This window comes from Solanum stenotomum, chromosome 1 (assembly GCF_019186545.1).
Source record: "Solanum stenotomum isolate F172 chromosome 1, ASM1918654v1, whole genome shotgun sequence".
Lineage (NCBI taxonomy): Eukaryota > Viridiplantae > Streptophyta > Magnoliopsida > Solanales > Solanaceae > Solanum > Solanum stenotomum.
The window spans coordinates 9975380-10047468 of NC_064282.1; the positions used below are offsets into that span (position 1 = coordinate 9975380).

Here is a 72089-nt window from a genome sequence, read left to right on the forward strand (position 1 = left end):
TCTCCTTTGGAATAACTCAATTGTGGAACTTCTCTTGGATAAGTTAATAATTTGAAATAGTTATGTGAAATCATTTCTACTTTTCATGGTTAGAAGCTGAGGCACACACAAATGCATTCGTTTTCTTGTATAACTTTAGTATGCTTAGATTGGTAAGGATGAAATACTTAGAACTAAATCAATGCTGATAATAATGTCCAGGCTAATGAGATGTTGCATCACAAAGCAAATTTGAATGGTTACCTTGCCTACCAGACTGGTCAAAGCCTTGATAGGATTAATCAGGATACTGATCGTGATTTTTTCATGAGCGCAAAGGAAGCTAAAGAGTACGGGCTAATCGATGGTGTCATCATGAATCCAATGAAAGCCCTTCAACCACTTGCAGCAGCTGCTGAACAATCATAGGAAGGTTAATTTTCTCCTTATCATTTCGCTCTCACCTGGATTATTAATACTCTCAGATTGTAATTGATTACACTAAGTTTTGGGTAGACACAATATTCCTGCTGCCAGGAGCAAATGTACGCCAATTTTTACTTGTTCATCAGAGTTACAGTTGGGAAAGAGTTACCTGCCCGAATCTTATATAGACGTTTTCGCTTAGGTCTTGATATTTGTCTTTAAAAGTAATTTACCCCTTTTTGTTCATGTTGTTGTGTTTCTTGAAGAGCACTGATTTACTTTGACTTGTTCATTTATCAGCAAGTGTATTAATCTACAATAATATGTTGTATGTTTTTTATTAACAGGAAAATTTCACAATTTGTAAAGATTTGCTAGATCCAGAAATGAATTCTTCTACATAATACATATAACCTATTCACGTCGAATATGAGTCATTTTAAAATCTTAGTACGAAATGGCTAGCAAAAGTTAAAACATGTTTAGGATAAAGTTGAATGAAATGAAAAACGAGAGAATAACATAGATCCATATTTTGCGGAATGGAACCTTAATTTTCATGTAGGGTCGGTCCTTCATTTCTCTTTTTATTCAAACATCAAACATACCTAGGCTGTCTTGTCCTTAAGTTTTCATGTAATCCACCCAATTTCTTGCCAGTTCTATCTACCATGAGTCAAACTAAGTTTGGTACGACCGAAAATATTTTTCATGATTGATAACTAAATAGAAAATATTATTTCAAAAATATTTATATATAATCGAGAAGTAAATGCAGTATAAGGTGTGGAAGTGGGGTAAGATAGGGTGCTTAGGGGCATAGAGATGAGAGTTGGACGGAGAGAATAAATGTCAAATGCTATTAATGAAGTTTATTTTTTTCTATTTTCATAGGAAATGTCATTTTTTTTATTTTTAAGAAATTTATTTTTTTTATAAAATATATTTTTCAAATTCGTAGGGAACGCTTCCCCGGGCCTTATGCGGCGTGAATCGAAATAAATCAGACTTCAATGCGGGTATCAAATACAACTGGAAAAAAAGAAGGAAACTAAGCAAATATTCCATAAAAGCAAAATAATTACAAACATATACTCTTTTACATTCATACCCACTAAATAATTCCACTATATACCCTCAACTAATTTCGCTTAACTGATATTAAATCAATATCATATAATGTATTGGTATCATTAAGGCGGTAATTTCGCTTAATTGATACGAAATCAATATATATATATACTGTATTGGTATCATTAAGATTTCTTGTTCAGAAATTATTCATATATATTCTTATAGTATCATTGACTAATGAGTAATTTGGACAAATAAAAAGGTACAGAGGGAATACTAAATAACAATTAATATGGTAAAATTAACATATCAATCATTGTTTCTATCAGTTACGCGTAAAATTTAAAATGGACAAGTAAAAATGATAATGACTCAGGAGTATTAAATTTGATTAATCTTAGTACCCACACTTTAATTATGAGGAAAACACAGAAAGTAAATCAGATTCGTCCGATGTTGGGGCCAAACACTAAACCAATACAGATTTTCTTTTTCAATATAAAAAAGTGTTGGGGCCTATTATCATATTGGAAGCTAGCTAGCTAGATTTATATAACTAAGGATTTATTTATTTTTAATATTAGAAATTACTGAAAGACAAATAGTTTAGTGAAAAGAACATGTGCTATCTACGAACCCAATCATTTGATAACCAAATTAACACATTCTTTATTAGACTAAATATAAATTATTTGTTGGCTAAGTTATCAAATCATGTTTTCAGACAAAAAGGGAGGAGAATAATGACTTTCTTTAAAGTCAAAGATTTTCTTCAACTTTGGAGATCACACTTAATTAGTGCTACTTTATCATAATTAATTGAGAAGTAGAGTTATACTATGAAATAATTAAAATGTGCGCAAGATAATAATATAAACGCAGTTATCATCCAAATAAATAACATTATATGAAGTGTATTATTGCTTGATGTTACAACTAGAGATTTAATTATCATATGGAAATTATTCATTTCTAGTTTAGTTATTATATTAATGTAGCAATTAAAACAAAAGGGGATGGGAGTTCTAACCTAAATGTAATTAACTTACATAAAAAAAACAATAGTAATAACATACAGATCAATATAGAGCTACGGTTCGAAAAGAATGAATGTGTGCAGACCTTATTTTTATTTTTAGAAAATATATAGATAAGTTAGTTTTTATAAAGCTCAGCTAAAAAAAATTATTGGATGAACAATTTTTGTTTTAACCCTTAACCATATGCTTGGAAACTTTTGATAAAGAGAGTTTCCTTTAAACAAGACAAATTGGAATTAGTTGAATGAATGAATTTCGAATAGTATACGTACACACAAAGCAAGCAATTATTTAAGACATAATTGAACATACAATCTGGAATTATGATTTAAAGTTAAAAGTATACATTGTTTTGATATGTAATTCAATCTTTTAAATTAGTATTTTTTTTCTATAAATATGAAAATTTATAAGTTATTAAAATTTCTCCAATTCTCATATAATTTTATTAAATGATAAAATTGTAATTTGTAAATAGATATCAAAATATCCTAAAATATTGTAATAATAAATCATATATCTTCATATTTCTTCTATACTATACGAAATGGTTTGGATAGCGAACAAACAATCCCACTTGAAATAAATTGGTGGGGACACCCTATACCCATGGAAAGAAGTAGTAGAAGGAATAAGAGAGAGAGAGAGAGAAAGAAGCAATAAATATAATGAGGACAATAATTCTTAGCTAAAAAGATAACACATACTCCCTCCGTCCCTTTTTAGTTGTCCACTTTAGAAATGACACACAGATTAAGGCAACAATGATTAGCACAGTGAAGTTACAATTTTACCCTTATGACAACTTTTCACTTCAAAATTACAACCACTTATTTGAATTCAAGTGAAATAAATTGGAGGGAAACAATATACACTTTTACAATTTTCAAGAAGTGTAAATAAGGGTATAATAGAAAAAAATTTGTTGTTCTTTCTTGATTTGTCAAAATTGACAACTAAATAGGGACAACTAAAAAAGGAAATATGGACAAGTAAATAGGGACGGAGGGAGTATGAAGAGAGTAACTAAGGTTTTTAGGTTTTATGAAGACTAGTACTTCCAACTTGTGTTAAGTATTTTCTTTTGCAGTAATGTCTGCCTTTTGAATGACTCAACACAAGCCTTTGTGTGATCAACAATCCATCAAACAGTGCAAAAAAGTGACGCACTTAATTTTACCACCCTGGCCTCAATTAACACACACACACACCGTATTGTCACCTCACCTCACCTTCTTTTCTTTTTACCAAAACGCCTTCCCACTAATTGACAACTCATGTGTAAGAGTAGTTTCGGGTGGAAATAAGTTATTTCGGGATAAGTTATCCTATCATGTAAGTATATGTGATACTTATCCCATATTCCCATTATTATGATTCAAAATGGTGAGATAAAATAATCCTACGTTTTATCCTAGAATTATTATATATCTCACACCAAACAACTCCTAAGTACTATACTCAAGAGGTCGTTTGGGGAATGGGGACGAGATAGGAAAGAATATTTCATGGACTTGGAACTACTATTAAGAAAATAAAATTAGTAACATATAAAATTTCGTAGCTAAACAACAAAATTTTACACTAATCTCATTTTAACTACGGAGTATAAAAAAATTCAGTTAGCTAATTAGAATTATTTAGCGATAGATTAGTGAGGGACTGTTGAAACTTGATTACTCTAACTTAATATTTTTTCAAAACTTGATCAAACACCTCACTTTTGTCTTCCCAAAACTTACCGGTACCGATGCCGTTTCAGCCTAGGACAAAGTTTAACTTGCAAAATTAATTTAATGGTAGTTGTAAAATTATAACTCGCCATATTAAATATGAATTTGAAAATTGTACAGATCCAACTAACTTGAACTCGCAATAGTAAGCTAAATAAAGGCAGTAACTAACATCTAAACTAACTACACAATTTTCAGATAAAATTTCAAAATAAAATATAAAATAATTTTATTTAATTATATATATTAGTTCAACTCAAAATTAAGTTACATTATTTATAATCAAAGGCGAACTCAGGGTTTGAAAATTTCAGGTGCATCAATATTATCTTATTTCAAATATGAGCTCTAAAATAAACAATAAAATAAGCGTTATAGCTAGATTCAAACCCAGGTCTCGTGGGTGGTTCATCTAGCTTGTACTAGCAGCCCAATGTCAAACTTATACTCTTCATGAGTGCACGATAAATTATATCATAATTTATATCAGTTTCTTAAAATAAATGTACACCTATATATTTAATTTTTTTGAAGTTAAGAATACATGTACCTCCTCTATATTCTTATTTATCTCATCTCTAGACTCTAGGTAACGTAGTGGAGTTGGAGATTAATTGAATTGGGAGAGTATAGATGCCTCACTAAAAATGAGCATAAGGTACAAGGTGTTACTGTTCGGTAGCGTGGGAGAACGTGCGCTATAAACCAAAAAAGCCTCCGAGTTTATTTTATTTTTCTTTTTGATTTTTCACTACCATTTGAAATTCATATTAAATTTAAATTATACATTATAAAATTATCTATTGATGACGCTCAACAATATTTTCATATCTTCGAGGTGTCCATCCATTCCTTCCTATTGTCCTTTCCTCAAACCAACCTCATCTTCTCTAACCTTTTCTTTGTTTTGCATAATATTTCTTGCATTTCATTTTATATTATATGATATCGTTTTATTAATATAATATTTTTTAAATTGACTTTTATAAAAAATTATGGTTTAAAATAATTTTGATATTTATGTGATTTAAATTATTTTATTAAGGATAAAAAAATTAAGTTAAAATATTTTTAATTATAGTAAAGTAACATTCTTCGTTGGATGAACTAAAAAGAAAATGGTGACACATAAAATGTCAGAAAGGGAGTACATAAATACATTTTAATACGGTTTCCATTGATATTTGTGCCCTCATACGTTGAAATCAATAAGTAGGCACACACATCCTATATGACACTAATTGTAACATAGAATTAGTGTATCTCATGCAAATTATCATGTATGATGTGTATAATGTGTGTCTACTTACTCAATTTCAAAGTAGATATAATACATAAACATGACAATTAACTTGGCTTCAAAGGATAATTATGTCTTTCAACTTTGAGTGTGCACAAGTAGACACTTAAACTTGTATAAAATTGAACAAGTAGAAACACGTGTCCTACATGACATAATACACGTAGGATGTCACATAAGACATAAAATTGTCATGCAGGGTGTTATGTAGGACAAATGTGTCTATTTATTTAATTTATACAAATTTAGATATCTACTTATGCACATCTAAAGTAAAAGGTCATAGTTGTCAGCTAACGTCAAATTAAGAGTCATGAACATGTATTATGCCTTCAATCGTCATTACCAGTAGCTACTAGTCTACCGTACATATTAACTATCACCACAAAATAACATCCTTAATCAACACCGATAACCATTAGAATTAACTATCACCATTATTAATCACTCGATAATTTTGAAACTTTTTTATTGATATAATATTATTATTTATTTTATATAAATGTTGATATCTATTAGATTACTTAATTTAAAATAAAAAACAAGTTTATATATATGTTTTCTAAAAAAACAAGAACAACATATAAATCCAACCGGGCATACCTCCTTGAATCCTTGAAACACCCCAGGGCTTCGTTCCTCTTTCCTTTTCCTTTCCCCACTAATCACTAGTAACACATAGTCTCGTTTGGTCGGGTCTTTATCACCTTTTTAAATTTTTGGACTAAAAATAAAATTGAAGTAGCTACCTAGCTAGGGCCTTTTTCCAGGTGTCTTTTTTTTTGGGTTTAAAGAAACGTACTCCATATATATACAGCCAGATTATAGCTAAGTATTTTTTAATTATTACAAGTTGTTGTTCACATACTGTGTAACTGTTTGATGATGGATGAATTGAGCAAACTTCATTCTGCTATTGTATGTTCACGCAGTAGACAACAACAACAACAAGAGGCTGAGGCTGAGGCTGAGGATGAGGGTGGGACGACTATTATTAATAACACTCCTACTCATCATACTAGTTTTGCTATTCATCATTATCGTCAATTAGAAGCCGCTGATCATCAAAATAATACTAAATCCAGTACCAATATGTCAGATCTTATTAAAGCTCAGATTGCAAATCATCCTCTTTATCCTAACTTACTTTCTGCTTACCTTCAATGTCGTAAGGTTAGTGTTTAATATGTTCATCTTTGATTATTTATTTATTTATCATCTATATGCCCTTATTTTTCAATTTGGGCAAATTTATATCAAGGTTGGAGCACCGCAAGGAATGACATCAATTCTCGAAGAAATTAGCAAAGAGAACAACTTAATATCCAGCTCATGTCACAGTAGTGAAATTGGAGCTGATCCAGAACTCGATAAGTTTATGGTAATAAGAAAAAGAAAAACTAAACCCACACACACATATATCATGAGTTTTTTTCTTTTCTTTTCATTATCTAAAAGAGGGTTTTTGTTGTGAAGGAATCATATTGTGCGGTATTAGTGAAATACAAAGAGGAGCTTTCAAAGCCGTTTGATGAAGCTACAAGTTTCTTGAATAACATAGAGTCACAGCTCAGTTCCCTATGCAAAGATAATTTAATTACTTCAACAAGTTTCAACAATTATATATCTGGTACTCTTTAATTACTTAATTAATTAACTAGAGTCTGTGCGTGTGTGTTTGTAGTACTAGTCAGAAATACTATTCCGTTCAATTTTTGATTCGGACCCCCTATACTTTTGCTGTCCCTTTCTGTAATCTGTATTAGGGTTAGCAGATCGATGTTATTAGTAGTAGTAGGAGGCATGTTGGTTGAAGCCTTGGAAATTGAGGCTTTTCAGAAGCTGCATCCAAGGAACTACTGTTACTGTCAGACTAATTATATTTCTTTCTTTATTATCTTTCCAATGCTTCAACAACATCTATACTTTTGCTTTATTAACATTGCTGTGGAGTGTAGACTTCCTTCCATCTTCTAAGCTAGCGTTTGTCCGTAGATTTTGAGAGTTTTGTTTGATCAGATTTACTTCAAATATTCTCAAGTTTTCGGAACTTGTGAAATGCATGTCATAACACAACTTAATCAATTTCAAAATCTATGTCTGAGAAAAGAAAGAATGTTTATAGATGAGAAAATGTGAAAATTAACTAGAGGTAGATCCTGTACTTGAAGTTTATGGATTTCTATAATATTTCTCGAGTTAATATATACTAACAATTATTGGGTACAATCAAGTGAATTTCTTAATATGTATACAAAGTTTAAATAAAAGCTATTGGTTTCCGTGAAATGAGAATAATTAAGTGTATAGAAATGTGATTTCTCTCTAGGAATGGATGATATGGTTACACACTTCAATACAAATGAATTTTTCTGTAATTATAATTAGGGGCTTTTCTTCTTCTTCTTTTCTTTCTGAAATTGCCTTACACGGTGATGCTAAAAAACCTACTTGCTTGTTTGGTTCGAGTTTTTCATCAAAGAAAGTAACTTTGATTTAATGAAAACCCACATAAATGGTTTACATATGATATAAATAACCCCCACTTGAAAAATGTGCTTTTGGTCATGGAAGTTGAAAGTTATAGATGGTTAGTGTTCTTTGTTGGTGATGATATTGAAAATATATCCGTTGTGATCAGGCATAAAATGTATAGATGGTATGCACATCCAATTTAGTAGATGGTGTACTAGTTTCAAAAACTGCGAAGCATTAATCACTTTGTTTCGATGCTGACGAGCACACCTGCACATGAACATGTGATATACTTAGCTTAAATATGGAATGTGTTTAAATTTATTTGTTTGGTAGATACATGAAGAACCAAAGCTTTTAGACATGGGCTAGGGCCTTGAAATTGTTAAGATAAACTTTTAAATCTGTCGCTTGTATAATGTATAGTCATGTCATTTTCCAGACCTTTTCTGTGCCTATTTTTGTGTCATGTCACAAATTTTGTCCTTACTCCCTTACATAGTCATGTAATTATGCTTAAATGTCTATGGATTTCTAATAACTTTGGGAACTAGTGGTATTTCCAGATGAAGGCCAATGCAATCTGCATTAATTTTTCTTAGGAGAGGATAACTTTGGGAGAGTCATGAATGGATATTTCCTACAAGATTTCATTTTTTTCTTGACTATGTGCTGCTAGACTTTGAATTAATTAAGGATTACACCAAGAGACATCAGAATACTAAGAGCAACCAAGGTTTACTACTTAAATATACAAGATCATCATCCATATGTAGTTTGATGAGAATAAACTTCCAACTTTATGCAAACTTATTCCGTTTGTAAACTTTCAAAATCTCTACTTCGTACAAGTTATGATATTACATGCCCCTTTTCATGGTTCAAGAATTCATAAAACTTAATGTTTAATGTAAACTAGGATAAGATGTCTTCTTTATCACTGCTTGGGGCTCGAGCTCATATATCTGAGCTAGTATTCCGCACTTTGTTTACCATCTCAATAGAGTACTGCGTACTTAATTTGTTTTCCCCTATTTGATATTTTCTTAGTCTAAATTATTCATTGGTGGGATCAGGTAACTACAAAGCCGGAAATTTAGTTTAGTTATTAGACCTGTGTGCAGTTTTAAAATGAAATCCATTTGAAATTGGATAATTTCTTTTACAGAATTCCATGTGAATTGTAATGATGTAAAGCTAAAGCAAGCATCTTTATATTGTGCAAGAATTAGATTCTGTTGCTTTCTTCATGGTTTCTACTGTCCTGATAGGTAATATCTCCATGTTACCATGTACTGGAAAGTTTGAATGTATATTTTTTGCACTAGCTAGATCCTTGTACGATATCTTAATCAGTGTTATGCAGTTTCATAATTTTACTTGAGATATGATGTTAAAAAAACGCTCAAATCATTGTCACTTGATTGATCTGGTCATTAATTTAGTGAACCATTGAAATCAAATTTGTTTATATTAATTCTCATATAACTAATTGCTCGAAAGATTTTACTATTGCTCGGGGATTTAAATTATTCCATGTAATAGTGTTGTTTTTTTTTGTTTGAAACATATCATACGAAGAATGCAAAAGATGTGCTGTGCTAGGTGATGTAAGGCATACGAGCCCTTTTTGATTTATGTTAGATGTCCATAACAGATGAAGCAGGTGGTACCTCAGAGGAGGATCTAGGCTGTGAGGAGATGGAAGCAGCGGATAGTCAAGAATATCCTGCTAACCGTGAAGGCGATAATGAGCTAAAAGAAATGCTGATGCGCAAATATAGTGGCTATCTTAGCAGTTTGAGAAAGGAATTTCTGAAGAAGAGGAAGAAAGGCAAGTTATCTAAGGAAGCAAGAATTGTATTGCTGGACTGGTGGAAGACTCACTATCGATGGCCTTATCCCACGGTAATTTCTAGTAATTCTCTTCTCGGAGCCGTTCGTTTCATAACTATGCTTACCTAGATTGCTCTATCAGGAGATCTGGCTGAACTAGTTCCTATTTTAACTGGTCTTTGAAGTTCAAGCATATATAGGACATGTATCTACTGGCATTGCCAGTTACTTTTACGTGTTAATATGATTATAGATCTAACTTACATACACGGACATTGCAAAAGAATTTAAACGATCTAACATGTTGCAGCAATTAACCTGCGTTAATTTCTAGTTATCTAAACTCTTATGATGGATACCTATAGTTATCTGAGCTTCAACATTGCCTGTGTAGAGAGAATATACTCAATTTGTTATTTGCCCCCAATCTTTACATTTGCCATTCTAATTTCTTTATGACCAACGATCGCGCAGAATCCAGTGTCGCGAGTGGTGACATGATCTGACTGTTTTCTATTCATTTAACATGTATATGGATGACAATGAATGCAGGAAGAAGAGAAAAATAGGCTATCAGAGATGACAGGGCTAGACCAGAAGCAGATAAACAACTGGTTCATAAACCAAAGGAAGCGACACTGGCGGCCATCGGAAGACATGAAATTTGCTCTAATGGAAGGTGTTAGTGCTGGATCGATGTATTTTGATGGATCTGGAGGCACTTGAAAATGACAAAGGAACCTCCTGCTAGCTAACACGTAGTGTATAGTATTATGACAGAAAGTGTGTATTTTGAAGTTTATAAATCGACAATTGTTAAACCATCTATGTTCAAAATACAAAGTTTCTGTACTTTTTCTTTTTTTTTAGATCTTGATATTATTGAATAAATTTTACTTCACCAAAAATAAGGAACCTAGTATTCATTTCATTATTGTTACTTTTTCTTGTTTGGATTGGTGGATTCTAGCCTAAAATGAAAAAAAAACATGATCATGCTCCTTTTGATCTTATTTCTATAATTTTTTAACTTTTATTTGTGTTCACACAATTTTTTCGACAAACAATTATACTATACTATTTTTATATTCTACCCCCTTTATTCGCCAATTTTTGCATTTTCAACTCTCAGGTATAACACTACAAACACAAAATTAAATTATTTTATTTTATTGTAAATACGTGTCTGTCATAAGCATTTTTGAACTTTATCTGTTAGTGAATAATGACAATATTCAGCCATTTTGGTTACAACGAATGGCATAAGTTAAAGTAAGGAAAAACTATCTAATTACACAATTTTTTCTACCATAAATATTAATCCATTCTATAGTTTGAAATAATTACATATTGTTTCACTAATTAATAATTTTGTAACAGATTTCAAGTCAGATACATATATCTTTGATATTAGATACATAGGGAGAGGTGAACGAGAGAATCAACATGCATGTATCATTTTACACTGATACATGTATCTTAAAAACCAAATACATTATGAAATACATGTTGGATTTTAAAGGTGTGAATATGAAATGAAGGGTTGTGACTCTCCTGAAGAGTTGTAACTATGCCGAAGGGTTGTGAACTTTATGAAAGGTTGTGTCATTTCTAAAGGATTGTGACCGTTTGAAAGGTTATGCCTTTTCCAAAGTGTTGTCTTCTTTATGAAAGGTTGTATTCTTTCCAATGGGTTGTGACCTTTACCCTTTGTTGGCTATAAATAGAGAGGCTTTCTCTCATTTTTCTGAATCGAATTCTTCCCTTCTTTTGCATACATTTCTTACAAAACAAAATTGATCGATAGTGTCTGTGTGTGTGATTCGTTGCTGTCATTTTGAGTTTGTTGAAATTATCGAAGTTTGAGGTACCGCTACTTCTATAATGGTTAATCCGTTTTATCTTGGGAGGAATTAATCTGCAACCTCGTGTACTTGAGGGGATTAAATTTCTTAAGGACACACAGTGGGTTCTGTGGACTCGGATAGTTCTTTGTGTTTTTCTTTTCATCTTTTATTATTTCTGGTTTGCTAATCTGAATACAGGAGATAACAATATATACATTTGTATACCGAATNCGAGAGAAGGTTAGAGATGAGTAAGATGGGAGATGGGCGAACGAGGGAAGAAGAGAGGTGAGTGAGATGGGAGAGAGGTGAGTGAGAGAAGGAGAGATGCCAGCGAAATGGGATAGAGGCGACCGAGAGAGTCAATATATTCCACAAATATATAAATCACGCTTGTATATAATATATGTGAAATTAATTACTCCTAATTTGACCCACATGTATTCGAGATATATCTAGCTAGTAAATTAAATGTGGTACAAAAGGTAACTTTAACAATTAAAGTGAAGATACATAATAAGACTTCAAATTAGTGGAATTTGTGTTAGTTTGCTTTAAAGTAACCAACTATTATTCATTGAGAGAAAAATGTTAGATTTCACCTAGTTAATGGTCAAATTGCCCGTTTGCTCTATTTTACATTACATGTGAAGGTGATATAGTTTTCTAAAGATATAAATAGGCCACTTGAGTATAGTAAAAGATATTTTTAAAGTCGAATTCACAATTATTTTTTTTTGTTCATTTTTATTTGTTAATGTTTAATTTGACACAATTTTTAAGAAAACAATTAATAATATACTTTCTATGTACAATAATATTTGTCCACTATTAATTTTGCATACTTCTTAAAAAGCTATAAATAGAAGGATAATTTTACTATATCACCTTTGAATATAATAACTATAATGTCTTGAAAAAACCTAATAGAGAAATGACTTTATTTAATGATAATGGTAAATTAGGAACTAAGCACAAAATTATTCGTTAATTTCATAAAGTGGACAAGTATTGTTGGACATCTCAAAATAGTATAGTGAAAAACAATTGTTGGACGAAAAGCATATGTCACCTTCGAATATAATAACTATAATGTCTTGAAAAAACCTAATAGAGAAATGACTTTATTTAATGATAATGGTAAATTAGGAACTAAGCACAAAATTATTCGTTAATTTCATAAAGTGGACAGGTATTGTTGGACATCTTAAAATAGTATAGTGAAAAACAATTGTTGGACGAAAAGCATATGTTTTTTGGATCTTGAAAAATGATATACATAATAGTAGTATTTAATATAAAAGGTAAAACATGCATGGCAAGCAATATATATGAAAATAACAAGAAAATTTTAGAAATAAATGACAAGTAAAAGTGAGTAGGAAGCATTATCTTATTTTCAGGAAATTAAAAGGGTAAAGATCTTTTTCCCCTGCTCAAAATGTTAAACGATCTCCAACCCTACTCTATTTTACTCTTCATTCTCTATATTTTGGGAGTAAAATAGAGAATACCTTCTCCAAGCATTCTCTATTTTACCCTCTACTCTCCAATTATAGAAAGTTGAATAATAATTCTCCAAATTAAATTTGTAGAACTATTATTCATACTATTTATTTCACTTTTTGAATATTATATTATTATTTTTATTATTTTGTAATTAACATATTATTTTTCATATAAGGATATTAATTAAAATTTTCTAATATTCATAATTCTTTTTTAAATGTAATATAACATTTTAAAAAATATATTATTTAATATATACTACTTTCATCCTGAATTAATAATATTTCAAATATTTTTTTTTCAATTTTCGTCACTTCAAGTGAATCTAATTTGATATTATTATTGATTTTCACTATGAAGAATGCACAAAATTTAAATGATAAAATGAAAATTTAAATTTAAAAATACAATATATAACATAATTATTTTAAAAATCACAATAATAATTTAATAATCTGGAAGGTCCTTTCCAAATTTAACAATATTCGAAAAAAATTAATGTATGATCTAGAGAATTTATGATTATGCTTGTTGATTATTTTTTTAATTATTCGTAGTTGTGTTTTAGAAATTTAGAATAAAATATAAATCTATATTATATAAAGAATTTGAAAAAAATAAATTGAGAATTGAGTTGGAGTCGTTGGTGAGAAAACTCTTAAGGTTGGAGATGCCTAAAAGGGGCAAATTAGAATTTTGATTTTGTTTTCGAGGTTAAGTTGGTAATTAGAATTTACCTGCGTATAGAATAGAGCGTAAAATCTTTCTTCAACATAACTTCGATTCGGAGTGTACCCCGACCGCCATTATCGAACGAGTCTATTCTGAACGCCAATCTCCGGCGATTTCGTCATCTCCGTCGACTCTAAGGTAAGTTTTCATTCGCTTAATGATTAATATTTTCCCCCTTAACATGTGTGCAATTTTATACAAGCTTGAATTCGCTGAAGCGCATAGTGTTTGATTTCAAAGAAGTCGTGATATGTTCATAAACAAATAGATTTTGTAGGCTATTCTTTTGTACGAATTTCGTTTATTGTAATTTAAGACTGTTTTGAATTGGTGATAGATTTGTATTTTTCTCCTAGTCGGTTTTAGGGTTCCTTTGTGGAAGGAGTAGGGTTTATATTCAAGAGAGCGAGAACTAAGTTTTGCCAATTTTTTTACCATCTTCGCAGCTCAGGAAGGTCTTCATTTTCATGATTTGCAAGTCGACGTTAATTTAACCCTAAACTATTTTCCATATCAAAATCTATTTTACTTGAGATTTTTGTACTCTTTGCAATTCTAAATTTCTGTTTTGGAGAGTTTGAGGCATACATATCACAAGAGTAGTGGCGGAGACAAGATTTTCATTAAGGGGTGCAAACTATGAATAAGCAAACACATGAATAAGTCGAAGGGGGTTCAACATCTGCTATATATATATAAAAAATAAGTTTAACCATGTATAAGCAGTGTAATTTTCATCGGAAGGGGTTCAGATGAACCCCTGGGCCGTTACTACCTCTTCCATGAGAGGCACCCTACCCTCTTAGTCACCTGTTAATCAATAAGAAGGCCTAGAAGCTGCCTATAGTCTGTTTATATGGGCTGAGCTCCATTGTCATATTTTTGAGAGTTCTGTTCTGGTATAAAATTGAGATTTCCTTTCCTTTATCCTCTGTTATCAACCTTTGCCTGAAAGAAGACAGTTGAATGACAGATGTTGCTGCTGTGTAGGTTGAATTTGTTGCGGCTCTAGAGAAGATACTGGAATAACAATTTATTTTTTTTATAGGTTATTTATCTTTTATTTTTGATAGTCATTGTCTCATTGATATCTCCTCTATAACTTGGTACAAGTTACAAATCCCACTTTACTACTGCCAAGTACTCTACTTGATCAGTTAAGTAGATTTGATTTGGTTGTGATGCCATTTGTTCTTGAAATTTTGTGTGTGGCAGTGCCCGAAGAAACATATTATACACACACATATAATCTTGTCTAATTTATTCTCTTCTTTTTCTTTTGTAATAGGGAGATCATATCATTGGGTTCAGAGGCTTGAAGCATATAAAGCGTCCACTGTTTCGTTTACATACCATTTTCTTCAAGGGGGTTCTTTCTCTTATAAAAATGTCTGTAACAGCTGGTGTAAGTGATGCAATTATTGCAATTAGGGAAAAGCTCAGGGGTAAAATTGGCCAAACAAAAGTGAAAAGATATTGGCCTGGTAAAGCTCCTGAATGGGCAGATGAACCAGAAAAAGATGAGGATATGCGGATGAACAGGGAAGCAGCACTTGAGAAAGCCTTTCCCAGCCAGGGTGGTTCAGACATTGCAAGAAAAGATGATGCAAGGCTGCGTCGACTGGCAGAGAGTAAAGTTGATAATCGTGAGGAAATCAGAGCAGATCATCGACGCATCCGGCAAGCAGAGATTGTTTCAACCATTGAAGAGGAAAATAGAAGACTAGAAAGAATGGAATTTGAGGAGGATGACGAAGATGCCTTGGATGAAAGGAGGAGGAGAATCAGGGAAAAAAATCTTCAGAGGCAACAGGAAGAAGCTCTGCCGGAGGAAGAAGAAGAGGAGGTAGAAGAAGAGGAGGAAGAGGAATCAGAATATGAAACTGAATCAGAGGAAGAGACCACAGGGATAGCAATGGTGAAACCAGTTTTTGTTCCAAAATCTGAGAGAGACACCATAGATGAGCGTGAAAAGCGCGAGGCAGAGGAACGAGCTCTCGAGGAGTTAGTGAAGAAGAGGTTAGAGGAGAGAAAACTTGAAACAAAACAAATAGTAGTTGAGAAGATACGAGAGGAAGAAATAATTCAGAAAAATTTGGAGCTGGAAGCTAATATTGCTGATGTAGATACTGATGATGAGGTGAATGAGGCTGAAGAATACGAAGCTTGGAAGTCCAGAGAAATTGCCAGGATCAAGAGGGAGAGGGAGGACAGGGAGGCTAGTAAGAAGGAGAGGGAAGAAATAGAGAGAGTAAGAAATATGACGGAAGAAGAGAGGAAGGAGTGGGAAAGGAGAAACCCGAAACCTGCCCCACCACCCAAGCAGAAGTGGAAGTTTATGCAGAAATATTACCACAAGGGTGCTTTCTTCCAGTCAGATACTGATGACATAGCTGGAACTTCTGGCGCTGATAATATATTCCACCGTGATTTCTCTGCACCAACAGGGGAGGATAAGTTGGATAAATCCATACTACCAAAAGTCATGCAGGTCAAACACTTTGGTCGCAGTGGAAGGACAAAATGGACACATCTTGTCAATGAGGACACAACTGATTGGAACAACCCGTAAGTACCTTAAACCTTCTATGTTATATGCTCATTTCTGTTCATTCAATTTGTCACGTAGATATGCTGGATTAGCAATTCTTAATAATGCATCCTTCAGTTACGCCTGGTTGTTTATTTCACATTAGCATCTGGTTTATTGGTCTCAACACAGTGGTGAATATTACCTATTCTCTGACTCTGATTATCTTACCTGCTCTTTCACTTTGGTTGAAGGGATGTCACAGTTTTTACTCTTTAGCATATTGATTTTCTTGAAACTGGTGATATCTCTCAATCTTGGTCTTCCAAATTGGATTTACTGTACAGAAAGCAAATGATAAAATTAAAGTTACATTTCATTGAATATTTGATCATACTTCAGATGTTTCACAGTAGCATCAGAACTATTAGGAGAATAATGGTTCTAAATGTGTGAACTTTGTTCTAGAGTCTTATTTGGCCTTCTATAAAGTGGGTGATTTGTATCCTGAACAATACATCTCATCACATTGACAGCTGTTCTCTGTCTGTGTCTCTCTGTTCCACTCTCTGTCTCTCTGTTTCTTTTCCTTCCTTTTTATTGGGTGACGATAAGAGGAAGGGGGTTGAGCTGAGCTCATGGGTCTTGTCTATATGCTGATGGATTCTGCAAGCTTGATTAGTTACCTACTCTTTCTATGGTTCTTTTGCTTGGAATTTTTAAATAATAATTATTTCCCTGGCCAAAGGTCTTAAGAGAGAATGATGTGCATCTCAGGGTGAAGAAAGGTTTATCTGATGTGTATGTGTATCAGTACCTAGGGCGGGATTTGGTGTGGTAGTAGAAAAATTTCGTTTGCTTGGTGGATTTCTGGGGATGTATATATGAAGAATTTGATTGCCTGTTGAGATCTTCTTGCCTGAGTGGTACTTGTAGCATTTAAACCATCAAAGTTTCCAGAAAATGAGACGATCAACAAATGTTGGGGATCTGAAAATTTTGATTGCATATTTTTGAGTGATGGTGCTGCTACCACAGGAGCTTCCATTTTTCTCTGTTCCTGTAAAAACACACTTGCATTCTGTTTTGATGGTTGGCGAATTTTTGTCATGGCAAATGTACCTGGCCCGCTGGATAGGAAAAGAATTGAAAAGCCTTGTATAGCATAGGAAGATTATAACTGGGAGTTCAGAGTTTGGGGCCTTGAAACGATTTTTGGTTTTGGAGGTGTGGGAGTGAGTGCATTAATTATAGGTGCTTTCTCAGTGTTAATATCAAATTCCCTGCATAATTATTGACTAGTCGTGTATTAAAGTGAATTACTTTAAAAAGATTCATACATAGTGGCAGATGTACTTATTAGGATCACTCTAGAGAAACATAGAAGTTTATTACATTAGTGCGACAGAATGTTTTGCTTCCAGTTCAGTAATTTCAATTGTGGAAAGGGAATTCTCCAAAATATATAAGCACTTTTTCACTCAATAAAATTATCTACCTTGTTAAAAAATAAATAAAAATACTCTTCAGTTGAGTTTTTTTTCTTTTTTTTTGAGAATTAGTACTGTTGTATTCTTCAGCATTCTTCAATGGAAAAAAATATCTAGCAAAATAGTTATCTAGCAACCTATCTGTTAGAAATATCAATGGAAAAATCCCAGAAGAAAAATTAACACTTCAGGGCACTTCAGCACTCGGAGTTGAGTATTTCTTTTAGAGCCTATAACCTATCTGAGTAGCTTAGAGCATCTGGGATTAAAGAAAGAAAATATCTAGCAACCTGGTCCCTTCATTTGATAGACTGGTTTGTGGGGCTTAGCTTGTACCCAGAGGAAGTATAGTAATATCTGGCCAAGTACCTGGTTTTCATTGAATGCTTTGCCTGCTAGTATTTGTGTAATACTAAGGCTGCTGCTGTGATGAGATCGCTCCCTACACTTTTGTCTTAGCCATTCGAATGCTATACTTGCTTCCTGACAGAAGGAGTACTCTATTTGACTTCCACCAGTAGGCGATGTATGTGTACATTTTTAGTTGAATCTCTTTGTGGGGACAAACTAGAAAGGGAAAAAATGCAGACTGCTTCAAAATTTCAATATATCATTCTGTATTCTAGTTTATGGTGTATAGTTTGTGCTTTGTGGTTCAGTGTCCAGCTTTATCTATGTAGTATTCTGCTAACAGCCTTTGCACTTACTGACTGACAATTGCCGTTGGAGCAGGTGGACGTACAATGACTCTCTTCGGGCCAAGTATAATACAAAAATGGCTGCTGTTAATGCTCCTATTGCAAAGCCTAAGGGTAAAAAATTGAAGGATTGGGAGACCCGGTGAAGCCGTATTGTAGTCTGGTTCTTGTTTGTGCTCATGGTTCAGCCAGCTTTCAGGTTGTTTGAAGCACTGTACTGACTTTCTGTTTTGCTCTTTGCATTCAAATGTCATCTGTAGCTCTTGTGAAGTTATATGAATGGCAGAGAAGCACATTCTGGTATCAGTTTCAGAATTATCCAATTGTCTCCTTATTGTAACATTCATGCATTAGGGCATAGATTGTATTTTGCTTTTTAATTATTGAGATATTCTATACTAAAAACATGAACAGAACTTGTTCTCTGTATCGTTCACTATGCTCAACTAAAATCATGAGTAGAACTTGTGTTCATTTCTTGCTGTCTTGTGCAGTGAGGTTCTTTTACTAAAGGGACCCCTTTTTCCCTACCTTGCACCTTTTGTTATAAACTTATATGCATTGATAGACCATCCAACATGATCCATGTAGATTGTGTGGAGTGTTGTAAAGCTGTCATTTTTTGTTTGTCGGCGAGGTCAGGTGGGGGTGGGGATGGATTTAATTGTCTCTTGGTTGTTGGCTAGGGGTGGGGATTGGGGGATTATTCAGGTGCGTCATTATTTTCTGCTCATAATATTCTCTGTTTGCCTTAAAACAGATCTGGAAAGTTGTAATAGAGTGGCTACTGTGCTTTTGCTCAGTTCTACTTCTGGGCAGGCAAATTTTACCTGCCCTGAAGTGCAAGACAGATCAATGGAAAAATCCCAGAAGAAAGTAATAGTTATTCAATTTTTCTCTACTCCGAGTCTCTGATCACATAAATACCATGTTAATTTTTCAAATGATCACTCAACGTAATGAATTTACCTCGTGAGCTGACAGGAACTGTTAATTGGAGTCCAGCTTCATATTAAATGTTCTTTTTGTGTATATAATCGCGGATAGATCTCATTTTACCAAGTAAACCTACCTTAGATCCGAATGTGATTTATTTTATTTTTCTTCTTCATAAATATCTTTTTAGATGGGCATGAATTTATATTTTCTATTATAATATTCATGTCCATGATTCTAGTGTCTAAAAAAAATAGGCCAAACACATATATAGCCCCTCAAACTCACTCCAACTTAGCTTAAACTCCATTTTTTATGTACCATTTAAATACTTGTTCTAATTTTTATGATTTGTTTTTATTTATGTTCTTCAATTGCAATTTCTTAATTTTAAAAAATAGACGTGTGCTTATTAATTAAAAGAATTAAACATTCACGAACGAACATAAAATTTTTCAAACAATAATATTATTTTTTATATATTTCTCTGTATTTTTGCATGAAAATAAATTGATGAAAGTTCTTTGATTTTCTTTCTTAAACATTCAATTAAATTAAATAACACTACTTATTTATTTTTTCTTATCATCTAGGCTATCTAAATTTAACGCAAATACTCACTTTTAATTTTTAATATAAATCAATACGAATAAAAAAACCCATCTTCAAAAAGACTCGACTGACTTTGTTAATAACACTACTAAAAAAAGACTCTTGTTCATTGCTAATAACACTACTAAACAATGTTAAAATTCGACTAACTTTGTTAGATTGTCGGTGATTTTAAAGAAAAAAAATCAACACAATTTCATCGATTATTTTTCACACAAAAATACATAACACTTTTAAAAAGAAATTATTAAATTAAGTATGCTCCTGTGAACATATTCTATGCATACAAAGCGAAGACGGATTGAAAAGATGTATGCATAAAGCTAAATGACATTAAAATATTTTTGGATATGCTGATGTTTGATTGATAAACGATAAGACATTTGTTGGCTGGAAATATGGACCATTTAAGTACACTAGCTTTTTATAGATGTGAAGGCATATATATATAGACAAAATTACGTCAATTTATCATCACCTCAAGACAAATTAAAAATCAACAGATTGTAGATACACTGTTTGAATTGACTGAAGTTGTATAGTTGGAAGATATATTGTAGTCTTCTTATTATTGACCATCTTTTTTTAAATAAATTATTTTGGTTTTATCTTCAAATGGCCCCTTCACCTTTCTCTTCCACTCAACTTAAGTGATCAGATTCTTTTGTACATTTTAGAAAAGATAGTACAATATTGTTATTGAAAGGAAAATCAATAGTAAAAAAGCTCATCACAAATGAATTCTGTGTTATGACAAGTCAATGCTTTGAAAACGATTTCAGTTCAGGGGAGGAAGGGGGAATTAACTCATTTTGGCTTGCAAGCTCATTTCATCGTGTGTGCGGGGCTACTCCTAGAACCCTCAAGAGAAGACAATTCAATATAAGGAGAAAAAAAATTCTCTTCCGAATTAATGAGGGATATTTTATCTTTCACGTAAGATAAATAAGAAAAGGATCGACAAGGAGGAGGAAGACAATTTCTTTCACTACCATAAAACGAAAAATTAGTGACAAATTTTTTTTGAAGCTAAACAACAAAAATTTCATGTTAATCGCATTTAGTGATGAATTATAAGTAAATCCAATTAGCTAGAAGCTTTTTAGCTAGGAATAGCCGATAATTTTTTAGCTAAATTTCATATTTTCTTATAGTGATTTGAGCCATGAGGATATATCTGAAAATATGCAAAAATTGAAGCGATTTTTTTTAAAAATAAAAATTGAAGCAATAAGAAAAAGATAAAAGATGATATCACTGATGAAGTTGCAGTTGGAAGTTTTTTGTAAACTTTGTGTACTTGACCGTAAGTGGAAAGTAATGTATATTGTCCTTTTTCTATAAATTTCCCCTTTCACATCATCTTCAAAATCAAAATAAAAATCGTGCAAGGTTTCAATTCCTTTTCTTTAGTCGTTACAACCAATTTTTTTTTTTTAAAATTATAACATCAGTTGAAAAGTGTAACAAGATATACTAAGAATACGATTGAAACAATACCAGAAGCAAATTAAATACTAACTAAAGAAACTATACCGTCAAAGTTTACAGTCTAGTTGATTTGAATCTCCCATAGACCAGGACGCATGATTCAATCCCTTATCTTCCTCCTCGATTCCTCCACCTTTTCAAATCCTCCAATGTAATATAATAATAATAATAATAATAATAATATAAAGATAAACAAGAAAAATGAAATATTGAATAAAACAAAATTGGAAATTGAAGGAAATCAACAAATGCACAAAACATTTCAATATGGTTGATATTCATATAGATAAAATTTGTAAGATTAACAAAAGGCCTCATAGTGTCATGCCTTTTTTTTTTTTTTTGTAGTTTGAGACACACAAATGGGACACACTGATCAAACAGTTAGGGATACAACAACAAAGTATTACTACTAATAATGAAAAATCAAAATGGAAGTACTCCACATTTATGAGGAACATAATATAATTAAAACATAGCACAAGACAAATTATAAATTCTTCAACACATAAATCTCACTCCTCAAGTGCAAATTCCTCAACCAAATTCATCTTATTGAGTGGATTGAAAGCATGAATCTCAGCACAAGCACATTTGCTAGGTAACACATAGGCACCCAATCCATCAAGTGGTTGAACACAAGGAACTGGCAATTTTCGCGCAATTATCACAGAATTAATCACCTCATCTGTAGGATGGTACACCGAAAGTACCTCAAATCCTCGTAGATCACGAGGATCGAGGACAGGGTAGAGAAAAGCACGCGCACCATGTGCACTTCTAAGCATCAGGGTAGCCCCTGGAGACATGTATTTAGCAAGATGATCAACAACCTTAACTTTGTCCTCTTTATCCATACCAACCAACGCGGCCAGAAAGACTACATCGTAGTCTTTCAAGGCACACGTTACATCCATGATGTCGGCCGTATGAAAAGTCATACGGCTTGACAAGTCAGGATCGGCCGCCACAAGGGCGGCCGCCATGGAATTAGCATCAACATCAATGTCATAGTTGTGAAAATAAGTAGTAGTAAGATGTTTAGTAGCTAAAACAAGTGAGGTAAGTGGAAGTGGACCTGATCCAATAAAAGCAATTTTTTTTGGGATATTTGTTGTGTTTTTAGTAAGGATGTTGTACTCAAGTAAACTGAGTTTGATGTAATTGTCAAAATATGGGAAAATGTGAAGATGTTGAAGGGGATTTTCATATGAGGCAAGAATTTTAGAAAAGTGTGACTCTAAAAGTCCTTCTGCTTGACCACATAGTTTGATGAGATGAGACCTAATTTGTTGAATTTTTTGGCAGAGCTTAGAGACATCAATGGGATTAGGAGGCATGCACGTGTGGACAAGATCTGTGAACAATATGTTGACATCTTTGGAAGGGCTAAGGTTCTCCAATCTTGAAATTTGCTCATACAATTCACATACTTTTTCTACTAATGGATTGCTATTTTGGCACACCATGTCGACACTATGAGCAAATTGATATTTTTTTTTTCTTTTCTTGGAATTGTAAAACAAGAAATTGTTTGTAATATGTTTTTAGCACAAAATAATCTGATGCTTATGAAGACTCCACAGGTCGCTATTTATCGACGGATTTTTTTTTTTTGGGGGGGGGGGGGGGGGGGGGGGGGGGGGGGGGGGGGGGTGGGGGTGGGGTGATTTGTTGCATCATTCATTGTTTGAGATTTTTGGATTATTAATTTATTTAAAAGAATATAATGAAATGCTATGGAATAAATTTTGTGGTGATTTCTTTTAACAAATTGATAGTGTAAATAATTGTGACATATTTAACAAGTTATTTTTACGAACCTAATTTACACTTTTTGTCTTTGTATGTATGGTATATGATTTTTTATTTTTTTTAAGGATACTTTCTTTGTTCTAATTTATGTGGTACATTTTTTTTTTTAGTTAGTTTTAAAAGGTATGTCATATTTCAATAATTGGAAATAATTTAACTTTAAAATTAACGTTTTACTTCTAATGAGATGATTTGTAACTACACAAATGGTTAAAGAGTGTTTTGGATCACAAACATAAAAGAAGATTTTTTTTTAAATTTCTTTAACTTTGTTTTAATTCAAATGGTATGCCATAAATTGAGACAGATGGAATATTATATTAACAACGACTAGACACATACTATAGTTCTAATTAGGAATATCAAATATTTAAGTACTGCAATTAGCTACTTAAATACTCATTAAAAATTAGTAGGTTGGTTAGTAAAAAAGATCAGAAATTTGAAGCATGAACTTCATTTTAAATTATTACTCCCTTCATTTCATATTTGTTGTTCACTTTTTTCTTCACACACTTTTAATAAATCATAAATAGTAAGAATATTTTTATTAATTTACCTCTTAAAAATTTGAAATAATTATTGATAATAACGTGAATAACTAATACTCCCTCTGTCCCAATTTATGTAACATTTTTCGTTTTTTGAAAGTCAAATAATTTAAGTTTGACCAGAAATTTGCGCATGAAATCTTCAAATTTTTTGAAATGAAATTTATACATTTATAAACTACGTAAAAAGTAATGTAAGACACAATAATTGACAATTCAAATATTTAAAAGATATATGAGAAATTCACGATAAAAAATAGACTTATTTAAATTTCAAAATACAAAAAATATCACATAAAATATGACAGAGAGAATATGAAACGTAGTTACTCTAAGTACTACGATACTAGTAACTTGTTTGGTAGTACTACTTGTTTGGAGCTTTGTTGTGTACTTGTGTTTCTATTCTAGTTTTGCATTTGTACGAAAACCCTAATGTTTTACGGTTAGTGACTTTGTTGGACCACAAAGTGAGTAGTTTTCTTGGGTCTTGGGACAAATGCCAAACTTACAATCCCAATGCCTAGGCATATCTATATTTAATATTTATTATTATTGCTCCTTCCCTTGTTATTTTAACAAATTATAGGTAAAATTTACTAGCATCAAATTATAATAATTAAAATTAATATGATATAAACACTCGATATGAAGTGTTAGTCATTGGAGCATCTGGTCCGACTCTATTCTTTTTTTTTTCCTTTTAAGTTCTCCACAAGAACACTTAATCATGATTTGGATTTTTTTACCTCATATGGTTACTCGTATTAAAACGGCATGAATAACAAGGTGGAGCAATGAATTAATTAATTTATAATAATTAGGAAGAAACCTAGGAATATTGGGAAAATGGCATGGATAATGCATAAGAATCTAGTGTTAATACAACACCTAATTAAATTAGTGAAAATAGGGGAATATATAGGGAAAAAACATTGATTGTAACATCAGAATCTTAATTTTCTTATGCTTTCCCACTTAGATTGTCCACACTCCATACCACTGCATTACCAAATTTAAATGCTTTAATTCTAAGCTGTTTTTTTTTTTAAAAAAAAACAATTCCTTTTTCTTTAATCCTTTCTATTCCAAATTGGTTTTCCTATGGGAAACACCTTGTCCTTGTTGATGAAATGATCGAAGAGTTACTTGTTGCTGGTTGTTGGTTGTTGGTCGGAGGTGACAGATACCCTGTGAAATTGGTTGAGGTGGCAGATATCCCATAGAATTAAACGAGCATTTATCAATATTTGACGGAGCAAAATTATGTTTTTATATAGAAAAAAAATTAACAACTAACAAGTGGTTTTTTTTATTTCACTAAAACGTCAAGTATTTTGAAATAAACAATTTACTGAAATAACTAATATTTAGGATTATCCAACAATAATAACATATTCAATATAGTCTTGTAAATGCGGTATGAAGAGTCTGATGTGTATGTAGATCTTATTCCTCTCGCGTGAAGTTGGAGAAATATTTTTACTTCTAAAAACAAAATGATTTTCAAAACCATTTTGGATATTGAATGGACTTCCTATATGGCATATTTTGGTTTCACACTGGTCTGGCAATTATATATGAAAATAATGTACGGCCTATAGAAAATGTCAATTTTTCTAGTAACCATTTTTATTATACAAAATTTTATTTATTTATTTTTGTTGTAACCTTGCGTGCAAGCATTTGGGTCCAATATGCCTATCTCAGCGATTTTCCACATATGCCACAATCAACAATATAGGAGTATTACGTTACTAAATTTTGGCAACACATCCTTTTATTAATTTATTTGAATTTTTCTTCTAAGTATTTATTACAAGTCACTTTCATACTTCTTTTAAATCTTATAACCTTCTTTCTCATTTTTTCATTGGGGAGAAACATCAAATCACATGACAAATTATTAATAATAATAATTAAGCATTACTAATTTCTAGAATTGCTACTTCTATTTAAAAAAATTAAAACAATAAATAAAAATTACACTGTAGATGAGCTTGTAATTAATTATATGCTGCATTATAGTTTCTCAAGTGGTCATTTAAAATACCAATTAGGTGGAATTTTAAGAAATATTATTTTGTCTTTTCAAGACAATAAGTCTATCTTTTACTATCTGAGAAATTATATACTCTACTTTTTTTAAACTATCAATAACTTTTATTAAATATTTTAATCTATCAAGTATGTTGAGTTTTAGTGTAAAATATATAATGTTTATTTCTATTTATTTTTTTTAAAATGTGTGCATTCACTTTCAATTCTTAATATTATAAATGGAAACAACCAACAAAAGGAGTAAATACTCCATGGACACACAATAGCGCATTATAGTTGATTGGAAAAAATATAGAAGGCAAATTGTCAAATTATTAGGTCTTTGATCTAACATACATTAAAAATAGTACAACTTACATAATGTCATAGTGTAAGACCTAAATTACATTCTATCTCTACTCTTTTCTATTTTATAAAAAATCCCTTCAAATAGCAGTCATCCGGATACATTATACAACTACTTTGTTGAGATTAAAAAGGAAATTAAATATAAAATTAAATGTCAGTTCCCCAAATCATGCAAATCACAACATGCGATTCTCTCCCAAATTATAACAGATTTAAAAAAAATTGACAATTTTATATAATTATGTATCATATATATACAAAAAAAAAACTATGAATATGATAAAACAGTGTTGCAGATACTTAACAACATGCGATACATCACAACATCATGATACATAACTATGCTATACACATAACAAAGTTATGTATCATATACATAACTATGAATATGATACAAGTATCAATAGTAATATTTGATAGTGTCTATCGATACATAGACTTCTACTAGTTAAACAAGGCAGGGTGTACGTGTCGGTAGTAAAAAGATAACGGATTTTGTAATATTTGTGTATCCAATACATAACTATGAACATGATACATAGTAATTTGTGTTTCAATAAATTAGGGTTATGTATCACAACTAATATTTGAAAACAATATATTGTACATGATTAAATTGTAATGTATCATAAAGGTGAAACGAACGAATTATACATTAATTTAAGAATCAAAATCAACTAGATACATTAAAAGATCTGAACCCATATGCATCATAAAAAAGATGAACAACAAAAAATCGGGACAAAAAATCAACAATCTAATCTATTTCGACTTCTCTTTCTCAACAATCACTTTAGAAGACAAATGTATATCCACTTTTTTCTACATTTACTTTAGAAATTACGAAGGTACATCCTTCTTCTCATTCTCATTCTCATTCTCCTTCTCAACATTCACTCTTGTAATTTTTTTTTACTATTAACATAGACGTCACTCATGAATTTCGATCCAAAGTCCTTACAAAAGCCACCAGTAGATCGACTTTTTTAGTCTTTTTGAGCGTTTTTTCCACAGTCTATTTAGAAGGAGAAGATGCATCCTTCTTCGACTAGTTGAGTAATACCAACACTAAAAGAATGATCCTGATCCATATGCATCAGGAAATAAAGAAGAAAAAAAATAAAATTGAAGAAGACGACTGTGGAGGAGACACAGTATATCGATTGAGTAGTTTGAATTTGATGACCGGAGAGAGAATACTTTTGAGAATAAAATTGATATGAAAATTCTAACGGATAAGATTCTAGAGAATTCTTTTGAAAATCAAATTGATATGAAAATTGTAACTGATAAGATTGTAGAGAAAATTATGGAGAGAATAAAGGAGTGAAAGAAAAGAAGGAAATCATGTGTTAAGGATGGGATACTTATGTATCCGATTAACTTGAAAATTTGAAAAAAATAAAGAATTTTGGAAATATTTTGAAATGGTAGGGAATGATGGAAATTATGAAAAATAAAAATGTGTATATAGGTAATTTATCCTTAAAAGGATTGTTCAAGTTTTATAGTGTAACTTATAAGGAGTACATTTATTATAACCCTTCCCATTTTCATGCTCGGGGCGGTACATATTTTTTATTTGAAATTTCACTGATATGTACACATTCATGAATGCCTATCATGCTCGAATCTCTACATATTCTTTATCCGATGTTCTATTGTCCGATGTAGTGCGTGTACATTCATGGATTGGGTGATAATTTTCACCTTTTGCAATTGTTCAATTTTATGGGGTACACATTAGACTTGACTTCGATATTATGTCAAATTAGATTTTAGCCTAATTTAAACCTCCATAAGAATTGCTCTAACCTTATAAAGAGTCCAAAATTATATTCATTCACCAAGGTAAGCATTCCATTCCCAAAAAAGGAAAGAAGAACAGTTGGACATATAGCACATAGCTAGTGTTTTTTCGACATTGATATACTTTAGTGAAAAGTTTATCAATATTTTAATGTATCACTCCATGTGACGAACAGCTTTAGCCCCTCTTAGTGCCATATGAAATTACCACCACTATGCCATTTCTAGAGTCATTATGACAACACCTCCTAACATATACAATTCACTCACGGTAAAAAATTATTCTAATCGACTAATAAATCAAATATATATATATATATATCTTTGATTTCTATTACAATAAGGTCTCCGTTATATTCTATCCTTCTCATACTTCACTTGTGAAATTATACGGAGTAAGTTGTTGTTGTATAGTTTTCAAGCTGTTTCTAGAACAATATAATGTAAAAAGGAAGAGAAAAGAAAATGTTTAGTGTGAGAAACAAATGAGAATTGTTCTAAAAAAAAATAAATCCTCTCCTTATTCTTAGTGTTGTTGAAAAATCTATCACATATATATTTGGTCAAATGATGTCTTGTACGGATTAGGCTTTCGTTATCCTTTTTAAGTATTTAATACAGCTACTATTTTAAAAATTGGGATTGTTGTGTTGACAAAGAACATATTCTTGTATTTTATTTGATGGTCGACCTACGACTTTGTTTGTTAGTTGTATTAGACAAGTTGTTCGGATAGTAAACACCTTTCATTTTTAATTCTAAAGTTGTGAGTTTTGTTAGTCGTACTAATTATTACATTAATAGAATTAGTAATATGAAGAAGAAGAAGAAAAAAAACCACGGTTAAGTTATATTCCAATTGTATAAATATTCATTTATCCTAAATTTCAGCGGATATAAGTTAATTCCTTTTTCAAATTTGGTAAAATTTACGTATAATCTTCGCTAACGCAACCTAGCTAGTGATAGAATAACGTTTAAGTTGACAAGTAATTAAATTATGTATGTAAGAATAATAAATCACACGTAGAATGTTCGATAAACACAAGAAAATGGAATAAGAATACCGTAAGAAAGAAGCAGAAATAGATATTATTAACAAATTTAATTACTATATATCTTCTGAATTATGACCTTAATAATATTTTTATAGCAAAACTAACGCATCTTATCCTATCTTTGATTAATAATTAGTGTCATTTCATCGCACAAGAAATAGTAACATTCCAAAAATACCAAAGAAGATAAAAACAAAAGGATAGATTGTTACGTACTGATGTAAAAAAAAAAAGGCCCCATTTGGACTTTAAACAATTCGTTAAACATGTTGCAAAAGATATTCAAGAGATATGATTGAATGTTTAATTACGATTCGTCCGATTATGATTTAAATTTGGGATCTAAAATATTAGAATAACGCTTAACGTCCTCATCAGTAACTGAATTTTAAAATTATAAATTCTTGTACATATATTTAGTAAGTTTCTAAATACAAATATAGATTTAAACTAAAATTACTGGGTCCAATTAAATTCATATCTAACCTCCTGGTTCCGCCCCTCCATCCGCCTTTAATTAGATATTTTATGTTTAAGCCATGAGGATATAATTCTTTAGTAAAGACACTAATTTGATGGACTTATTCAAGGTGAATTCAAATCAATTGAACCAAATAAATTTTAGATATAAGATGTCAAAAGAATAAAGTATTAAAGGGTGACACAATAGATGTGAGAAAAGCATTTTACCATATTGATATGAAGAAAAATTAAATATATAAATTTTAATGTTAAAAGATTGAATTAGTCTAATCTAATTTAAGTCCAAAAGCTAATCAGATTAATTCTCGAGAGGTAAAAACGTGACAATTATTTAGAGACAGAGGAATTGAAGTATTATTTTATAGGAGTAATTTCTTTAAGCTAATGGTATGTGGAAAAAAAAGAAGTGCCCTTTATGGAGTTTGAATGGCCACACCCTTTGGCAAATACTACATACTAGAAAACTATAATGTTGACATTTCATGTCATTAAAACTATTTATTACTTATTAATCCAACTTCCTTATGATGTGATGGTGCTTTTTTGTGTCTCCATCTTTACTATTCCATTGGCTTTTTCCCCCTCAACTTCAATGGCCAAAAAAAGATGTTGCCATTCACTTTTAGCCTTTCTGTTAGTGCCCACTCTCCATTGGTTGCTTTGATTAAGTTGGGAATTAACCTTTTTATTTATTTATTATGGATAGACATTTTAATTATTATTATTTTAAAAAAAAAACAAGTTGGTTTCACTGTTTTTTAACTCTATGTAAAAATATTGCAAAAGGAAAAGAAAGTATTTGAGTATTGAATGCTCATGAGTTTGGAGTTTGGACTTACATTTTTAAAATGTAAGCAATAATTTTGGTATACATTTTATATAGCCAATTGTTCACTCTAATTTGAAGTTGAGGGATCTGATTACTTTTTTCAGGTAGAAAAAAGAAACGTTTCCATCACAAAACTCTTATTCGTGTCTTTTTAGTAAAATGTGTGTCCAAATATAAATTCAATTTTCAAATATTTTTTTTTAAAAAAAAATGAAGGTAGGGGTAGAGAAAATTAGGAGGAAATTATAAGGAGGGAATCGAATACTCACCAACAAGGTTTGTTCACGTAGTCAACTACTACTATAAAAATCAATAGCTAGTTTCCCAATGAATTTCTCAATAAAAAATATCCAGTGGCAATTGCAAAGATATTTTGATTGATATCCATGTGAAAAGAAAATAATATTAGTAATTGTTTCATATGAAAAAAATTAAGAAATTTCTCACCATTTCAATACAACTTGACTTCATTTTTTTAAAAAATAAAATAAAATCACCAAGTTCATGTTCAAACACCTATTAATTAAAACTCTCATTTAAAGAAAGACTTTGAAGTTCAATCATATAATATACGAAGAACAAGAAAGGATATATGTATATTAAAACAACAAGTTGTGATATATTTTGAAGAAATCAACATAAACATATTATGGTGTTATAATGGTCAAGTTGGAATATAAGGAAAAATAGTTATATGATTGGCCTATATGTGTCCTCCTAAAAATGTAGGGACTATATATAATTAATGCGACTACTCGACATTGATTTTTTATTTCACTTTTTATCTTTCTCTTTTTATAAGAGACTTTAATTTTGGAGATCACTTGTCTCATTCCCTTTAGAAAAAAAAAATCTTCTTCTTTTCTGTTTTTTTTCTTTAAAATTCTTTGGTAACAACAAAAAGAGAGGGGGGTCTGGTATTTGAAACCCCATACCTAAATAAATGAAGTTGACTTTAACCATTCATGTAATTTAATTTAATTGCCACATGTAATTTATCATTCATTTTAAATTATCAATTATTAATATTAAATATAGTTATTTGAAATTACTTTTATAATAACCTATGATTTTATACAAAAATAAAATAAAAAAATAAAATAAAATAATATAATAATAATCAGTATATAGGATTTGGACCCATAAAATAATGTCCTAATTAAATCTACTCACTCTGTCTGTCTCTTCTTTTTCCTCCCTTCAATGAACTCTAATTGTAAGTAATATATACCGTTACTATAAGTAATATCCCATCAGGTCATCCTTTCATGTAGGAGTGGATCTAGAGGTTTAGTTTGTTTTTTTTTCTTTTGTCTATATCTTATATATATGTTAACAAATTTATTAAATATTTGATTGTAAACCTGATTATATAATATTGACTTAAACTCGTTATAAGAATTCATAAATTTTAAATTCCTGATCCATCTATGTTTACATACTATAACAAATAACATATCTTATTTTCAAGATTTCAAATCCTACCCTTTATGAAAACATACATGTAAATATACTTCCTATTGCAAATAAATTAAAATTTTAAAAATGCAAAACTTTAACTCTATAATTTTCTCCATTGACTTGTTGTACAAAATCTCGGGTAGCTAGGAAGACAAGAAGTAGATAGATAAATAAATAAAAATGTAGTTAGTACTCTGCTCTCCACCTTAACTTGGCCACCCACATTCATTTTGGCATAGTATATAAGTGTGTACTACAAGTAGATATACATGTCCTACGTAACATATATAGAGAGATATGTTCAACCGTACAGCACGTGAATTACTACGTAGAATATGTGTGTCTATTTGTTCAACTTTATACAAGTTTAAGTGTTTATTTATACAGTACACCCAAAGTTGAAGGACATAAATATAGTAGTTGATATCAAGTTTAAAGACACGTTTATATATTTTTTCTTTTTTATATTTTTTTTGTTTCCAATTGATTGTATAAGGAGAGTTTGTAGAGTTGAAGCAATGTCTATATTCTACGCAAGTTTGGCATAAAAATCGAATAAATGATAGAAAAAGAATGTGTATATCCAAAATTGCATGATTGAAAAGTGAAGCATTATAAACCAGAAAAATAAGAAGAAATGAAGAATATTATTTATGGGGGTCAATTAATTATTGTAGCATGCATGTTCTTGGGCTGCAATCAAAGTCAAAATTATAGATAGGATCCGTGGCTACCACAAGCCATCGTGTGTCAGATTATGTAATGTCTATTTCTGATTTTGACATTTTAATGTTCTCTACCTCATAGCACAATTGAATTATTTCTTCTCATTTTAGAATTTGGATCAAATCGAGTGGAGTATATATTCTAGAAAATTAAGCTATATATTTCAGAATACGATAGCCACGATTAGCCGGACCTTGGCCTGTCAATTTATAATAATTTATTTTGTTGCACACCCTTAATCACGATCTCAGGTTCGAGGCCAACTAGGTAAGAAGTCATCTTTTGGGGAGCACTTTAGCACCTGAAATCTCCGGAGAGAATTCTAATTTAATTAGGTCTCAATATATATAAGTATCAAACGTTGGGTGAAAACTAAAACAAAAAACTTTTATGCACAAATATTATAACTTTTTTAATTTATACCATAAAGTTAAGTTGATCTATAATAACGATATACCTAGTGAATATCTTAATTTGTTAATTGACATAGAGAATCGACTATATAACCTAGTATAACCAATTAGAATGTATTGATGTGTAAAAAATTGATCCAACATGACATGACACGTATTATTTACATTGGCTGATTTCACAAAAGTGTATGTCTCATGTGAACTTGTGGTATGTTTTATAGATATCTCTTCTCTTTCTTTAGAAGTTTGTCAGCCTAGCTAGGGTCCTAAAAACAGAGGCATGCGAGAAGCTAACAACCGGATTTGTTGCGATCACCTAGGGATCACCATACAACTTTTCGCTCACGATAAGGATCAGCGCATAGCACAATTCTTCTTGGAGGAGGGTTGTCATGGGTTATTGATCATTCCTTCTCTTTGACCCGTCCTCGTCATATGTGTCACATAAAATTATTTAAGCCGTTAGTATATATAAATGAAATTCTTACAAAATAAAAATAAAAAAAATCTTAAACTATGGATGTTTCCTCATGAAGATTACATTAAGGAATTCCTAATGTTGGATTGAAAAGAAAATATAATGTATCTAGTCTAGAATATGGTGCTAGTTAAAACTATTATTATAAGAAAAAGAAGACCAAAATATGCTTAGATTGATTAAGTTTTTTGGTGTGGCTTTTCCATCGTGATGACTGATAGGGATTGTTAGGTGCTCATTTTGGCCAAGCAATAATAATATTATTGCTCTCTTTTTTATTTATTCTTTTTAGCAAGTAGAAATAAGGATATTCTTTTGTCTTATATATTTTGTTTATCTTTTGAGAATCCGGCACTTGCGTATTCTACTGGTAATATAACTGTCAAGTTATGTAGTATGTTCAAATGAGAGATGATCAAGTCATTCATTTGGTGAAGCAAGAATTTCAATAGATGGATGAAAAGCAAGTTACCTAGCTACTAGAATCTCTTTGTTTTGTTTTCGGGTGGGCCTGACGAGAGGAAGAGGTAGGTATAAGAAGTTTTAGGGAGGGGTGATTAATTAGGCAGCGTTTACCGAAGACATGACCTTGATAGGAAGAAGTGGAAGTCGAGTATTAGGGTAGAGGGTTAGTAGGTAGCGTATCTCTTTATCATATAATGAGTATTAGTATTATTTTTATGTTTCCTTATATTTTGATCTCTAGTATTACCTTATTATTTCCTTCACTTCATTTATCTTTATCTTCTTAGCTTGTTGATGTTAGTGCTAGTTATTATTGCTTCTTTTGTCTTAGAATATCTCCTTAAGAAAGGGTCTAATGGAAACAACCTCCCTAACCTGATTATAAGGTACATGGTAAAGTCTACGTACAAATATGTTAAATTTGTTGATCTTGCATTGTGAGGGATATATATATCTTTCAGGATTTTTATACTATACAGCAGCTCCACATAGCTCATAACAAAAAATTATCTTAAACTTTTTTTACCATTTAAACTTTAGAAACAAATGTACTATATATTTTGATTTCAACTTGAAAGAGAAGTAGAAATACTGATCATTTAAAAAGCACGGTAGGAAAGAAAGTGGCAGTAATTTTCAATAATGTGCTGAACAGAATAATACAATAATATTCACATACTCTTCCTCATCTTGATATCACAAGATTCTATTTGATAATGAGTCATAGTTTATTCTTCTTAGGCATAAGTCAGATGCACAAATTTGATTGAGTAAGCTCGGCATTTTATTTTTATTTCCAAAATTATGAATCACCATTGGGAATTTATGATACATCATGATTCATGCCATATATTGATATGAATTTTTATTTATTTAGCAACACATTTCTACTGATCATGATGATTTGGAGAATGATATGCAGTCATAAATTTATCGTTTTGTACTTTTTGAGGAATCACACTTGGAGTATGTTGTTGTCACTTGTCTACACACAATACACAGTAAAGTTTTTTTCCCAGTTTGAACAAATCTTGGGCCGGGCAACATTCAAGTGAGTCTAGATAGAGGGAGTCCCCAAATGCCTATCATTTGCTTTCATATTTGACCAAATCCCAATTGCTAGAGATGTTGTAACAATGCACTATCAAGGGAAATACATCCAAAACTACACCGAATTCATAATATGTGGCTAAGCAATTATTCTATTGTATCATTTTACAAGTCAATGAGGTAAAAGTTTCGTATAACAGAATACAATACAACCTCTCCCTGTACAAATAGTGATTAAGCAGAGGACACATGATGTCTAATAATATCAAAAGAACCATGTATAACACAGCTTGAACGTCATCCACTCTAAAATTCTTCATGGACTTCAGGGTCCTCATAAGCAGGAGCTTCATAACTACTAGACTCTTCAGAAGTTTCAAAGCTTGTATATGTGGTTGATTCACTATCATACGAGTCCTTGGGTACCTCGGAACTTTCAGCTATAGTTTCCTTGTACAATTCATCCGACACAGTTCCATCGACTTCTATTTCCTTTAGTTGGAGAAATACAAGTAAATGATCCACTCCATTAACCAAATCATACACCATTAATCCAACCTTTCCTCCAACCCAACTGCCCAACTCGCTTCCAACCAAGTAACCAAACCTACCCATGGTCTGCTCCCCGAGATAGCCAACCCAATAGGCACCAAACAAGGTACCAGAACCCCTCAATACCCCTTCAGTTGGTGTACCTCCAAGATAAAGTGCTTCAAAGAAGTCCCATCCTGCAGAAATTATCGGACCAACAATACGCTTGGTTTTTCGCACGGCCAATTTTGCAGCTTTTGCTCCTTCTTTCTGAGCTACTTTAGCTGCTTCTTTTGCTGCGATGCCTTGTGATATGGCATCAGCCAGAGCAGTCTCGATAGCTGAGTTCCTTGCTCTCTCCACATGAGAAGATCTGATGTTATAAGCGTAAAGCTTCACACCTTCCTTGACTAAACATGCTACGCTTCCCGTACTCCCATCAAAACAGTGCAACCAAGTAAATTCCCCACTCTTCGATGCAGCCTCTTGACCAACCAACTCCCTACATTTTTCAGCTGGAAAGCAACAAGATATTAGATAATTGATTGATATTACGTATAATAAGGTGGAACGGAATAAGCAAAGCACCAAATAATGGTGAGTAGGACGGTTAACACTGAAGAAACCCCTTATCCTTAAAAGTTGTGACGCTGTCAATGATACAACTTAAAGCACAAAATACTCAAAGAAAAGTGCCTCAAAGTAGCCCATTGATGAAACTGATGCTGGTATGGAAATACATGCAGATTATGAAGTATGAGCATAAAAGTATCCTGTAGCAATGAGTGCACAACATAATACCAAAATGGAACATTCCAAAGGTTAAAAGATTCCCAGGAAACAACACAAAGTGATTGCTAAATCAATAACATTGTAATATCCATATCAGCTCCTTCTTGAATGCATGGCACTAAAACCAGAGTCTCAGTTGAATGGTCAATGCAACAAATTTATCAAGAAATAAATGGTAGGCAGAACATATGTAAGAGGCAATTATCCAGTAGCACAGTTGATATTTTTAATTGTTGGGGGTTTTACCCTGTGCACACCCAAAGGGTAGCGGCTGCGGGTTTCCCTTGTCATAAAAAAAAAAAAGTTAAATAAAAAAAAGAAAGCTTCAATGTTGAGAAAGAGATTGAATATTAGTTCATAATTAACGCTTTGATACCTGAATTAACACTGTCTAAAGCGAGACGAAGTACTCAACCCACATAGCACCAAATTTCAGGATTTAAGCACTAAATATTTCTCTACACAATATCAGCCACAATAGGTACAAAGAAAAGACTTTAAAGAGTCAAAAACTACAAGATTATATTTAGAGGGAGCAAATAGAAGAACTGTTAAAGCAATTGACTCATCCAAGATTCTATGTCAAGCTACTTCCAGGATTATGAAAGTCATTAGCAACTACAGGTAGGGTATTGATCAGTAAATCGAACTATCTTACCATCATATGCTTGAATATTCATTCGTTACTGATGCTGTTAGTCAAAATTTGCAGGATCCTCATGATAGTCATTGGGATGCAGCAGTATGTATCCATCAATATTTCAAGACCCACCCAGGACAAAGCGTTCAATATGAAGACTGAATGAATACTTATATTACAGGAAATGCATATACAGGTTGGCTGAGTCATCTAGATAGTCCATATTCAAAAATTGTGTTTGATACACGGAAACTTGCAAGTGAAAAAGTAAGAAGCAAGGTAGACTGTTCAAATTGACCTGCAAGCAAAATGCATATTACACATAACTGCAGGTAAATTTGTACACTCTACCAAATGACTCCTAAGATAGTAAGGTAGACTTTTGAATTTTGTGGTCTTAAGTCTTGACCCAAAGATGTGTATAATGCACCAAAATGGCCTTCGAATCTTATGGTCTTAAACATGTTGTGGGGATGTTGGAATTAAAGAGTTACTAAACATAGAAGGAGTCATTCTCTTTGAAACATACTAAAAAGGGAAGTACGACACTAAATTGGAACAATACATTTGCATAAGCCGTATAATCTTTCATTCTTGTCACTTCCAAGAATGTCGAGAGCACGCTTATACTGTGGGATGATTGTGCTTCATCTGGACCACAATATTCAAAAGCCTTCAATATGAAGACTGAATGAACACTTGTATCACAGGAGACGCATATACAGTTTGGCTGAGTCATCTAGATAGTCCAATTCAAACATTGTGTTTGATAAACGGAAACTTGCAAGTGAAAAAGTAAGAAGTAAGGTAGACTGTTCAAATTAACCTGCAAGCAAAATGCACATTACACATTACTGCAGGTCAATTTGTACACTCTACCAAAAGACCCCTAAGGTAGTAAGGTGGACTTTTGAATACTGTGGTCTTAACCCAAAGATGTGTATAATGCACCAAAATGACCTTCGACTCTTATGGTCTTAAACATGTTGTGAGATGTTGGATTTAAAGAGTTGCTAAATATAGAAGGTATCATTCCTTTCTAAACTAAAAAGGAAAGTACGACACATAAATTGAAACAAAGGAAGCAATACATTTGCATAAGCAGTATTATATTTCATTCTTGTCACTTCCAAGAATGTCGAGAGCATGCTTATTGTTAGACCTGTTGTTACTAAGGTCTATAAACGCAGAAAGAAGGGTGAAAATAAGGCTTAAATATAGTTGTTTTATTTATTAATTATTATGTGAATGTAATTCTAGTAGTTATCTAGTAGTTATCTAGCAGTTAACTAGCAGTTTAGGTAGTTATTTGGGGATAAATAGTACTGGGAAAAGGAAAAAGAGAGGATTTTGGTGGGTAAGGAAGCAGATTTGGAGGTTAAGGTTCCTCGAAATACCTTGAATGTTAGAAGTATTCTCTACTAACTATTTGTATAACATATTCTAATTATCTGTAGCAGTAAATATTAGTTGAAGTGTTGTTCCTACTTCTGTCTTGTATTTGGAAGTTTACAGATTTATTATTAGAGAATTGTGGGTTCCTAACAATTTTGGTATCAGAGCCTTTATGGCTTCAACCAGAATGGAAGGGAGGATTGAAGGATTAGAGAAGACACTGGATGAAGTACAACATGAGATTGGTTCAGTACGTGATTACATGGGGCAGTTACGAGACTAGATGCAAAAAAAAAATGAGCGTGACGCTGAAATTCTTCAACATATGAAAGGAAAATCAGTGATTCAGGAAGATCCAATTAAAGACACAGCTGTAATGGCAGAGAACAGCCACAATCGCAGAGGTGACGGATTCCGGGAAGTTCAGCCACAACTTCGTGATGAAACACGTCCTAGAAGACTGGAACTACCCTTATTTTCTGGTGATAATCCTTATGGGTGGCTTAATAGAGCAGAGCGTTATTTTCATTTCAATGGCATTGATGACACGGATAAATTGGAGGCTGCTGCTGTTTGCCTTGAAGGTAGAGCCCTAAATTGGTTCCAATGGTGGGAGACCAGAATGCCGGTTGTCACATGGGATGTGTTTCGAATAGCCATACTCCAACGATTTACTCCATCACAGTTAAGGAACTTATATGAGGTTTTGATAGGATTGCAACAAACTGGAAGTGTGGCCCAATATAGAGAAGATTTTGAGTTACTTTCAGCACCCTTGAAAGATGTTGATGATGAGGTTTTGGTAGGAATTTTTATAAATGGACTGAGAGGGGAAATCAAGGCAGAATTGCGTCTTAGCAAGTTGGGAACTCTAACCCAAATTATGGACCAAAGCCAACGTATTGAAGAAAAGAATTGGGCTCTCAGCCAAGCCCACTTGCAGAGATCTATGCCGATCACACTTCCTAAGGTGTCAACGCATTTTCCAGGGACTGACAATAGCCGGACAGGAAGTGCTGCAAGTTCCCATGTGCGTGTAGCCACAACACCATATCATTCTGCCCGTACAACAGTTTCAGTAGTACCACGACATTTTCAAGAGCAAAAGCGAGGAGAGATCATGCAGCCAGGACTTGAAACTTCAGCAAGGCGTGGTGGAGCATACAAAAGGCTATCTGATGCAGAGTATCAGGATAAATTAAGAAGAGGACTTTGTTTTCGCTGCGATGAAAAATATGGCCCCAATCATCGGTGCAATTCAAGACAGTTAAATCTGCTTATTGTAGCATCAGAGGACAGCGAAGATGGAGACATAGAAGAGCATTCAAATGAAATAATAGATGCAAGGATGGATCAGTTAAATGTTCAAGAACAACCAGAGTCTCAAAAGTTAATGGAATTGTCTTTGTACTCTATTACAGGATTTACCACAAAGAAGTCCTTGAAGGTAGGGGGAACAATATTGGGGAAAAAGGTTATTGTGTTGATTGATAGCGGAGCCTCAACAAATTTTATTTCTCGCAATGTGGCCGAAGAATTAGGGTTAAAGCAAATAGAAACTAAGTCAATTGTGGTGGAAGTAGGGAATGGACAACAAGTAAAGAGTAGGGGAAGTTGTAAAGCTGTGGAACTGTGGATTGATAAATTGTGCATAACACAAGATTATTTCCTTTTTAATTTGGGAAGTGCCGATGTTGTGTTGGGACTAGAGTGGCTGGAGACTTTGGGGGATATTCAAGCTAATTTCAAAACGTTGACGTTGAAATTTGAAATAGGAGGGCAAACACAAGTTGTTCGAGGAGACCCCTCATTGTCCAAATCAGTGGTTTCACTCAAAACTCTGTTTAAAGCCTTGCAAACAGATGGAGAAGGGTATTATCTTGACCTCAATGAGTTAACAGCAAGGGAAGAACAAGAGAATATGAATTTGCAGCAGTTACTAGAAGAATTTGGAACTTTATTTGAGGATCTGCAAGGGCTACCACCAAATAGGAGTCATGATCATGCTATCCAACTTAAAGAGGGATCAAATCCACCTAATATTCGTCTATACCGTTACCCTCATTATCAAAAAAATGAGATTGAGCGAATCGTCCAGGAAATGCTTGTAGCTGGTATCATTCAACCAAGTACAAGTCCTTTCTCCAGTCCAGTGTTGCTAGTTCAAAAAAAGATGGTAGTTGGAGATTTTGTGTGGATTATCGGGCCCTTAATAAGATTACTATTCCAGATAAATTTCCAATTCCAGCAATCGATGAATTACTGGATGAGCTTGGGGGTGCCACTGTTTTTTCAAAATTGGATCTAAGATCGGGGTACCATCAAATTTGAGTTTGCAAGGAGGATGTAGCAAAGACAGCATTTCACACACATGAAGGCCATTATGAGTTTTTGGTCAGGCCATTTGGGTTGTCAAACGCTCCATCTACTTTTCAAGCCTTGATGAATGAGATATTTCGGCTTCACTTACGTAAGTTTGTATTGGTCTTTTTTGATGACATATTAGTTTATAGTGTAGATTTTTCTACCCACTTGGGTCATATGCGGGAGGTGCTGCAAATTTTAAAACATCATAACCTGGTTGTCAATCGAAAAAAATGTCATTTTGGTCAACCATAACTAGAGTATTTGGGACATATTATTTCCGCAAGTGGAGTCTCAGCGGATCCTGCCAAAATAACAAGCATGGTTAATTGGCCAAATCCCAAAGATGTTAAAGGTTTGCGGGGTTTTTTGGGACTTACTGGTTACTATAGGAAGTTTGTTCGTGACTATGGGAAAACAGCCCGGCCACTCACACAATTGCTCAAGAAAGATGCTTTTCATTGGAATAAAGAAGCTCAGTTAGCTTTTGAGTCTCTTAAGGAGGCTATGGTCACTTTGCTGGTTTTGGCACTACCAAATTTTAACAAAGTGTTTGTGGTTGAGACAGATGCTTCAGGATTAGGGATTGGAGTTGTCCTAATGCAAGAAGGACATCCCATCGCTTTTCTTAGTCAAGGATTTTCTACTCGTGCTCAATCCAAATCAGTATATGAAAGGGAGTTAATGGCCATTGTTTTTGTTGTACAAAAGTGGCGTCATTACCTGATGGGTAAGCATTTCATTATACGAACAGATCAACGAAGTCTCCAATTTCTCATGGGGCAACATGTTATGGCTGAGGAGCAACAAAAATGGGTTACTAAGTTGATGGGGTTTGATTTTGAGATTCAATATAGACCGGGTTGTGAAAATAAAGCAGCTGATGCCTTGTCTCGCCAATTTCATTTCATGGCTTTTTCTGTTCTACGCAGCAGTACATTAGATGATCTTTCCACAGAAATTCAACAGGATGATCAACTCCGTATATTGACTCAAGAGTTGCTGCAAAATCCGGCTTCACGACCAAATTATGTTCTAAAGAATGGCTGCCTATTTTTCAAAAGTCGGCTGGTGATTCCCCGTTCGTCATTACACATTCCCACACTCCTTAGGGAATTTCACTCTTCACCTACTGGAGGACACTCAGGTTTTTTCCGTACATACAAACGCATTTCACAAGTGTTGTATTGGAATGGAATCAAAAGGGATGTACAAAACTATGTGGCTAGTTGTGAAGTTTGCAAGCAAAACAAGTATGAAGCCCTAAGTCCCGCTGGCTTGCTGCAACCATTACCTATTCCTACTCAAGTTTGGAATGATATTGCTATGGATTTCATCAGTGGGTTACCAAAAGCAATGGGACATGATACTATACTTGTGGTGGTGGACCGTTTCACTAAATATTGTCATTTCCTCCTCTTATGTCATCCCTATACAGCAAAGAGTGTTGCTGAGTTATTTGTTCGTGAGATTGTACATTTGCATGGTTTTCCCAAAACAATTGTGTCTGATCGCGATCGGATTTTTGTCAGCCAATTTTGGCAAGAATTATTCAAGTTGTCCGGTACTAGCCTTAAATTAAGCTCAGGTTATCACCCTCAAACAGATGGTCAAACTGAGGTTGTCAACCGTTCTTTGGAAACTTCTTTGCGCTGCTTTTCAGGAGCACATCCAAAACAATGGCCAAGATGGATTCCTTGGGCTGAATTTTGGTTCAATACCACTTACCATGGTTCCACCAAGATGACCCCTTTCAGAGCTTTATATGGGCGAGATCCTCCCTCTTTGTTGCGGTTTACTGATGAAATTTCTGCTGTTGAAGAGGTCAACCAGCAACTTATGGCTCGCAACAATATTTTAGATGAACTCAAAGCTAATCTAATTCATGCTCAAGCTCAAATGAAAGTCTATGCTGATGCTAAGCGTTGTGAAGTTGTGTTTCAGCCTGGTGATTTGGTCTATCTTCGTGTGCAACCTTTCAAGCTTCGCTCACTTGCTAAAAAGGTTAATCAGAAGTTAAGTCCTCGTTACTATAGGCCATATACCATATTGAATAAAATTGGTGAAGTTGCTTATCGCCTTGATTTACCCCCTCATTCACGGGTGCTCCCTGTATTTCATGTTTCTTGGTTAAAGCGCGCAGTTAAGGATTCTATTCCAGTTCAGCAGCTCCCTCCTTTCTTATCTGATGAGCTTGAACTACAAGTGCAACCTGAAGGTGTAGTGGACTGTCATACACTCTTGAATGGTTCCAAAGAGGTGTTGATTAAATGGGAGGGCTTACCAGACTTTGAAAACACTTGGGAATCCTATGAGATCATTGATGCACAGTTTCCTCATTTTCACCTTGAGGACAAGGTGAAACTCGTTGGGGCGGGTATTGTTAGACCTATTGTTACTAAGGTCTATAAACGCAAAAAGAAGGGTGAAAATAAGGCTTAAATATAGTTGTTTTATTTATTAATTATTATGTGAATGTAATTCTAGTAGTTATCTAGTAGTTATCTAGTAGTTATCTAGCAGTTAACTAGCAGTTTAGGTAGTTATTTGGGGATAAATAGTACTGGGAAAAGGAAAAAGAGAGGATTTTGGTGGGTAAGGATTTCTCAGGCAGATTTGGAGGTTAAGGTTCCTCGAAATACCTTGAATGTTAGAAGTATTCTCTACTAACTATTTGTATAACATATTCTAATTATCTGTAGCAGTAAATATTAGTTGAAGTGTTGTTCCTACTTCTGTCTTGTATTTGGAAGTTTACAGATTTATTATTAGAGAATTGTGGGTTCCTAACACTTATACTGTGGGATGATTGTGCTTCATCTGGACGTAGCGGACTTAACAAGAAAACTGTTAATCTCAAGAAGATAAACGAGATGTTTCTACTTAGAAATGGCCTCCTAAATACTGTCTGTAATAGCTATGTTGTCAACATAAACACCAAATGAAATATAGACACTGAGCAAAGTGCCTATAAAACACTGAATGATCAGCTTATAGATGTATTCACCAATTCTCTAATCGCTGCTGAATGTTACATATGTAAAGCGCTTGGTAAACACAGTTTGTATTGACCAACTTTTGGAGGCATGTCAAATGGCTCAGTGTAGATAGTTAAACATAAATGGTTAAATGTGTAGTATCTTATTAGTGCCCTACATCAGAAATACAGCTATATTCATTGTAAATTATGCCTATAAAAGGAACCAATTACAAGACATAAGTCACCCTTATGCATTTTTTGAATCATGTGAAAATAACAAACAAAAGGATGTTTCTGGAAGGGTTGAAAAGATAATATAGAGAATCATGAGTGCCCATTTAGTTTACTAACATATTTACTTACGTATAGCTCACTGCACATTTTAATTTTTTTTTATTACATTAGAGAAGGGGGAGGGGTGGTAAAGGGATTGCTACGCTATTAATAGGGTCTTCAATCTGTACCTCAACAGTGGACGGCACGTAGCTCCCAAGTATGCTTGCCCTCAACTCCTCATTGCACTTTTTTGGAAGCTAAACACAAAACATCTTATATTTTGGTAAAAGAGGAAGTACAGGTGAGTGTGTATATATATATATACCTTGGACAACTTGTTTGTCAATTGTGATTGAGCCATTCACTTGTATACAACTTTTTACCACTGAGGGTACTGAATAAATGAAAATTATTAAAATTACCAAAAAAATTACTAAACTGTGTGTAATTGTTTTGACACCATCTTGGTGCGTAGTTAATAAAACAATTATTTGATTTATCAAAGAAGAAAAAGTGCAAGACACTATCTTCATCAAAAAAGTGCAAGACATTACGTTTCCTACATCCTCCATCTTTCTCTTTTTTCTCACGGTGTATTAGAGAAGAGTCCCTTTCTACTAACTCAGCCCAAATATAATTTCCTTACTTTGTACCTTATAGAGAGAAATTCTACAAGGGGAACGGGGAGTTAAACAAAGCATTTGACTAAAAGAATGTAGCATGGTTTCAAGTTGCCATCACTACTATAAAAACTTAAAAACATAGTATGACACAGATAAGGAAAACTAAGTCTTTTCCACAATTCTTTGTCATTGAAAAAAAAGAGAGGAGTCTTTTCCACATTTCTGAGCATAGACTAAGCCTAGATGTTCCTTCACTTGCCAAATTTATTTCAATTTTGACAGTATACGCAGCTTTCTACATTCATGTCTGCTTTAGAGCCCTAGATCTAACATTTTACACAGAAAACTACTACCCTCTTCCACTTCAATTCTTTTTTTGTAATTAAATCTACATAAAATATAAAATCATGTTATATTATATGGAGTAGTATTTACCCAAGTCTACTCTCTTCAACCCAGAGATTAAAAGAGTTTCCAAATCCACATTATTGAATTCTCCTTATGCATAAGTTAATCACCCAAACTATACTCTCCTTATCATAAGTTAATCACCCCCACTATATAAGGAGTACTTTTAATTTCCCATTGTCCCTGCACTGTACAATATCTTTTTGATGACATTAACACTATACTATCAACTGCAATGCAGTCTCAAACAAGTTAGGGTAGGCTATATGAATCCTCATTGACCATGTTCACCATTTAAATTCATCAAACGCCAACTATAATGAGAATTCAATATTGAATTTATGATGGTCATCAACCTACAGCAACCTTCCGTAAACCTAAAGAAAAATGTAATTTTACTTCACAACAAGACAATAGAACACTACGAAATCATTTGTCACCCGGACAGTCAGTCAACATTCTTGCGGCATACTAAACCCCAAAATACCGCAGTGGATCATAACAAACTAAAGCTTCAAACCAAAAATGTAAAACTCCGACTTCGTTAGATCCCAAACCAACAATCCTTAGTCAATTTCAAGATTTGGTCAATATACTCTGCCATTTACCTTCAACTTGAACAAATACTTCCAAAATCAATAGCAATTAAACCCTATTTAGACGAAAGAACAAGACCTAAATTGAATCAATCATGGAAAACGTCGAAAATTGAATTGCTTACCGGTGATGCTGAGAATTAGTAGGCCAACGAGAAAGAGAAGAACTTGAACCCTCTTTTTCTCAATCATTGAACTCAAAAATTACTACACCCAAACCCTAAGTATGAAAGCAAATCTAAGAAGATGGATCTGCAGCAGTTGACTCAGTAGACGTCGGGATAAATGAATTTATTTATTTATTTTTGCAGTTCGTTAATTAAGCGGGAGAGTAAATTGCACTCTATAAGATATTATGCTCTCCCGTGTCATATCAGTGTATTCACTTTCTGCACCATGAAAAAATAAATAAAAAAGATCTATTAATTTATTCCTTACAAAATTATTTTAAAATTTTATAAATTCTTTTACACTTTCAAAAAAATATTAGCAGTGGAAAGTTTAATACTGCAAACTAAATGATGTAGTGTTTATATAAAATTTAAAAATCAAATATTGTATTCGTTAATGTAGAATTGAGTCCGAGCCTATTTGAATTGGCTTGTTTAAGCTGCTTTTAAGCCAGAATTGCGAGTTTTTTTGCCTGTAGGCAACGGAAAGACAAAAATTTTGGTATGACAAATTTGTGCAATTTACTGTATGATCTATAATCTGTTCATTATAGAGTTACCTTTCCATTTTCTGTAAAGAAAAGAAGTTGAACCTTTAAAATGAGGCCACTAGTTTTCTCAAATGTGTAGTTCTCTTTGCAAAACGTTTAATTATTACTAGCTTTAAAATGAGGCTAATATACTCTTTCCTGTCATATCTACTCTTTGTTTCCAGCTCAACAAATAGAATTCGCATAGGCTTTTATCATTGCCGGTTGACTATTGAAGATGCTAAAGTACTCCCGAATATACAAGACATAAGGGAGTATGTAACACTCAAAGGCCAACGGTCCACATAAGCTTATATGTGAATGTTACATGTATATATATGCTTGATATAAGCAATAATCTGAGTAAATAACAAGAATCAGTTTCCTCCAGATAAAGTTCTCTACAACAATGGAAATAATGTCATAGCAGATCAACCAGAAGTAGTCCGGAACTTCTGTGAATTACTACTTAGTATAAACTTTGTACATAGTTGATGCTATATTCTACTTTATGCAGGAAAAAGTTCAATATAATCATTGATTTTCTAGATTGATTGATCAGACAAGAAATATCTGAAACTCAATCAAAGAATTTGAACACAAAAACTATCAAAATCCTAATTTCAGAAACAGTCTCTCTACCTCCACGAGGTAGTGGTAACGTCTAAGTACATTCTATCCTCACTTGTGGGATTTCACTTGTTATTGTTGTCACATTAGTAAATAGCACTAGAGAAGGAATGCCCTGTGGAATTCGGGCACAAGTTAAATACTACTGCTTTGGCCTCAGCAATTCTGTCTGAGGGTTCTGTCACCAATGAGTGTATCTCTATGTGAAGAGCACTCGAACTCAAAACACAGGTTACTCCTACTTTGAGACAAACTAGACAAGGAAAAGTTCATCTAGTTCAATGTAATCCATCCCATATATTTTGGATGTTGCAGCACCAGTTATCTAGCTACATTCTATTACAGTCGACGCCATTTGGAGGAAGCTTTCCTGATAAAAAGGGAAATGACACCGGCCTCAACCCCTCTTGGAACTTATGCAAGCTTTGCTGCACTTATTGAACCTACGGATTACCTAAACCAAAAGGCACTAGAAGGATTGAGGGCAAGCAAAATAATCATCCGTGCTACCAAGAAGGACGTTGACAGCAGTGACAATACAACAATACCAACTATTCCTGCTCTTCAAAAACCAAACAGTTGCCATTCTCAATAATGGATAAAGGAGGACTTTGCGACCAATGTAAAACTAGTCAATTCATGATAGGTTTCACTATGATCATTACCTGAATTCTCAATATCAGCCATGACATGACACATCAGTTATCCCTCATTGTAAACATGACAAACTACTACTGCTCTTCAAAATCCAAACAGTTGCCGTTCTCAATAATGGATAAAGGAGGACTTTGTGACCAATGTAAAACTAGTCAATTCATGATAGCTTTCACTACGATCATAACCTGAATTCTCAAAAACAGCCATGGCATAACAAATCAATTATCCCTCATTGTAAATATCATCGTAAACAAAGAGCAGACGGTAAGATACAAACATCTGATTCAACAACTCCAAGCTAATTCTTGGTATTTACATGGTTAAAAGAGCAAGCAGACACAGCATACACTAAAACATAACCAGTAAAGGCATAACTAACATGACATTACCATCCAAGGAAACTACTAAAATATGGACTAATGGAAGCAAAGCTATCCAAACAAGCCACAACGACGATTAAAATTTAAACAATCCTGAAGAAGCAATAGGCTGCATTGGACAAGGATTCTGCAATGGCTTCAACAAAGGATCAGCAACACCAGCAGCCAAACCAGTACTGTCAATAACATCATTTAAATACCTGAGCCTATCAGTCAATTCCATTGCCTGTGCCCTCAACACATTATTCTGTGCAGCACAAATTGCATATCTTTCTGTTGTCTCGTCAATCTTAGACACAATATTCTTATTTGCAGACTGTAATCTGTTCACTTCCCCTGTCAAATCTTGCAGAAGCTTCTGCTTCTTCATCCTCGATCGCCTCGCAGATTCCCTGTTGGAAATCATCCTTTTCCTCTTCTTCTCATCCATTCCTGCATACCTTTGATCATCATCTGATGCAGATGAACTAGCACTCTGCCTTAAAGGTGACATTTTTTTTTTCTCCAATATAAATCAACAGTACCCCAAATCTATGATTTCAAGAATGCCAATACAAATCACAAAAGTCTGTTCTTCAACAAAAAATTTTTTAAAAAAAGTACTTTTTAGTGGGTATTTCTATTCATGAAAAATCATAAAAATGGTAGAGAAACAATACAGAGAAAGATTGACGAAAACAATCGCCTAAAAAAGTGATGGAAATGGCAGAGATCATAGATTGATTCCTGATTAAAGAAACCCCAAATTCATTGTCATTGAAAAAATCAAAATCAGCAACAACCCCAGAAAATAAATTACCCACCTTGAAATTTCTCAAAATAAATAGTACAAACAACAACTTTAGAAATGTGATATTGAGATTATGGGGTTGTCGCAAAAAAGGCAATCTTTTTTGAGACAATGAACAAAGGTGGATTGAAAGAAAGGGGGAAAAAGAATTAACAAAAAGGAATCAAGAAAATAAGGAGAAATAAGAAGGATGATTAAGAAGGTGAAAAGACAAAAATGGTAGGTAGAGACGATTAAGGAAGAGATTAATATGGGGAAACCAGAAAGTTTATTTATTGATTTGGAGGCGGAGAAGAGGATTACGTTACTCAACCTTTGAAAGGTGTTTTTAGAGTGATATAGATAGTTTGAAGGCGAGAAGGATGTTTATGATGACAAATGTAATGCACACCTCTAGAAAATACAAAATATTCACTGGACACATACTTTCCATGTTCGGGTCAGTTTTCAGCATTTGGACTGATTTTATGGATATTAGTGACCTTTTATCAGTAATTAGAGTTGTCAAAAAAGGATCGGTCCAAGCCAAGGAATTTGATGGCTAGGATGGACTGGCCATTCACTTGGAACGCCTGAAAATGCTCAACCTAAAGGGTTGCGGACGGAGCGGACTAGCCCTTCATTTTTCTTTTCTTTTTTCAACTTAAAATTCTATAACATCAAGAAAAAAATGAAAAGATTTTCAAATCATATGTGGCATAGATTTTCACAAAATTCAAAAATCTTAATTTATTTTTTAAAATTAAGTTCAGTCAAATTACAAGCAAATTAAACGAAATATTCTGTAAGTTGTAACCGAACTCATCACTAATCAAAATACTTTTGAAGTTCCAAAGCATATACTGAGAATTTGAAACATTGAATAAAGAGAAGGAAACATAAATTTCAAGAGTTGACAATTTTTCCTTAATTTTGTTTAAAAGGAAAGGAAGAATTCATACTTGAGCAAATTCAAAATAATATCCAATCGAAGAATAATACTTTATAATATTTTAAATAATGTCAAAGTTGGTTGAATTGGATAAGTGTAGCAACGGATGAATGGCGCGAAAAGATAGATTAGGATATGACTGAATTTTATTACTAATTTATTTGATATTTGATTTGGACGTAATAATTCTTAATTGTTTAAGGCTCAGATTAAATGAATCTTGAGTTTGTTACTTTCTGTTAATTTTAGTTCATACTTAAATATTATTTAACAATAATAGATTTTAATTCTAAATGAAAAGCGCTTTATTTTCAAAATATTTTTTTTTTAGGTGTATTCAATTAAACGGATAATATCAAATGTTGGGTGAGAGAAAAAGGTAATACCAAATGTCAAATAAATGAGTTCTCTTATATTATAATAAAAATAAGTCATATGATTTAGGTTCAATATTTACTTTGAAAAAGACAAATTTTGATGCGTGCATGGAACTGCTAAAAAAGAAGAGCTGCCCTATCTGTAGAAAAGGCTTCTAGAAACAATTTTTTTCATATCACATACGTTGATTAAGAAATTGTAATCTAAATATAATGAGTGATGTGTCGTTTATTAAATTATTCATATTTAATAAATGACTCTTTAAAATTGAACATTATTAAATTGTTAGAGAATAAATGTATAGCTGAAAACACATAAGTATTATTTTCGTTCTAAATTTTTAAGGTGACACTTATTTTAAAACAGATGAAAATAATAATTGTTCGACAAATTTAAATTAAACAATAATTTTGCAAAGTTCTATTGACAAATACAACAGTTCCTTCTATAATCAAACGATGTGAATGGACCAAGTCAAAGTGTATTACTAGAAAAGAAAAAAATGAATTATATTTATGAAGTATTCGATTTGTCTTAAATTTACTCTCCGTTTTTTTTTTAGTCTGACATTGTTAATTTCTTCCTATAATTTCATTGACGATTGGTCAGTTTTGACTCTTAATATTTGTTACAGTGAAATTACATAAACAAAAAATTTAAATATAGCTGAAAATTTTCAAATATATTCTTAAACAATTGAAAAGGTCCAACTATATACTCTTACGTAGTAGAAAGGATTGTTTTACGTCGAAAACGTTAATGGAAGAAGCATAATTGAGATGCAAGGTAGCGTAGAGGCTCCTATGAACGAAAAATTACATAAATATAAATTATATATAAGACAAATCATAAACGTTAAAGGTATAATTAAACATTTTCCCCTATAATAAGATATTAAAATGGTTAATTCCAAAACTTATGACTTTCCAGTTACCCCACCTACAACCTCAAAAGTTAACTCAAGAAGTGAAGATTATTCAGGCCATATTAAAGAGACCGGGCCAACATGCGGGACTCTTCACAAGAACTGATGATGTTTGGTCAGTATTTCTTTGTAATTTTTAATCAAATTACATCATGTATGATGTATTGGATCCTTCTATCATAAAGTAACTGGAACTCTCATATACATTAGTACAGTACCAAACAGATTGCCTGGAAAAAAATTGAGGATTTTATTCCTGTGAACAGATTTCATGTTACACTGAGCACATAAGAGAAATTATATACTATTTGGAAAAAAAAAAAACTCCTAATCCTGCATTTTCTTTGCAAAGAACAACTCCTCCAATATCCCCTTCCCCCTACTTCAGTCTCACAATTCTCTTCAAGACTGCTCTTTAATATATCTCTCATCAAAACCTCAGTGATAGTGATTTTCCCCAAAACCCGATCAGATCAAAACGTCTCACCAGGTATTATAATTGCTAAGGGGTTCAACGCAAGAACTCCCAACCAGACAAGCATTCTCTTGGTAGGTCACTCACCTTAAATCACATTGTGGAAGGTGGTCAACAAGCCAAGGATCCGCCAGCAAATTTTGAACTCTGGAAACAACGGCCACAGATTCATCTTTCATGAAATGTCTGAGCCACGCAAACTCATGATGTATATGTCAGCGTAAAAATGTAAACTCGGGCAAAGAACCCAAAATATCCAAACATACTTTAAATGTAAACATCAAAGCAACAGCAACAAACTATGATTTTCCCACGGACAAGCTAGAATACAGTAAAGAGAAGATCAATGATGATATCAGAAAAGGGTTAAATCAGAACTTTTAAGAAAGGTCTATTGTAATTTCTTAAGTTTATTTTAAGGACGAGATTTCTCAATTGAAGAAAAAAAAAAGGAATAAATAGATGAAAACAAGACATCCGATCTATAAGAAATGCCAAGACATACTAAACCGGGAAAAACTAGATCAAAAGTCGTATTCCAACTCTCACCGCCATAAACCCTGAAAGTATAACTCTTGGATTGAAGAGACTGAATGAGCAGGGAACACCAGCTTCTTCTAAATTAAATCATCTACAAACTGGAAATCCACTTAGTAAGATGAAGATATAATAGGTCAATAGGCTTAATGGTTGGGTTATTATTCCCTTTTTTTGCATTTATATGCAGTTGCTTCATTCTGTCATCTGTTGTATCCCCAATTAAAATGTAAGTTGCAATCAACCATTGCACAATGTTGTTTTTGTATAATTTCCTTTTATGAAGATGCAGTAGATGTTTTTATACAAGTAGTTATATACTTATATTGATGTAAAGAGTCCATTTCACCAAGCAGACTTGTGTTGCAGTCTGGACTTTAAGGGAAGTGACGGTACATTTTGTGGAAGTATGAATGGAGGCAATTTGGCAAATGAACAGACTAATTTGTTTAGAAGAGAAAATAGGTCCACCACAGAATCTGTACCATCAGCAAAGTACTCCCTCCGTCCACAATTGTTTGTCAGGGTAAGGTCATGCACATCCCTCAAGGAAAATTTAATACAAGGTGTAATTTGACTAATATAACCCTACTATATCAAGAATACCAAAAGTCCACATAACTTTTCAATTGAACTACACAATCATTAAGGGCAGAATTGGAAAAAAGTGACTAATTATTTCTTAATTGTTTAAATTGACAATTAATCTTGGACATCTTTTTTTAGTATACCTGCCAAACAATTGTGGATGGAGGGAGTAGTGAATTACCAAATCATTTACTCCCTCTTTCCTAATTTATGTGACGCCACTTGACTAGGCACGGAGTTTAAGAAAGAAAGGAAGACTTTTTTTAAATTTGTGGCCTAAAATAAACCTTAGATAGATAATTTTGTAGCTATAAATCATTTTACCAAGGGTATAAAGGGAATTTTAAAGTAAAGTTATTTCTAGATATAGAAAAGGTGACATTCTTTATGGGACAAACTAAAAGGAATGTGTGCCACATAAATTGGGACGGAGGGAGTAGTAGTATTTCATCTTTGAATTATTCTCATCCTTGGACAGTTTGGAGAAAGCGAAACTCTCAAGTGTTCTAAAGATAAAGGAAACTCTATTCAGAAGATTGAGATGAATTATTCACTTGTATTTCATTTTGGGTGTATACAAAATTTTGTAACCGAAGCTCAATCAGTGATAGAACTCATAGAATCCATTTAAGGATGGGAAGGGATATTCTGTTGGTACATTGTAAATATTTTTGACAGCACCACCTTGGTGTCATACTAATAATACACTTATCTCCCACGAACACAGAGGATTGCAATAAGAAAAATGAAAAAACAAGAATTAAAGAAGGCGTCATGCAATTTAACCTTCTGTTTCAGTTGAAACTATGTCTGATCACAGAAGATTATCATTCATGGGGAAGCCGAAAAGTCCTCAGCTGAATTGCACCCATGAACAGGTATTAATATAATTATCAAACCCTTGATCTACACAAAGAAAAATTTACGAAAATGTGATTAACCTCCATAAACCTCGTACATTTAACTACTGTAAACCAAAACCGAAAGCAAGAGAAGAGTATTAAAGCACATACATGTCTTGCAATGTAATCATGAGCCACAAAGACTTCTGCTTTTGTCCCTCCAGAAGAACAAAGTACATGAAATAAAAATGACAGAATGAATCGATTAGACCACTCTCAAACTTCTCCACCATATTTAACAATTGACAGTATCCTTGTAGAGGTGTCCATCTATGTCAGGGACAAATCCCTTGTCTATCATTTCTTCTCTGATAATGTCATAGGTAATTCTATTGGGTACCAATCCTTTTTCCAACATCTCGTTCAAAAGAGCATTTGCTTCTTCCAGCTTATCTTTCTGACAGAAACCTTTAATCAACACGTTGTAAGTGACAATATTTGGTTGCTTTCCTTCCTTCTCCATTCTTTTCCTAATAGTAACAGCTGCCTTTGGGTTACCATCTTGGCAATATCCAGCCATCAAAATGTTGTATGTCACGTGACTTGGGACCAACCTTTTCTCAGACATCTCATCCAGAAGTCTCACTGCCTTTCTTGATTCTCCTCTTTTGCACATTGCATCTATTCGAATATTGTAAGTTACTAGATCTGTCATCACACTCTTCTTCTCCATTTCCTCCAGTAGCTCTTTTGCAGCTCCAACATTTCCGTCTCGATAATAACCACCTAATAAGCAATTATATGTTGAAATGGTAGGACAAATCAGTTTGCTCAACATTAATTCACGAAGAGCGACTGCTTCTTCCATTTTTCCAGCCTTACTATGAGCATCAATAACTGTGTTAAAAGTTAGTACATTTAGATCTAACCCTTGCTTCATAACATCATCAAACAACTCTTTAGCTTCTCTGAACATCTTCATTTTTGAAAACCCATTTATCATTACATTATAAGTCCGAATATTAGGCTCCAACCCCAAACGTATCATTTCTGCACGTAAACCAAGAGCCTCATCAACTTTCCCATCACCAAATAACCCATCAATTAACGAATTAAATGTCACAATGTCCGGTCTCATCCCTTGAAGCTGCATTTCTTTAAAAAGCTTTATGGCTGCCCCAACATTATCATCCTTGCAAAACCCATCAATAAGAGTATTATAAGTTCTCTCATTTGGACTCACCCCCTGCTCCATCATTTCTCTCAAAAGTGCATCCGCTTTATACATCTTCCCGTCTCCACCCCTCTTGCAATACCCATCAATCAATGTATTGTAAGTAACCTCATTAGGCATTATCCCTCTAACCTTCATATCTTCCATCACATCCCTAGCCTTATTTAACTTCCCCGCCTTACACAACCCATTAATTACAATGTTAAACGTGTACAAGTCAACCTCAATCCTCCTCCTAATCATCTCCTTATACACAAGCTCTCCTACCTCAAACTTCCCCTCTTTCACCACCCCTTTAAGCATTGGTTTACACGAAAATACAGATAACTTAAACCCATAATCCCCAGCTCTTCTAAAAGCCTCCAGAGCTAAATCAAGTTTACCATCATTAACATATGATAATACCAACATGTCAACAATAATAGAATTAGCACACACATTATCACTACATGTCAACAGTGTATGAAAAACAGAAGAAACCGTATAAGTCTTCCCATTTTTAACAAAATCGTGCAATAAAGATCGAACCTTTGGGTATTTTTTATCATTAACTAACAATACAAGAACTCTGCATAAATGCTCAAGAGGGTGGTGATAAACCTGATAAAATTGAGACCACCTGAAGAAACCCAAGATGGAGGAAGAATCAAACCCAGAATCCAAAAGTTGTTCAAGAAACGAAGTTGGGTTAAAAGGTTTAATTAGGTCCTTCAGCTGAGACCAGTGCTGGTTTGAAATCAATTCTGAAACTTTAGATTTGAAAAGTGGGTCTGAAAACAAATTGGGTGTTGAGGTTGAGGTTGAGGTTGGCTCTGAATTTGCTGTGTGGAGGCAACGGAGGGGTAAACGAGAGTAGTGAAGACGCCTGAAATATGTTATCGACATGGATATCGACGATGGAACTATAGAAGAAGTCTTGTTTAGGAACAGGGGAACATAGAGTAGACGAACAGAAACTGGAGTCTGGAGCTCACAATTTTTTGGTGGTAATATAATTACACTGTATGTAGTTTTAATTATTACCTAAGAATTTTTTCGTAGGACTCGAACCTAAACATCCATTGGGCTCCCAGACTTAATAACAGTATAAGTTATAGGAATCACATATTATAAGTATTAAATAATATTTTATTTCTTTTAATTCTTTATTTATCAAAAATTCCTTAAAAATGATATTTGTGGGATGCATAGAGTTGTGCACGGGATACATTAGGTTTGATACATTTCACATAGTGGGATATATTAGGTTTGATACATTTCACATAGCGGGATACATTAGGTTTGATACATTTCACATAGCGGGATACATAGCGTTGTGGAAGGGATACATTAGGTTTGATACATTCCACATAGCAGGATACATAGCGTTGTGCACGGGATACATTAGGGATACATAGCGTTGTGCACGGGATATATAGCGTTTGATACATTTCACATAGCGGGATACATAACGTTGTGCATGGAATACATAGATAAAATAAGGGATTTTTGAAATAAGTAAGAATAAATAGACATTAAGGTAAGTAAATGAGTGCAGTTAAGTAATTTATTCTATCAAGTTTGGCTAATGTTTACATAAAATATATATTTTTAAAAAAAATTATTTTTTTAAAAAAATGTAATCTGACCCAAGGCAGCCCAAAATTCACATAATGATGGGATGGGAACCCAATCTGACTCATCAAATATTTAATTCCCCCTTCAATTGGGTGTAAAAGACAGTGAAAATAATTGAGATAGTATGCACAGACTGACTTGTTGCTGCTTTCGAAGCTCGATGGACTAATTCGAATGGACTGGACCATCATATATTAACAGCTCTACTTAACTCAAAAGTTTTTTTTTTTTTGGTAATAAAATGTGAAATATTACCATAACACCATCAAGGAATACAAACTAAGAGCATCTAGTCTTCCTGCTACCTTCTAGGAAGAGTGCAAGAAGAATTTTAGGGGTGTACAAAATCAAATCAAAAATCAAATTAAATTACAAATCGAGTCAAATCAGAAAAAAAAAACTCGACTAATGGTTTGGTTTGACTTGGTTTGGTATTGGAAAAAAAAATGACTATACTTGGGTTGATTTGGTTTTAACTAAAAAAAAGTCAACTCGAGACCAAACCAACCCGAAATATTACTTATACGTTTTCATAATTTTTATCTATTTAACATAATTTTTCAAGGTTTTTGAGACTTCAATTTTTGAATGGTCCAATAAAAGTTATAGTTCATAGATATTAGTAACTCTAATAAAGCTCACTTTGAAATCAAATCAATACTAATACTAACAAAAGACATTAATTCAACACTAAGAATGACAATAATGTTGAATATTTGTTCTTTAGTTTTACATTGGTTTAGACATTTAAAATACAAAATCTAATTTTAATTTTTCTTTAATGTTTAATCATGTAATTAATACTTATTTAGCATGATTTAGTACTTTTAAATGATGATCCTTTTCATTATGACTTATCAATTTGCAATATTTATATTATATGATTTCATTATTATTTTTTATTGAATATTTTAGTGTCATCACTAATCTCATATTTTGTGTTATTTTCTTAAGAAACACCTTAGATAGTTGTATTTTGGTTAGACTAAACAAATACTTAGAGCACAAGTTAATTATATGTTTGTATGAATACTTTATCGAAAAAATCCAAAAACCTGAAGAAAAAAAATCCGAGGTTTATTAGTTTGGTTTGATTTAAAAATTCAAAAATTCAACACAAATGGTTTGGTTTGGTATTTGAAAAACCCGAAAAAATCTGAGTTTTATTAGTTTGATTTGGTTTATAAATTTAAATTTTTTATACAAATGGTTTGGTTTGATATTTGAAAAATCCGAACCAACCCGGTCATGTACACCCCTAAAAAATTCTATAATCAAAATTTGAAATCAATTTTTCTTTACTCTGTTAAAATATGATTAGGAAAAAAATATGTAAAAGTGTAAACTATCCTGATACATTATTAGAGGTTTCTCTGGTTAGTATGTTTAATCCTCGTAGAAATACGTTGTTTGATGTATCGATTGCCAATTTAGCCTTTATCTCATTACTAATATATAAGTATTCTTAAGCTAATGGATTATGAAATTGAATATGTAACCTCAAATCATTTTATTTAAAGGATAAACTACATAATTAGACAAACTTAACTACTATATATACATATGTTACCTATAGTTTAAAAATATTACTCATAATACCACTTTTTAATAATTATACCATATATTTTTAAAAATTAAATCAGATACACAAATCCCTTAAATATGGTATTGAATAATTATCCTAAAATTTAAATCCCTTAATTAAAGGTGCTTTAACAATTCAACCTCCTTCAGTCTCCTCCCCCAACAATATCTCTCCCCCAACCCCCAACCCAGCCCTTACCGGATTCCACCCTCAATCCGAAAGAGAACTCCGGAAATGACAAAACTTTGCGTTTTCATATAATCGCATTATGAATGTAATGTTGTGCACTATCTTCTTGCTTAGAGTGTGATTATATCTTTGGTATAACATTTTAGAAGGCAAAAAGGCAACCACCCTTCTAAACAAGAATTTTCTGTACTTCTTCTTTGTTCTCTACTTTTTAGGCATTTCTTCTTCTCTGCAATTCTTCCAATTACTTGTTTCAGTTCAATTTACAATAAATACTTCCTCCTTACTCCGACGAATCGTTGGACGCCGATGAAGCCATGTGTAGGTTTTTACATTATTTGTTTTTGTTGTTTCTCAACTATTTTAATGGTTGTCTGTTTACAAAATCAGATGATTCTTGTTAAAGGTTAATTCAAATTAATAAATCGTGTACCTCACTTTTAAAAATTGATGAATACGTGTGTCTCGCCGTTAATAATTAAAGTAAATGAAGAAGATGAAGAGGTTAATCCAAATTAACAAATCGTGTATCTCGTCATTAATGATTCAAGCTGATGAAGAAGAGATGAAGAGGTTAATCTAAATTAATAAATAGTGTATCTCGGCTTGAATACATGTATCTCGTCATTAATGATTTAAGTTGATGAAGAAAATGAAGATGTTAATTCAAATTAATAAATCGCGTATCTCAACTTTAAAAATTGTTGGATACATGTATCTCGCCATTAATATTCAAGCCGATGAAGAAGATGAAGAGTACAATAACAAAATTAATTAGGTTTATGATTTCGTTATTTTAGGAATATTTGTTAGAGATGATACTCAAGATAATTAAGGAAATAAGTTATAACCCCTTTAATTTAAATTAATAAATCGTGTATATCAGCTTTTAAAACGGTTGGATACATTGGGAATTTTTGCAGGTTTCTCTTTCTTAAATCATGTTATCTTGATTCTATGCAAATTCACATCCCTTAGTTATGTGTATATGATAAACCATTAACTTAATAGAGGAAAATAGTCCACATGAACTGTATAGCTCTTGTGGAAAAGATAAACTTTACCACTTGGCAACATGACTGTTTCATCATCCACTTCCATATAATGGACTACTCTAGCTTGTTCAACTTCAAAAATANTATCCTTTCATATGTATATATTCAATCCGTCGCTAACGAGAATATGACACTAGATAGAAAAATATGAAGGTTGAGGATCAGAGTAGAAGGTTAATAGATAGTCGAAGATAGACAGTTCTCTTATTCGTATTGTTATTATTACGCTCTTATACTATCTTTTTTTTCAATTATAGTATTACATATTGGCTCTTTTGTTTTATTTATCATATTATTTATTGTTCCTATTTGTTCTCTTTCTTAATTGTTTACAACATGTGACTTCTTTGCTAATGTTTTTACTTTATATATACTTAATTTTTGATATGTTTTACTTGAACGCAGGGTCTATTAGAAACATTTTTTCTACCTTTACAAGATAGAATAAGATTGCATACACATTATTTTTCTCAAAACTCACTCATGATACTACACTAAATATACCGTTGTTGTTGTTGCATATTCCATATAATTAAATTTATTTAAAAAGACAAGCTGGCCTTTCCCCAAACAAATAATATGATTCTGTAAACTTCATTGGATATTCTTTGATTTGGGTTCAAATAACTAGAGGTTTACCTTAATTTAGATGAAAACTGATTATTACAAGATTTAACACTTATTTTAAATCTTTCTCAGAAGCTTCACATTTTTGCTCTAGGTGACTCAACCTCATTGGCGTAGCCACATAGCTAGGTGGGCAGTCGAACACCTTTCGTCGAAAGATTATATTATGTACATAGAAAATTATACGAAGTACATAAGTCAAATATTAATTATATATATATATATATATATATATATATATATATATATTAAATCTTAAACACCCTTAACGAAATTTCTAACTTCACCGCCGCTTAACCCACAACCTTAAGGTGTTGGTGAACCATCGTTCAAGATTTAACACTTCATTGTTACTCTCTCCGTTTTAATGTATATGGTGTATGTCATGGTTTTGATTGAACATGGATTTTTCTTAGAACTTTTAAATAGGATAAACTACATAATTAGATATACTTAACTACTATATATACATATGTTACCTATAGTTTAAAAATAGGGGAAATTGTATATAATAGCAAACTATTAATTCAAATTAAATGCTATAAATATAGTTTGATTTAATTGTACCTCATAGCAAACTGTTGTTATTTCACTTCTCTCCTGGTGAATCTCGCTCGCCACTCTCGTTCTCTCCCTCGCCTATCTTGTTTTTTATACAAACGCAAGTGTATAAAGTGTGTTTGTGCTTGTATAAAGCGAGAGAAAATTGTATATATACATATAATTTCGTTCCTCTCTCCCAGATCTCGCTCCCTCACTCGCGTCTGTCACTTTACACAAAAAACGCAAATTGTATAAAATGTGTTTGTGTTTGTATAAAGCGAGAGAAAATTGTATATATACATATATTTTCGTTCCCCTCTCTCCCCTCTCCCAGATCTCGCTCACTCACTCGCCTCTCTCACTTTATACAAAAACTCAAATGTATAAAATGCGTGAAAATTGTATATATACATATATTTTCGTTCCCCTCTCCCAGATCTCGCTCGCTCACTCGCCTTTCTCACTTTATACAATTGATCTTTTTGTATATGTATACCAAAGCAGATTATACAACTGGTTTCTTTTGAATATGTATAGCGAAATATACATATTTATATTTGCTATGGAGCGCAATTATGCAAACTTTGCTATAACATATAAATATGAATTTTGTGTTTGCTATATGTGAAAGTTGCTCTTAAAAATATTACCCATAATATCACTTTTTAATAATTATACCATATATTTTAAAAAATTAAATCAGATACACAAATTTTTTAAATATGGTATTGAATAATTATCCTAAAATTCAAATCCCTTAATTAAAAGTGCTTTAACAATTCAACCTCTTTCAGTCTCCTCCCCCAACAATATCTCTCCCCCAGCCCTTATCGGATTCCACCCTCAATCCGAAAAAGAACTCCGGAAATGGTAAAACTTTGCGTTTTCATATAACCGCATTATGAATGTAATGTTGTGCACTATCTTCTTGCTTAGAGTGTGATTATATCTTTGGTATAACATTTTAGAAGGCAAAAAGGCAACCACCCTTCTAAACAAGAATTTTCTGTACTTCTTCTTTGTTCTCTACTTTTTAGGCATTTCTTCTTCTCTGCAATTCTTCCAATTACTTGTTTCAGTTCAATTTACAATAAATACTTCCTCCTTACTCCGACGAATCGTTGGACGCCGATGAAGCCATGTGTAGGTTTTTACATTATTTGTTTTTGTTGTTTCTCAACTATTTTAATGGTTGTCTGTTTACAAAATCAGATGATTCTTGTTAAAGGTTAATTCAAATTAATAAATCGTGTACCTCACTTTTAAAAATTGATGAATACGTGTGTCTCGCCGTTAATAATTAAAGTAAATGAAGAAGATGAAGAGGTTAATCCAAATTAACAAATCGTGTATCTCGTCATTAATGATTCAAGCTGATGAAGAAGAGATGAAGAGGTTAATCTAAATTAATAAATAGTGTATCTCGGCTTGAATACATGTATCTCGTCATTAATGATTTAAGTTGATGAAGAAAATGAAGATGTTAATTCAAATTAATAAATCGCGTATCTCAACTTTAAAAATTGTTGGATACATGTATCTCGCCATTAATATTCAAGCCGATGAAGAAGATGAAGAGTACAATAACAAAATTAATTAGGTTTATGATTTCGTTATTTTAGGAATATTTGTTAGAGATGATACTCAAGATAATTAAGGAAATAAGTTATAACCCCTTTAATTTAAATTAATAAATCGTGTATATCAGCTTTTAAAACGGTTGGATACATTGGGAATTTTTGCAGGTTTCTCTTTCTTAAATCATGTTATCTTGATTCTATGCAAATTCACATCCCTTAGTTATGTGTATATGATAAACCATTAACTTAATAGAGGAAAATAGTCCACATGAACTGTATAGCTCTTGTGGAAAAGATAAACTTTACCACTTGGCAACATGACTGTTTCATCATCCACTTCCATATAATGGACTACTCTAGCTTGTTCAACTTCAAAAATACTTCACTTCACTCACTTGCCAACAGTCCTGAACCTTCTAGGCCTAAGATCTTCCATAAAATGATCCTTCGAAACCATAGTGATACAAAGTTCCTAACAGAACCACTATATATAAATAGCAGTCATCCACACTCTCCATGGATTAATCGCCTCGAGTCTCTAATTCCACCAGGCAAAAAAGCTCAATCCCAAAAGACATTTTAAACATTCAATAAACCTATGCTGTAAATACAGGACAACAAAGCAGTTCTAATCCAATCTAAATTCATCACACAATAACATAAAATCTCATCAAAATAATCATTTCATAACATTTCCAAATTCAATAACAAACCTTGCCAAACGCTGATCTTAAGTGCTTCTTTATTGAGTCCTATAACATAGTTCCCCAAATACCTCTGCAACAAATACGCTACCTGATCTTCCAACATCTTTCCGACTTTCTACTAATCACCTTCTAACACTGAGATTGTGAATTTCTACAAGTTTCTATATATACAGTGAACGAACCGATTGAAGTATTTCGCAAGTTTCCTCATACCGATGAAGAACGAAGAAAGAGAGAAGTGGAACCTGGAAGAGTCTCGCACGTATTTTTTCCTTCTTTTTTTTTTTTTCTAATTAATTTATTATTTTTCAGTTCTTCAAAGCTAACGCAAAGTAACGATGAGGAGGTTTTCGAGATTTTTCTTTTAATTTATTTAATTTAATACTCCATTTATAATTTATAAAATAATAATATTTACACGTGGAGCAACTAATATCTTGCCGAGTGATTTTTTTTAAGGATAAACTACATAATTAGACATACTTAACTACTATATATACATATGTTATCTATATATAGTTTAAAAATATTACTTATAATACCACTTTTTAATAATTATACCATATATTTTAAAAAATTAAATCAGATACACAAATATCTTAAATATGGTATTGAATAATTATCCTAAAATTTAAATCCCTTAATTAAAGGTGCTTTAACAATTCAACCTCCTTCAGTCTCCTCCCCCAACAATATCTCTCCCCCAACCCCCAACCCAGCCCTTACCGGATTCCACCCTCAATCCGAAAGAGAACTCCGGAAATGACAAAACTTTGCGTTTTCATATAATCGCATTATGAATGTAATGTTGTGCACTATCTTCTTGCTTAGAGTGTGATTATATCTTTGGTATAACATTTCAAAAGGCAAAAAAGGCAACCACCCTTCTAAACAAGAATTTTCTGTACTTCTTCTTTGTTCTCTACTTTTTAGGCATTTCTTTTTCTCTGCAATTCTTCCAATTACTTGTTTCAGTTCAATTTACATTAAATACTTCCTCCTTACTCCGACGAGTCGTTGGACGCCGATGAAGCCATGTGCAGGTTTTTACATTATTTGTTTTTGTTGTTTCTCAACTATTTTAATGGTTGTCTGTTTACAAAATCAGATGATTCTTGTTAAAGGTTAATTCAAATTAATAAATCGTGTACCTCACTTTTAAAAATTGATGGATACATGTATCTCGCCGTTAATGATTAAAATCAATGAAGAAGATGAAGAGGTTAATCCAAATTAATAAATCGTGTATCTCGGCTTGGATACATGTATCTCATCATTAATGATTCAAGTTGATGAGAAGAGATGAAGAGGTTAATCCAAATTAATAAATCGTGTATCTCGGCTTGAATATATGTATCTCGTCATTAATGATTTAAGTTGATGAAGAAGATGAAGATGTTAATTCAAATTAATAAATCGTGTATCTCAACTTTAAAAACTGTTGGATACATGTATCTCGCCATTAATGAATCAAGCCGATGAAGAAGAAGAAGAGTACAATAACAGAATTAATTAGGTTTATGATTTCGTTATTTTAGGAATATTTGTTAGAGATGATACTCAAGATCCTGTAAATTTGTTGAGTTGTTAATTAGTCAGAAATTAATCCATTAATTAAGGAAATAAGTTACAATCCCTTTAATTTAAATTAATAAATCATGTATCTCAGCTTTAAAAATGGTTGGATACATGTATCTCGCCATCAGTGATACATGTATCTCGTCATTAATGATTCAAGCTGATGAAGAAGAGATGAAGAGGTTAATCTAAATTAATAAATAGTGTATCTCGGCTTGAATACATGTATCTCGTCATTAATGATTTAAGTTGATGAAGAAGATGAAGATGTTAATTCAAATTAATAAATCGCGTATCTCAACTTTAAAAACTGTTGGATACATGTATCTCGCCATTAATATTCAAGCCGATGAAGAAGATCAAGAGTACAATAACAGAATTAATTAGGTTTATGATTTCGTTATTTTAGGAATATTTGTTAGAGATGATACTCAAGATAATTAAGGAAATAAGTTACAACCCCTTTAATTTAAATTAATAAATCGTGTATATTAGCTTTTAAAACAGTTGGATACATGTATCTCGCCATCAGTGATACATGTATCTCGGGGCCAAAATATGGTATAAAAAGTAATATTACAAACTATCGAGAATTCTAGTAATTGGGATCAAAATAGTGAGATTTATGTAAGATGCCCTTATTTAAATTCACTCTTAAAAATGAAACTTGCTGCCACCAATAAGTGTTTTGAGCCCAACAAAAAATACAGCATAGCCCATTTGACACTATCTAGCCTCAGGGTACTTATTCAGTCCATTTCATATTAACTTTGAGCCCAAAATTTACTTAAAATCCAAATCCAGAAAAGCAACAATGGGGTCATTTGCACTTTTGTACTCTTTTTTTTTTTTTTCAGGTCTTTAAGTTTTATTCTTTAAGATAAATAATCTTTTTACGGGTTATAAATTTATATTTGCACATCAATGTTGCAACAAGTTATGCCACTCTTTAAAGGACTTATGATTGTTGAATAAATAAATGCAATATGGTAAAAATTATAATTGTTGTTAATTGTTATGTATGGAATAATAATAAGAAAAGGAATTGTTTAGTTATGGAAGAATATATGACACAAATATTAGTAAGCAGTGAATAGTGTATAGCAGTAGAGATCATCATATATGCATAGCGATGTTATAAAGAATACAATGATTTATGTATAAATAACCATATCAAAATTAGTACTCATTAATACATTTTTTTAATAACTAATTTATTATTAAAAGTATTCCCAACTCCACGCTTCTTCTAATCTTTTCTATTTTTCAACTAACAAAAAGCAAATCTCTTCCTGTTGAAATTGGAGAAAAGGTTAAGAGGTCTCTGTCACAATGATTACTTTGACATTTTCCTATCACCAAGATTCAAATAATGAGCTTTCACAATCATTAGCTTTCAATTCTTGAAATTCACACAATCATTTACTACCAAAAAAAAAACAAGGAAAAAAAGAGGAAAGAAAGAGGACTTGAATCTAGCACACAATTGTATGACGTGCGAGTTAATTACGTCAGTATGAACTTGTTCACATTATTGATTTTAATTTTAAATAAAAAAAAAATTATCGAGAGTCAATAAAAAATAATATTACTATCTCATAAAAATAAGAACAAGACTGAATAAATTAATTTTACAATCTTTTCAAAATCTTACTTATACAATTACATTGAATTTGTTATTGTAGTACACAATTGTATGTGTGCTAGTGGTGCTATTTTTCCTAGTTACTTCCTCTATTCATGACCACTAAACTAATCTCATCATTGCTCCTTTATGTAGTTGGAAAAAGTTGAAGCGCAAATGAAGAAAGTTGGGATTTCATCCTTCCTTCACATTGTGCTTTCTCATTCTCTTTCAATCATTTTCTTAGACGAAAAAAATGAATGATTTGAAGAGTCTTCTTTAAAAAGATGGTCATAGTCGTCATAGAATTTAGTTTGATGACCCACTATATTATAGTATCCACCGTCTCAGTTTATATGACGTAATTTGATCAGTCACATAATTTAAGAAATACAAAAAAAATTTATAATATTTTAAAATTACTTCAAATGAGTGAACCTAGTATACATAAAATTAATATTAATAATATTATTAAATAATCAAACAAAATTTTGTTATTCTTATAAAATTAACTGGGAAAAATATATCGTATAAATTGAAACATTTGCTTATATTCTCTTCTTTTTTTTTTTTCCATTTGGAATATGATGGATGCTAGTCGGCTATATTCACATGTACGGGAAAATATAAGGTCGGTTAAGTGGGTAGGTCTGACTAGTCAGTTCAAATAACCTCAACATGTGAGCTATTTCATTATTTTTTATATGATAATTTTATAATATATATAATCAACTAAAATTAAAATTAAATTCTTGAAAAATGCTGCAGGAATTAGTAATTTATGTTTTGTTGGATGACTAATATAAAGTTGAGTAGGAAACTTAGTTTACTTTAACTCATGTCTAAATAAGATTTGAGTTAATTTTTAAGTTTCTTGTTAAAGTATATTCTGCACAATTATAAATATTTGTATTTTTCTATCTATTATTTATTTATTTATTTATTTGTGGCGGAGAATTCTGCAAGTTCTCAAAATTTCAGACTCCCAATTTTACGCTATAACATTGTAGAACTCGTGGAATATGATTCAATATCTTCCTTAACGGAAAATCTTAATTAGATTGATAAAAATTTTAAAAAACTAATGATGCCTTCTAGAAGCTTATAAATTAATTATTGAAATAATAAAATCTGTGTATCATATCTTTCTCTACTAGTTGATGTATATTCTATCGAAAATCAAGATTTTTCTTGGAACGGTTGATTCTACTTTTTTTTTTTTTTTTGCACCTTATTTTGTTTAATAAAAAGAAAAATATATACCGATTATTGATATAAGACAAGTCACCATCAACGAATATGATACAATGGATGAAGCTATTATTCTCTTAATCAGTAGTCTCAAATTCAATCTGTAAATATGAAATAATGGCCCTAATAGGGGTGCTCAAATATGACCCTATGCAGCACAAATAAAAAAATATCGAACTTTGATGTGAATATCGGACGCCGAGGAAAAAAAAATAAGACAAGTCGTTGTCACAATCAGAAGCTAATCTCGATCGTGGAAAGGTTTACAAGTATCTATAAAGGAAAAAAAAAGCATGCTTCTTGAGTAGCCACATGCATACACTTGAAACAGTTAGGAGTATGACATAAATTCCCTTATCCTATCTTATCAATCGCATTCTAATCAGATATAGTACTCCGGGGGTCCCAATGTGAGGTAGTTTGACTTGATACAGAGTTTAAGAAAGAAAGGAAGATTTTTAAAATTTGTGGTTCAAAATAAATGATAGAAATTTGTGTGACTATAAATCATTTCATTAAGGATAAATTAGATATTTTATAGTTAAATTGTTACTTAATATAAAAATATGTCATTTTTTTTAGACGAACTAAAAAGAAAAGTAAGTCACATAAATTGAACAGAGAAGTATAATTTATAATAGTTTAAGGAGTAGTATATTATGATATGGACCCATTTGGATTTCATGCCCACCTCATCTCCTTAATAATATCAAGAAAGATTTAGAATAAAGTTGCTTCCACACGTGAATTCTTAATAAGTTATTCATTCTTTAAATTTTGGACTAACCCCACCTTAGATTGGGCTAAATTAAGAATATATACCGTATAAGTGATACAATCGTGTGCAGATAACTTTAGATCAAGAACGTTTCTACATTGAATTGTTATATAAAACATAATTAAAAATATATAATATAGTAACAATAGGTACAAAGTAACTAAATTTGAATAATTTTTTTAAAACTATATACACAAATAAGAAAACAATACATTATAAAAAAGAAAAAGGAACTTAAGGTGTTAATTTTTTAGAACATAAAAGCACTTGGATGTCTTATTATTATTATTTTCAAAATACTTTTGCATTCGGTATTATATTTCAAAAGCCAACTAATTTGAGTAATGTGGACTAGTGCACATTTATAAGTACGCTTGTTATGAGAAAGTAATTTATTTTCAAGTTTCGAAACTAAAACTTTTTTTAAAAAAATAAAATGATCTCAATCATTCCACTATACTCATTGACAGATAGAGCTGTCAAACTTCGCCGAGTTTCCAAAATCATAACTTTATTAATTGGGCTGCTAAGATATGGGCCATGGCTAACAATAGATAATATAATGGGGATAATATATGGATATGATCACGATGGTGATGGCATGAAAAAAAAAATAGAAAGTTATAAGATATGGAATTTGAATTTTGAAACATGAGTATGAATGACTAGACCTCCAACTAGAGAAATGGCCACTTGATTAAGTGATTATATTATTTCAAAATTCCAAAAATGAGTCAGATTGATATTATGGATAATCTTTTTTTCCCATTTGCTTAGAGAGTCTTATTACATACAAATTACAATGCATGCATTCAAAGAAAGCCAACCAAAGATCTTGAGCGTGGTTCTTTATAATATAATTATTCATAATTGCACATACTATTTTATTATGATGACGCCAACTTAGTTTAAAGCTAACACATTAAACTAATTAATCATAGTTTGGACATATTTTGGCTTACCTCAGAAAGTCAATTTGCCAAGGAGCTTAGATTTGACCTAAGATTTAAACTTATTTTTGGGATGATATATCTGATAGTACTAATTAATTTTAGTAATTTCATAGTGATATTTTGATTGAATCAGTGAGAAAAAATTACAGTGTTTAACACAAGAAAAATAGGAAGCTTCTCGGTATTTTAACGAGTCTATTTTTCATCATGTGTTTTCTTAGAGAGCTGGTTCAGTAGGAAATATGGTGGAAAATCGTGTTTTTTAACACAAATTTCATATTGATTAGAGGTAGAAAAACCCTTTGTTTGTAATAGTGTTGCACCCTTAAACCCCATAATGGTAAGCAATTATAACATGTTATCACTAACATTCTTTATCAGAGAATGATTTCGAGTTCGATCCCTAAATATAGAGAAAAAATCATGATCGAGATTTTTCCCCTTTTTATCATAATGCGGTGTCACTCCTCCTAATAAGTAATAACATTTGTCTATGTGGTTTTTCAAGCTAGTAATATGAATATTTCATTATTAAAGACAAATTCCAAGCCAAAATTATAACAATAAAAATATAAATAAATCAATTTTTTAACGAAAAGTAAAAATCAAACTTTTGACATATGACAAAACTAGACCTTTACCCAAACTCGCAAAATACAAGAACACCTTCCTTGTTATAAGGTACACATATTGTTATTATGTCTCTTTAAACATAACAAAGTCGAGATAAAACAAAAAAAAAAAGTTCAGTTGAGTTTTGACAACTCTTGGTGAAATTTCGAAGCCAAATGACCATATACATTGAATTGAAAAATTCTTGTTGTAAATATAATATGAGTATTTTTGCCAATGTCACTCTTCCACCAAAAATAAATAAATAGAATGTCATACATCACTTTCACTTAAGATTTGAGAAGATAAATGGCATATAGAGTTGGGTACTATCATAAAAGTAATGATTGGTCTTTTAGTCACATTTGCATATATTTTCACAATAGGCCTTTATTTTAAGTCATATAAAAGTGCATACTTTTTTAGCATTGGCGTCTCAACTAAAATTACGCATGCATTTCCACATTCCTCCCCTATGTATGGGCCCAATTCTTTTGTAAGTTTCAACGTTATCTACTCAAGTGAGATTTCGCAGCCAATTTCTTTATGTTATAAAATCACAAGAATATAGTTCCACGTGCTAACATTGATACTTCTTATACTCCATTTGAAATTGTTTTTTTTTAGGAAAAACGTTTTATATATCCTTTAATTTTGTCACTTAAAAGTGATTTACTCTCATTATAAAAATGGCTCGCATATTCTCCTACCGTTATAAAATTGATTCTCATATACACTTTATCATTATAAAAGTAGCTTACATATATACTTCTACCGTTATAAAAGTGATAAAATTAAGTTTTTTGATTTTTTAAAAAAATTATGTATTTGATCTTTTTCAAGCAAATTATTTTTTGACTTTTTAATTATTTTTATTTGAATTTCTAAGTCTTTTTCATTTTTCTTTCACTCTTTAGTGTAAAAATAAGAGAAACTAAAAGAAAAAGGTGTGAATAAAAAAGGGAAAAAGAATTAGTATATATGTTGTAATTTAGTTTTTATATCTATAAAAAAATTTGTGGGGATCTATAATAAATTTTACTAGAAAAGGAGTAATAAATAAACAAACTTATCCATCAAAGTAATAAATTCAAATTAGCCATTATATTTTAAAAAAGTAAAAAAAAAAACGCATAAGAAGAATCAAATCTACCCCTACATGCAGTGGCAAATTTAGAGCCAAAAAATAGGGCATCCGCACACGTGGTTTCTTCGTAAAATTAGATACTTTATGTGTATATTTTCTAAATTTGTAAAATATCATATTCTTGCATCCGTACTACGAGAAGTCTAAATGGTCTGGTTAAATGTTGAGCTTTTGACCTTGAGGATTAAGGATTAATTTCGCATGTTCGAAAAATTCTAAATTCGCCTCTGCCTACATGAATTATTTTTTTGATAAAACAATAATAATAATTAATTTGTTCACACTTCTGTTAGAGAAAAATTGTATATGTGAGTGTGTCATAAAAAACATTTTCATAATGAAGGGTATAACAACTCTAAATGACAAAATTGAGAAGTGAATCATGCCTTTTTGTTATAGTTTCGTAACTAAAAATTTTCAGATAATATATTTAAGAACACAAAATTTAAAATTATTTTAATACATTTTATATACTTTACTTTAAGATCATAAAAAATAGATGGATTTACCTAATAATGAGTAGTAGATTTAAAATCCAAATAATCATGAAATTATTTATCTCAAATTTTTACGAGGAATATGAAGGCAATAAATAATTAAATATAGTCAGCTCAGAAAACTTTAGTTTTCAACTCCATGTGAAAACGACTCAAATCATTAATCATTTTAACCCCATCATCTCATTATTACTATTTTACCTTTTATTTTCTAGGTAGGAAAAAAATATAAAAATGTCAAAAATTTTTTTTGTCATTTGTAGGTTGGTCATAAAGTTAAACTTGGATTCTTTTGGATTATAGTTTACATTTCTAGATTGAGGAAATTAGCAATTAAAACGACGTGACAGTAATAAAGTCCACTTGATCCTTCCTTCCACTAACAAATTGGTGGTGATGTGTGAAATTTTTTTTTTTTAAATAATTAAAATAAACGTACTTATATTCTTGAAAAAAACTATCCTTTTTCATTTAACATTATTAAAATAAATATGCCAATAAAAGTATTGAGAAAAAATTAATCGAACCTCTCATCTCAATGTAACTATCGACTTATACGGTGTGTAACAACATATATTATTGATTGATTGTTACTCCATATGTTTGTTCAGGCAGAAAGTTTTAGTTAGTACGGGGTAAGACGTAAGCTTCGAGGTATGGGGTATAAAGTGTATGTTTCGGAGATTTTAAATTTTAAAATTTATAATATATTAACACAAAAAATATATTTTTTGGAATACATTAATAGTTAAACAAAATTAGAAGCATGATTAAAAAAATACAAGACCACAGTTTTATTTTTTTGTGATTTATTAATGA

The 72089-nt window shown here is 32.0% G+C and overlaps 7 protein-coding genes across 7 annotated transcripts in view; 3 read left to right on the plus strand and 4 right to left on the minus strand.

Moving 5' to 3' along the window:
• The window catches only part of LOC125842737 (ATP-dependent Clp protease proteolytic subunit 5, chloroplastic), a 5552-nt gene extending 4962 nt beyond the window's left edge, over positions 1-590 (plus strand). The window contains exon 9 of the mRNA XM_049522060.1: positions 202-590. Coding sequence (XP_049378017.1) covers positions 202-408 — 207 coding nt within the window. The 3' untranslated portion in view covers positions 409-590. The remainder of the gene's footprint in view (positions 1-201) is intronic.
• A 5727-nt stretch (positions 591-6317) lies between these two features.
• On the plus strand, positions 6318-10592 carry LOC125853686 (homeobox protein knotted-1-like 1). The gene is made up of 5 exons (XM_049533412.1): positions 6318-6725; positions 6814-6933; positions 7029-7182; positions 9685-9935; positions 10416-10592. The coding sequence occupies exons 1-5, from the start codon at positions 6435-6437 to the stop codon at positions 10587-10589; spliced, it is 990 nt and encodes a 329-aa protein (XP_049389369.1). The 5' UTR covers positions 6318-6434; the 3' UTR covers positions 10590-10592.
• Positions 10593-13924: 3332 nt separating this feature from the next.
• LOC125868842 (uncharacterized) lies at positions 13925-19003 on the plus strand. Its single transcript, XM_049549420.1, has 3 exons — positions 13925-14089; positions 15240-16519; positions 18704-19003. The coding sequence occupies exons 2-3, from the start codon at positions 15339-15341 to the stop codon at positions 18813-18815; spliced, it is 1293 nt and encodes a 430-aa protein (XP_049405377.1). The 5' UTR covers positions 13925-14089; positions 15240-15338; the 3' UTR covers positions 18816-19003.
• A 2952-nt stretch (positions 19004-21955) lies between these two features.
• Positions 21956-23278, minus strand: LOC125851975 (nicotianamine synthase). Its single transcript, XM_049531708.1, has one exon. It carries the CDS (start codon positions 23175-23177, stop codon positions 22224-22226), a length of 954 nt encoding a protein of 317 aa, XP_049387665.1. The 5' UTR covers positions 23178-23278; the 3' UTR covers positions 21956-22223.
• Positions 23279-35363: 12085 nt separating this feature from the next.
• LOC125849475 (uncharacterized) lies at positions 35364-46210 on the minus strand. The gene is made up of 2 exons (XM_049529563.1): positions 45986-46210; positions 35364-36301 (listed from the first exon to the last, which is right to left on the minus strand). The coding sequence occupies exons 1-2, from the start codon at positions 46050-46052 to the stop codon at positions 35562-35564; spliced, it is 807 nt and encodes a 268-aa protein (XP_049385520.1). The 5' UTR covers positions 46053-46210; the 3' UTR covers positions 35364-35561.
• Positions 46211-48112: 1902 nt separating this feature from the next.
• On the minus strand, positions 48113-49367 carry LOC125853449 (bZIP transcription factor 53-like). The gene has a single exon (XM_049533140.1). The coding sequence runs from the start codon at positions 48718-48720 to the stop codon at positions 48304-48306; it is 417 nt and encodes a 138-aa protein (XP_049389097.1). The 5' UTR covers positions 48721-49367; the 3' UTR covers positions 48113-48303.
• A 4610-nt stretch (positions 49368-53977) lies between these two features.
• Positions 53978-55898, minus strand: LOC125846828 (pentatricopeptide repeat-containing protein At1g09820). Its single transcript, XM_049526495.1, has one exon. It carries the CDS (start codon positions 55810-55812, stop codon positions 53989-53991), a length of 1824 nt encoding a protein of 607 aa, XP_049382452.1. The 5' UTR covers positions 55813-55898; the 3' UTR covers positions 53978-53988.
• Between the last annotated feature and the right edge of the window lie 16191 nt (positions 55899-72089).

What these genes read in the sequence shown, in the direction of transcription:
- LOC125853686 (XM_049533412.1), top strand. Translation starts at nt 6,435, where the DNA reads ATGATGGATGAATTGAGCAAACTTCATTCTGCTATTGTATGTTCACGC. An exon ending in TTTCAACAATTATATATCTG is followed by an intron (nt 7,183 to 9,684) that starts GTACTCTTTAAT and finishes TGTCCATAACAG; the next exon opens with ATGAAGCAGGTGGTACCTCA. An exon ending in ATCGATGGCCTTATCCCACG is followed by an intron (nt 9,936 to 10,415) that starts GTAATTTCTAGT and finishes CAATGAATGCAG; the next exon opens with GAAGAAGAGAAAAATAGGCT.
- LOC125868842 (XM_049549420.1), top strand. Translation starts at nt 15,339, where the DNA reads ATGTCTGTAACAGCTGGTGTAAGTGATGCAATTATTGCAATTAGGGAA. An exon ending in ACAACTGATTGGAACAACCC is followed by an intron (nt 16,520 to 18,703) that starts GTAAGTACCTTA and finishes CCGTTGGAGCAG; the next exon opens with GTGGACGTACAATGACTCTC.
- LOC125851975 (XM_049531708.1), bottom strand. Translation starts at nt 23,177, where the DNA reads ATGGTGTGCCAAAATAGCAATCCATTAGTAGAAAAAGTATGTGAATTG.
- LOC125849475 (XM_049529563.1), bottom strand. Translation starts at nt 46,052, where the DNA reads ATGATTGAGAAAAAGAGGGTTCAAGTTCTTCTCTTTCTCGTTGGCCTA. An exon ending in ACTAATTCTCAGCATCACCG is followed by an intron (nt 36,302 to 45,985) that starts GTAAGCAATTCA and finishes GTTGCTTTCCAG; the next exon opens with CTGAAAAATGTAGGGAGTTG.
- LOC125853449 (XM_049533140.1), bottom strand. Translation starts at nt 48,720, where the DNA reads ATGTCACCTTTAAGGCAGAGTGCTAGTTCATCTGCATCAGATGATGAT.
- LOC125846828 (XM_049526495.1), bottom strand. Translation starts at nt 55,812, where the DNA reads ATGTCGATAACATATTTCAGGCGTCTTCACTACTCTCGTTTACCCCTC.